Raw genomic sequence first — 69211 nt, 5'->3', positions numbered from 1 at the left:
GAAAATCAATAAAAAATATTAAGACTGGTGGCAGCTGCAAGCATTCTTGAATAATGCCGAATATTTGGGCCCATTCCAACCTGGGTTCAGGCGGTCTGATGGATGACCTCTGCAGAGAGCAGGACGGGGGAATCATAAAAAGTAGGGTTAGAAAGGACCTGAGGGTCATCTATTCCAACCCCCTGTAGTGCAGAAATGCTGCCTTGCTCCTGCTTCTAGATCTCTCTTTGGCTTTTGTTTCCATTGACCACGTGGAACAGTTCTAGGGGGTCTTAATAGGTCCCAAGCTTAACATGAGTCAACACTGTGATGCAGGAAGAGGAAAAGGCTAATGCTATTCTAAACTGCATCAACAGAAGTGCACTATCCAAAGAGTTTTGGGAAATGCTTCTTTGTTGCACAAGATAAGAATGGAAAAGCGCCAGGAGGGCTCTAACTACAGAGCTTCCTGGCACACCTGAGCACAGGTAGAGCCAGCTGATAAGAGCTGCCACGTCCTCTGTTTGAACCAGACTTGCTGCCTCCATCCTTGAGGTGCCATGAATCACCCTTAGGGACCATTCTTCCCTCGGGGAAGGCTGGAGGCTGAGGAAAGCGTGAAGGTGTGATCCTGTCTGGGGATCTGGGTGGGAGGGGCTCTTGCAGGCTCACAGGTGTATCATAAGGAAACCAGGGGGAGCAGAGGAGGAACTGTTCTCCAGACAGCTCTCTAGGTGGAGAGTGTCGTAGGAACCCCCCCCAATCATTCAGTTTGTACGAACGCCACCCACACACCCACACACCCACACACCCACACACCCACACCCCCCATACGCTACGCTTCAGTTATAAATTCATAGAAAATCAACCATACATCGGTTTTGCACTGTTCCACTTTTATTTTACTCATGAAGGAAGGACCACAAAATGGGGAAGATTTGATACAGGGCAGCCATAATCCCTTGAGCATACCAGCACATCCACAGGAGCCCTGCCCAGTTGCTATGCCAACCCTGATGGTCCTAGACAGAAGACCATCAAGGTCACAAAGAACTTGCATATGGGAGCGGATTCAGCACAGACTGGAACAAAGGACAATGATCAGCTCTTCCCTCTGGGGGCAGGAAACTGCCAGCTTCCCTTTGCCCTCTGGAAATAACTCATGTGGAGGGGGAAAGGGGGAACCAGCCAGGTGACAGGACACTCCGATTACCACCACAACTCCTCCCTCAACCCCTCCTTTTTGTGATGTATCAGTGATGTAGTTGTGATGTAGTTTTAGGGGTGTAGTTTGGGGGATTAGTAACTAATAAAAGTTGGGGTCTTCTTTTGTTCTAGACTTCCATCTTGCTTCATCTTGTTGTGGGTGGGAGTCCTTTCGCAACAGTTTCCAATAAAGGCCAAACCTACTGGCTGATGTTTGGCTCCAAATTATCCTGGTTGCTGTCTTTGTTTTTTGTCCAAGGGAGCCCTCGGATTTCTCCGTTAACAAGAGTACTAGAAAGCAGAGTTCATTGAGACTTGTGCTTTTTAACTTTTTCACAAACAATCCAAAGATGGGATGAGCAGTGAGGTGGCCCAGATTGCTGAGGATACTAAATAGTTCAGGTTGCTTTAGCTGCTTTGTGATCGTTTGTTGCAAAACCTTCTTAGAAAGAAAAGAATGTCCACTCTGTCCCACGTACTGTCCTGACCTCTGTCCCTTCTTCCTTCACCACCTTCTTTGGGAATCCCCTATTGAACCTGTTTTCTGAGATATAAGTGAAACATGGGCTGGGCAGTAGACTTGGCTTGTCCACCATGGGGTGGGGTGGCCTCCTCCTCCTTGTGGGGCTCCTTGCTCTCTGGGGTCAACTGACACCCGCCTCCAGCCAGTATCCAGGTAAGCACTTTCTCCTCCTTCTCCCAGTTCAGCTCTGTTCCCACCTCACCTGGAACCTATTCTCATAAAAGCAGCCCAGGTGGGCAATGACATCCACATTGGAGAGGTGAATACACCTGTCTCCTGCAGCCAAGAGCCCTTTCCCCTTTGGCACGGCTGATGCCCTCTTTCTGAATGCCCCAGGCACAAGCCCACCCAGACTCAAGGTCTCCCTTGGTGCTTGGAAGCTCCTGGAGGCAGCTCCTCATTTCTGCTATCTTTTGCATTTTGATAACAGAAAGGCCACGCCCAGGACTCAGCAGAGTCATCGCCTGCCTACGAATGGGGTGCTGGCTTGGAAAGGTTCCTCTCCAGTCACTCAGATTCTCCAGCCTTTCCCAACCAATCCATTCCTTTCTGCTTTCTGTTCATTCTGGGTGGAGCTGAGAGATTTCCAAATGTGCTGTCAGTTCCTTCTGCATGGGATATAAAGCCTCCTGGGTGCAGGCAGGGGACTCAGTCCTGCTTTGCCATGAAGTCCATCGGCCTCTGCCTGGTTGCGCTCCTTGCCTTCTGGGGTGAGCTGGGACCTGTGTCTGGTCAGATGCCTCCAGGTGAGTGTCTCCTTGGACTCCCTTGTCCCAATCTCCATCTTTCTATTTTTTTTTTATAATATTTTTATTAAGTTTATAAAGTACAGAAAAAAGAAATAGAGACATAGATAGAAAAATACAATAGAAAGATTAAAAATTTCCATAATCCTTTTTTCCATCTATTGGACTTTCCCCTCCAAACCCTGCATTCTCTGTAATACAAAGTATCAGCAATTTGTTAACTTATTTCCAGACTTATTGTATCTTTCATTTTATCATGTTTCCTAATTTCAAAGCTGTTGTAATCCAAATCTTATATGTTTTAACTTAAACATAATAAAGTTATTTCATTATTCCACCTTTAACTTCTTGTACCTTAATTTCCATTTCATTAATTTACCAATGCTGAAGCAAGAGTTTCTTCAATCTCCATCTTTCTAAGCCCCCATGGGAAACACTCTCTAAGGCAGCCTCCCTCTGAATTGGCCGCAATTCCCATGAGCCTCTGCATCTTCTGGCTGTGCTGGGAGGTGGAGTCTGGTGGGCACCAAGTTGAGAAACCCCTCATGGGTAGCTGAAAGAGTCCTGATTTCCAGCATCCACCAACTGAGCTGGCGTTGTGTCCTCATGAGGGATCCTTCGGCCAGGTTTCTCCCACTCCTTCCTAGCAGGTCAGATAACATCTTCTGTTCCTCCCTCTCCTGGGAGGAGCCATCGCTCACTCCCTGCTCTTGGCTGGAGGAGTCCTGGCAGGCAGGCATCAGATCTGGCCCTGGGACGTCATGGTTGAAGTTTGGATCTGCTTGCTAGAGAGAGGCGTCCCCCCCCCCCCACAGGCTGATTCAGCACTCAGTCTCCCTCTGCTCCTGTGACACACGTGGTGGGAAGCTGAGAGAAGGAGGGGAGACCCCACATGGTGTGTCCATGCCCCTGTGGCAAGCTGGGCTCCCTTTCTGCTTCCTGGGACAGGTGGACACCTATGTATATTGGCAGTTACCTGGCTTGGGTTGTCCCTTTTTATTGATGCTGTTGCATTTTGATGTTTCTTTGTATCTGAATTTGTAGTTTGTTTGTTTGTTTGTTTGTTTGTTTGTTTGTTTGTTTGTTTGATAAAACATTTCACAGTGGTTTACATCAATATAAAGACATAAAACCAGGCAATATGATAATTAAAAGTTGAAAAGTTGAAAGCAAGAAAACAAATTAGAAACAAACACCAGCAGACCATTGTGGGGGAAAATATTCTCAATTGACTGTACAGGCCTGGAAGAATAGAAAAGTTTTCAGCAGGTGTTTAGATGTTGGCACAGAAGGCTCCTGCTGAGTCTCCAGTGGCAGGGAGTTCCAGAGGAGTGGGCCAATGACAACTTGGTTGTTGTCAAAGAAGCCTCAGCAACCCAAGGGATGACCAAGGATGCTCCTGCAGATGATTTCAGTGATCGAGCTGGAATATCAGGGTTCAGGTGATCCCTGAGGGATCCTGGACCCTGAGGGATCCTGGACCCGAGTAATACAGGGAGCTTGAACCTGGTTCCACAGCAGATGGCATCTTCATGGCTCAGCTTCCAGAGCTGGTTGAAGAAGCAACTCTTTTATCTGGCTTTTTGACACTTGAGATGTGTGTGTTTTAGGACCCACCTGGTTTTTATGATTGCAAGTTGTTTTAGACTGTTTATAAGACTGTGCTTTAATTTTTCAACCTGTAATTAATCAAGAGGTCATTAACAAACAATAACTATAATTATACCTCTTCTGTGACGGTAAAGTCCGGCCCCTCTGAGATCGAATAAATGACGTTAGAGGTGCAAGGGTGGAAATGTTAGCTCTGTGCAAAGAACTGGAGAGAGCAAGTTTGAGGGTGTGTAGGATCCTCGGCTTGTCATTTCTAGCTGTCCTCCTCACTCAGGCACCTCTGTGGAAAGGTTGCCCACAACCTTTCAGCAGTTGGGACCGTTTGTTACAAAACCTGGTCCGGGGGGGGGGGGGAGAGAATTTTCTCTCTGTCCTGCTCTCCGCTTTCACCATCCTCCTGAGCTTGCTGTGATTCTGCAATATAAGGGAGCAGACCAGGTTGGGCAGCTGACTCTCCACTTAGCCTGCCGCACCATGAAGTCTGGTGCTCTTGTGATCCTTGTGGGGCTCCTCTCCCTCTGGGCTGAGCTGACACCCGCCTCTGTTCAGAGGCTTCCAGGTAAGCGATCCTGTCTCCTCTCTCCTTACAGGCACCTGCGTCAAAAGCATTTCTCTAGCAATCATTTGTTGTTGAGAGAAGTGCAGTCATGAAAATTCCTTCAGGAAGCTGGGGAAGCTCAGGGGAACAGCACTTGAGTTGCATGCAGAAGGTGTGGGGTTTCATTCCCCACTGGGAATGCTGAAATTCAGTGAGAGGGGGGCATTCTGCCGCTCTGCTGTGCCACTGGACACCTCCCACCAGCCAAGGTGCCACTGGATTCTCCCTCTTGCCAAGGTGTTCCTTATATAATTTGCTCCCCTTCCCAGCAATGAGACTTTGCCAGGGCTTCTATGAATAAATGGGTTGAGGGGTGTGTGTGTATGTATGCAAACACACATTTGGTGTGTGTGTGTGTGTGTGTGTGTGTGTGTGCCAGACTGGGTCTTTGACCCGGGTGACAGAAAGCCTAGCTTTGACCCTTTCTTGTGGAGTGTTCCTTCAGCACGTGAGGCCAGCACCAGCAACAGCAGCAGTGGGCACTCAGCTCCCAGGCAGGTCTTGACCACAGCAAGCACAAGAAAGACCAAAGCAGCCTGCCACTTGTCTGTCCATTCCCAACACCAAGGGCTGGTGGACTCCCTGGCTGGGCTCCCTCACCCACCTGCTTACTCTGAGGCCGCCTCAGTTCCTGGCAACCAGCATCCCCTGGCCAGCCCCAGACGCACCCTTTGCCTGTGGAGCTTATAGCCAGGGCTGCTGCAATAAACAGCTGTGCAAGCCTTTGGGAGGCAGAGACACAAGAGGGAGGGAAGGAAAGAGAGAGAGAGAGGCCAGTGTTGTCCATCATTCAAGGCACCCTAGGGTGCCACAACACACTGGTTGAAAACCACTGCCCTAAGTCAATGATTCAGCTCTCCTGTTCAGAAGAACAGGGAATCAGAATCTCCGTATTTTTGTGGGTGTAACTTGCTTCAAACTGCTTTTAATGTTTTGTTTTAAGGATGTAATGTTTCCTAGGACCTTAGGTTGAAGAGCAGGTAACTAATGAAAAGGGATTCCCAATCCACATTAAGATGAGGTGAGGACATTGCCTCAGAAATGCCAGCCCTTTTCTGACACCCCCTCCCCGCTGTGGCCAAGAGCTGCATCCCTTGTGAGCAGCAGACTTGAGGGGTGCAGATTTGGTGCCACCTGCTGGGCTTCTGAGGCAGGGCAGGAGGAAAACTTGCCTTTGCAACCCAGACCCACTTTCAGGTAAGCTGCAGGAGAGACTTAAGGACACACACCTTGTACCTAGAAGCAAGCCCCGCCCATCTCCCAGGAAATGATGAAGATACGAACAGGATGCTGGCATAGAGAAGACAATAGCTTGATCCTGCAAGCTGCTCTTACATTCTTTTTTTAAGCGGCAGAAACTTTCGATTTTCACAGCGGCGAGGAGTTGAAATGCCTTCATTTCCAGCACCGATGAAGGGCTTAGTAATCCATCTCTCTCTCCCTCTTTCTCTCTTTCTCCATTACAGGGAAGCCTGGCACCTGTCCTACTCTGATCCAAAACAATGACACCCAGTGCGGCCAGTTCTGCTCCTGGGACAACAGCTGCCCAGGGAGCGAGCGCTGCTGCCAGACCGGCTGTGGGCAACAGTGCATGCTCCCACGTGAGGGTAAGCAGAGGGGCATCAGCCCCTCTTTTTTTGGGGGGGGGGAGGAATGAAGTCAGGAACCTCCTATCTGCCTCACCTTCTGACTGAAACGTGCTCTTGATCAGCCACCCATGCAAACAGGGTTTGGGTGCATATCCTGGCTGGACCCATGTAGGCTTTAATGCTGTAGTTCAGAGTCAGGCAAGAGGCATTGCGGTGCAGCCTCCCACCTGCCATGGTGTGGCTTGTCCAGACATGGCAACTGACCTCCACCTGGCGCACTGCCAGCAGGGTCCAAGCAACAGGTGGGAGGCAGGCTGTGCACAGCCTCAGTCCAGAGACTCACCTGCTCCCAGGTGTGCTAGCAGGTCAGGTCAGGGGGACCCCATTCATTTCAGGGGAAGAGGAACTGGCTCCTTTCCTTCAAGTATTAATGGTTTTTTTAAAAAAAGAAAAAGAAAACAGACCTATTCATTTATTAAATGTCTATACAGCCCTTCATCCGAAGATCACAGTGCAGTTCAGAAGGACTGACAAAGAACCAAAAACATGCATCAATTCAAAGCTGAATTACCTCAGTTGTGTAAAGATTGAAGTAAACACTTAATTCCATGATTTGCAAATTAAATTATTAGTTCATCTTCTTACTTAACTTGTGCAGCCAGGTAGCTGTCGGTCCTAGACAAGATTTCAGCTGAAGAAAATACATTCAGAAAATGTTGGGAATGCACTCAGTGTTGGCTTGTGGCCCCACAAATACTTCTGAATACCAGTCATGGCAAACACAGGAGGGGAGAAAGTGTTCTTGTGCTCAGATCCCTTTCGGTCATCTGCCTGGCCACTGTGAGAACAGGACACTGGACCAGATGGGTCACTGGCCTGATCCAGCAGATGCTCTTCTTAGGTTCTCCTTTCCTCCCCAGTCTACCCTGGATACTGCCCCAGGCTAAGCCCCCAGCCAGGCCAGGCTGCGAACTGCTCTGCGATTTGCAACAATGACCAGGACTGTGGCTCAGTCAACTTGCCACGCAAGAAGTGCTGCAGCAATGGGTGCGGGAAGACTTGCCAAGTGGCTGAAGAAGGTATCTCTTGGATGCGGGAGATATGGGGACCTGGTGGGGAGGGGAGTTGGGTGCACATGTGTGTGGCTGGCAGAGGACTCTGCCAAGAAAGAGGTGCTGGGGCTCACTCAAAGAGTCTCCTCTCCCTCATGCCAAGCTGTGTGGTGGCAGCGGCTGCCAGTGGTAGGAGCATAGGAGGGGAAATGAACTCTGCACATGCTCAGGAGTTTATTTCCTCTTGATGATATCCTCACACGTTCCAGAGTGAGTCCTGGCATTCAAAACAAAATTCCATCTCACTACTGACTGCTGTCTCCTCCTCTCCATCTCCTTTTTCCAGAGCACCCTGGCGTGTGCCCCAGAAGGGAACTGGTGCACACCTTTGCCCCCTGCAATGACACCTGCAGAGACGACCGAGACTGCCCCCTCACCCAGAAGTGCTGCTTCACTATGTGCAGCCGGGGCTGCCTGGACTCAGGTACTGGCAAAACCCCTGGCCCCTTCCCCGCTCCCACCTCTCTTCTCTGGGCACCTAAGTGCCCTGGAGACTGAGAACATCTCCTCATGGACCTCCATCCATTCTGTCTCCAACAGTTCGCAGTGACAGATGCCAGTTGCCGCCCAAAACTGGACGATGTTTAGCAGCCTTCCGCCGTTACTACTACAACCCATCACAGAAGAAGTGTGTCTTGTTCACCTATGGTGGCTGTGAGGGTAACAGCAACAACTTCGAGACAAAAGAGGCATGTGAGGCAGCCTGCGGGAAAATCAGCCCAGGTACCAAGTTTGGGACCCACCAGAACTTCATATTCATGGCTGCATTGATTGTGTTTATATATCCCCTTGTCCTTCAAGGAGCTGAACTTCCCCTTCTTCATTTAACCCCAACAACAACCCTGTGAGGTAGGCTAAGCTCAGAGGAAGCCACTGGCCCAAGGTCACCCAGTGAGCTTCATGGCTGAGTGGGGATTTGAACCCGCATCTTTCTCAGGTCCTAGTTCAACACTCTGACCACCAGGCAAGGCAGTAGAGCCCCTCTGGGAAGGCGGGCAACCCCACCCATGAAGCTGGCCAGAAGGGGTCCAGAGTTCTGGGAAGATTGGGTCCACTGCTCTGTTCTTGACTTTATGTTTCAGAAAATTGAGGGGACGGAGCGGTTGGGATTTCTTAGCTGGACAGAGGCTGGAAGCCACAGGAAGGAAGAGGGCTGCTCTTGTGCTCGGATCCTGCTTGCTGATTTCCAAAAGCATCTGGCTGGCCCTGCGAAAACAGCATGGTGGACCAGATGGGCCATTGGCCTGATCCAGGAGCCTCACCTTATGTTCTTCTTAATATTATCACTTTGTGCCATAATCTTTGTATGGACATTTTGGATTGGAGCAATTTGAAATTTCAAGATAAGAGATGGTATCTGAAATAGGACACTAAAACTTTGGATTCAAAATCCAGCGGTGGGGAGCCTTGTAAGAATGAAGGTGGCCTTAGAAATTCTGACACCCCAATTTCAAAGTCCTTCTCTGGGAGGTGGAAATGACAGTTTGGCAGCTGTGGTGTATTTGACGCGTTGCCTTCAGGATTCATTAAAAGAGGACGACACTCCTTGCAAATCCCCAGAATAAGGAGGAGTCATGTAGTAGCTCCATGTTCGGTGATAAGCCACCTTTGCCATAGGGAGACTCCTAGTTTGTGCCCAAAATCATATGTTTTTGCAGATCTTGGAAGGAGGGTTTGGGGTTGGAGCATTTGGCAAAGGGTTGAGAGGCGAGAGGGCTGCAAAGGTTTGAGCCAGCGGCCACAAGGAGGTCCCCAGATTCAGTCCCTGAGCTGGGCTGGCCCAAATAGCCCAGGTGCAATTCCTCTCTGCCTGGAAGGAGAAGGGTCTGTGATTCCTTCCCTCTGTTGGTGGTGGGGGGCTCTTATAGAGGAATGCATGCAGGGAACATACATAAAGTTGGAATTAAAAACTCTTGACACCTTCCTGCCCTAAGAAAAACCTCTCTGCTTCCTCTTTCTCCCCCTTCTGTGGCCTCAGAGGTCTGCAAGCTGCCAAAGGACCCTGGTCCATGTGAGGGTTATTCACAATTTTACTACTACAACTCAGCCACCAGGAAGTGTGAGACATTTGTCTATGGGCTCTGCGGGGGGAATGGCAATCGGTTTCCCACCAAACTGGAGTGCATGATGGTCTGTGGGCAAACAGGTAAGATTCTTGTCTCCATGTGTGTCTGCGCTTCTTTGTCTATCTGTCTCTAAATATTTATAAGTGTGCATGTGGAGGGCAGGGGGCAGACTGTGGAGGTCCACAGGCTTCTCTCTTGGCTGCCCTGCTGGCCTCATCCTGCCCTATTCATGGGTGAGTTTACCAATGGCTTCAAGAAAGGAGCTTCTGATTTCTGGCAGTGAGAGCTTTTCATCAGTGAAATGGTCTCCCTTGGGAGGTGGTGAAATCTCCTCCTTTAGAGGTTTATAAGCAGGGTTTGGCTGTCTGTCTGTGAGGAATGTGGTTCCTTCTTTAAGGGGGTTGGGCTAGATGACCCTTGGGGGTCCCTTTCAACTCTACAATTGCATGATTCTGTCATTGCTGATGCCTGCCCTAAGGGCCAGTGCTCAATGACTTGGCTGCCTCCCCCTTGACTCTTTTTCTTTTCTTCCCCCAGAAAACTCCACTGAGGAGGACTGAGTCTCTCAACCTGATCACCCTGTCTGAGAGGACCCCAACCCCAGAACAGACATCAGTGTGTTGCCATGCCCCCTCCTTATATCTCTGGGGAGGCTGCTGTGGGAACCTCTATCCCCAAATAAAACCTGAGCTTTCTGGCATGTGCTGAGTCTGGTTCTTGCATCGCATGACATGAGGCCTCCAGAGGAGCCCCACATCCGCTGCTGCCCCAGAGGGCGGAGAGCATCTCTCAAAGCCCCTCAGCTGCTGGGCTGGGGAGATTTGGGCTTGGGGCCTGGAATTGAAGAGGATAATCAGTGTTTCTCAAACCTTTTTGGGTCACTGCCCCCTTGGTTCCATAAACTCATCCCCAGTTCCCCCTTACAGTATTCAGAGCAGGCTCGAGTTGGATCATCAGAGAAAAGGCTTTGGCCAAGATATTGAAAGAAAACAGCAGCCAGGAGGCCTGATCTTTATTGTTGTACCAAAACCTCAACCTACAATCTAAAGGAAGCAGAGAGACGCCCCAATCAATGGGTGCTCCCGCTTTAAGAGGTTTCTCAAAGTTACCCACATATGTCATAAACATGTCATGGAACAGGAGTGATGTCTGTGCAGAAACCTGATGCCCTGTCACTCAAAATAACCTGCATTCTTGTTCCGAAGTAAAACAAAAGGAAGTGTAAATACCAGTCTGAAGCTGGTTTCGATTGCTTGTTCACACTTTTCATTGACAGCTGCAGTACCAGCGTAGCCTGTTAGGGTTAGCTATGGTGCTTCTGATTGGGCAAGTAACCAGATGGCTGAGCAAATAACAGCTCCTGATTGGTCAGCTAATTTTTGAACAGGGAAAAGAATGGGAAGATAAAAGATAATAACGAAAGGAAGGGATAGTGGCAATTTTCAGGTAGCACAAGTAATTGTGCCTTTGTTCAAACTATATAGGTTAATTAAATCAGCCAAACGGATGAACCTGATCCAAGGATGCCAGCTTTTCAAGGTTTGATAGTCATTTGCACCTCCAGCATTCCCTGCCACCCCAGCTAATTCCCCACGAGGGGGCGCTGCCATGCAATAATAATAATAATAATAATAATAATAATAATAATAATAATAATTTATACCCTGCCCATCTGGCTGGGTTTCCCCAGCCGCTCTTGGCAGCTTCAACAGAATATTCAAAACACAATAAAACATCAAACATTAAAAGCTACACTAAACAGGGCTGCCTTCAGATGTCTTTAGATAGTTGTTTATTTCCTTGACATCTGGGGGGAGGGCGTTCCACAGGGTGGGTGCCACCACCAAGAAGGCCCTCTGCCTGGTTTCCTGTAACCTCACTTCTTGCAGTGAGGGAACCACCAGAAGACCCTCGGCACAACAGCAACAATTCTATCTCTTCTGATCAAGGAAAGCCTGACTTCCCTGCAATCAAATAAATCATGTTAAAGATGGACATAGGAGCCAAATATTTGAATGCCCCCCTTCACAGTCGATGGGCATTGGCATTCAGATGGTGTGCATGCCCCGTGCCACGTGGTGGATTATGCAGGGCGGAGCTCATTCCACTTGGCAGCCCTGCAGAATGCCAGGGTGGAAAGGCTGCCTCTGGGCGAAGCAGTGGAGAGGGCCAAGTCGGGGGTGGGCTCCCTTGGCCCCCTCCTTTGGAATGGAGGAGCATCTTCCACTGGCAAGAACAACATGCCCTGGTCCAGCCAGGTCTGAGTCTCACAGACCCCAGAGAGGGAGACCCAGAAAGGGGTTTGTGGAGGAAGGAGGGTCTCTCCAACCGGAGCGCAACCATCCCTTTCTCTCTGCTGATGGTACAGCTGGGAACCTCAAGGAAAGGCATACTGGCTTGCAGAATCTAAGCCAAGAAGCCCCTTCTTCCTTGGGGAGGGCGGTGTCATTTCAAGCAACTTCAATTTCCCCTGGTCCAGCCAGTTCAGAGGGACACAGGCTGAGCACTTCAGTGAGTGAGGAAAACACCAGAAAAGGGGCTTGGGAGAGGAAGGAGGGTCTCTGCCACCAGAGCTCCACCATGGATGTAGCCAAGGGAGGACAGGTTGGGAATTGCCCCCCAAAGAAATAAAAATCAATAAAATAACTAACTGAGGTTCTGCCCACACCTAAGATAAATCCTGGCTATGCCCATGGGCTCCACCATCCCTTTCTCTCTGCTGATGGTACAGCTGGGAACCCCATGGAAGGGCATCCTGGCTTGCAGAATCTAAGCCAAGAACCCCCTTCTTCCTTGGGGAGGGCGGTGTCATTTCAAGAAATCCATCTTCTGTGGAAATGTTATCTACATCTTTGCAGCTGTTGGGATGGTTTGTTACAAAACCTTGTGGGCAGGTGGGTGTGGGGAGAGGCTCCCCTCTGTCCTGCCCAGCACTTTCGCCATCTTCCTGGGCCGGCTGTGATTCAGCAATCCTGGGCAATGCAAGGCAGCAGGCAGGCTGGACAGGGGACTCACCGCTTAGCCTGACCCACCATGAAGTCTGGTGCTCTTGTGCTCCTTGTGGGGCTCCTCGCCCTCTGGGTTGAGCTGACACTTGCCTCTGGTCGGAATCATAAGACAAGGAAGATCTGTCCTGATTTGACTGTGGGATGTTTGCACATACTCCCATTTTCCTTCACCCATCACACACTATTCAATGCCTTTCCCTGTTACTTCTCAAACTGCAAAAATCTGATACTATTTTAAAGTGGAGTCCTTGTGCTAAGGTCACAGAGCCAATTAATCCAGTTTAAGCGTGCAAACCTAAAGTTCAGGTATGTGGTTGTGCCCTTGGGACTGACCCAGAAACTCCAGTGGATGCAGAATTCCATGGCGAGGCTCCTTACGGGGTCCTTGCCATGGGATCACATTCATCCAGTGCTTTACCAGCTACACTGGTGGAGTCCAGGGTCAGGTTTAAGGTGCTCGTTTTAACCTTTAAAGCCCTATACGGCCTAGGACCCTCGTACATACGGGACCGCCTCTCCTGGTATGTCCCGCAGAGGACCTTACAGTCTTCAAACAAAAACATCTTGGAGATCTCTGTCACCAGAGACCAGGGCCCTGTGGGACTTGACATCTTTCCGCAGGGACTGCAAGACGGAGCTTTTCCACCAGGCCTTTGGCCAACGCACAGTCTGACCCTCCCCTTTGGTAATCCTCACAGAACTCTAGCCCAATGGTTGCCATTAATTTGATTTTGAAATGATTTTAAAATGAATTGATTTTAGAATGTTGTGTTACTTTTATTGTTGTTAACCGCTCTGAGCCCAGCTTCGGCTGGGGAGGGCAGGATATAAATAAAATTATTATTATTATTATTATTATTATTATTATTATTATTATTATTATTATTATTCCCTTCCACGCCCCAGGCTCAAATCTTAGCAATGCAGCAGCTCAGGGGCTTTGAGAGATGTTTTTTCCCCTCTGGGGCAGCAGCGGATGTGGGGCGCCTCTTGACACCTGATCTCATGCAACACAAAAGCCAGACTCAGAAGATGCAAGTAAACTCATGGTTTATTTGAGGGTAGAGGATTCCAGCAGCTTCTCCAGAGATGGAAGGAGGGAGCATGGCCACATACTGATGTCTGTTCCTGAGGCTGGGAATTTCTCAGTCATGGTAATCAGGTTCAGGAACTCGGTCCTCCTCAATGGGGATTTCGGTGGGAAGTGCTGTAGGAGAATCTTCTGGGACCACTTGGATTGTCAATCAAAGACACCAGCCGATAATATAGCAGCAAAACAAGAAAAGAGAAAGAGTCACAAGGGGAAAAGGGAGGCAGCCAAGTGATTGAGCATTTGGCCCTTAGGGCAGGCAGAAGTATTGACAGAATCATACAATTGTAGAGTTGAAAGGGACCCTCAGGGGTCATCTAGCTCAACCCCCTGCAATCCAGGAATCACATTCCTCACAGACAGACAGACAGCCAAACTCTGCTTTTAAACCTCCAAGGAAGGAAAGTCCACAACCTCCCAAGGGAGACGGCTCCACTGACAAACAGGTCTTAATGTCAGAAAGTTCTTCCTCATGTTTAGTTGGAAATCCCTTTCTTGTATGTTATGTACTAAGCCTGGATCCTAGAGCAATAGGCAGGTAGGATCCTAGAATGAAACAACCTCATTGGCCTGCAGGAGCCGCCCAATCAGACCCCAGGAGGAAGTTAATCAGCCTATTAGGCTGGTAAGATACTAGGATACAACAACTGATTGGCCTGCAGCAGCCCAATCAGGCTCCAGGAGGGAAACATAATCAACCAATCAGACAGGACTCATTGTGTAAATAATGTATATAAAACCTGAGGTTGGGGGGGGAAATTCATTCACTGTTTTTCGGCCTGCAATAAAGAGCATGAAATCACTACAGGACTCCGAGTATATTTCATTGTAAACTAAAGACTTTGGTTCGAGTCTGTAATAATAAAATTTAATCCTATCTTCTCTCAGTCTCCTCTTTTCCAGGCTAAACATTCCCAGCTCCTTAATCCGCTCCTTGTAAGGCTTAGTTTTGTAAGATGCTTAACCTGTGCAAGACATTGTACACATATGATTCTGTTTTAAAGAAAGTTCTGCAAGTAAAGTAATATTTCTATGGGCCTAGACAATGTTCCATTTCTAAAGGAATTTGTTCTAATGCTTCCAGTCTCTTCAAACTGTGCAATATTTCATATCTGCAACATTTTTACAGCAGAAAAGGCGTTAGAGTTTTTAATTCCAACTTCATGTTCCTGCATTCCTAGGAATAATGCGGAGCCCTCTATAAAGGGTGAGGAATCACAGACCCTTCTCCTTCCAGGCAGAGAGGAATTCTGCCTGGGCTATTTGGGTCAGTCCCGCTCAGGGACTGAACTTGGCGACCTCCTTGTGGCTGCTGGTTCAAATCTCTGCAGCCCTCTCGCCTCTCAACCCTTTACCAAATGCTCTGACACCAAACCCTCCTTCCGAGGTCAGCAAAAGCACACTGATTGCCCTAAACCACATCTTCAAAACAGAATGCTGCAGATCAGGAAATGGATATATACACTGACACCATTTTGGGTACAGGATAGGAATCAGCCTATTGCAAAGGCTGTTTTTCTTATTACTAAACGTGGAGGTAATATACAAATCCTCCTTATTCTGGGGATTTGCAAGGCAATGTGTCAAATACACTGCAGCTGCCAAACTGTCATGTACTATTCTGAGAATAAATTTGAAATCGGGGTGTCAGAATTTCTAAGGCAACCTGCATTCTTACAAGGCTCCCTCACCGTTGGATTTTGAATCCAAAGTTTTAGCATCCTATTTCAGATACCATCTCTTATCCTGTGATTTCAATACACTACATTCACAAACATCCATGCAAAGAATACGGCACAAAGTAATAACATTAAGAAGAACAGAAGAGAAGCCTCTGGATCAGGCCAGGATCTGAGCGCAAGATCAGCTCTCTCCTGTGACCAGTGGAGTAACTGGTATTCAGGTGCATATCCAGCCTCTGACCATGAAGGTCCCAGATGCTTCAACCTTTTCTCCTAGCGGAGTTGCTCCATCTCCTCCATCATACGTCATATAAAGCCTTTAGTAAAGACGCACAGGTTGTCAAGAAAAGAGCAGAATACCTAATCCTGGACCCCTTCTGGCCAGCTTCTTCCACTTCCCCTATTGACGTGGTGGAGCTGGACTTTCCAGAGGGGCTCTTGTGCATTGCCTGGTGGTCAGAGTGTTGAACTAGGACCTGGGAGAGACCTGGGTTCAAATCCTGACTTGGCCATGAGGCTCACTGGATGACCTTGGGCCAGTGGCTTCCTCTCAGCTTAGCCTACCTCACTTGGTAGTTGTGGAGATTAAATGAGAAAGGGGAAGAACCACATATGCCACCTTGAGCTCCACAGAGGAAAAGGTAGGCTATAAACAGAATCAATGAAGCCAGAAAAATGACCGCCTGGTGGGTCCCACACTCAGTACCTGAGATGGTTTTCCTGCAGGCTTCCTTGCAGGCCTCTGTTGTCTCGAAGTTGTTGTCGTTGCCCCCACAGCCACTGTAGTTGAATTGGAGGCACTGGTCCTCCAATGGGTCGTAGTAGTAATGGGAGATGGATTCATTGCATGCTCCATATTCGGACGGGAAGAAGCACTTGTAGCTCAGAGCTGTTGGAGGCAGAACAGATGGGTGTCCATGAGGGGATGTTCTCAGGCCCCAGGGCACTTAGGTTGGCATTGCGGCTGCTGCCCCCATCTGTTGCCCAGAGAGGAGAGGTGGGGGGGGGACGGGGACAAAGGGGTCAGGGATCTTGCCAGTACCTGAGTCTACGCATCCCATGCCGCACCCAATGGAGCAGCACTTCTGGGTGAAGAGACAGTCTTGATCATCTTGGCAGGTGTCCTTGCAGCGGGCAAAGGCTGATACCTGTGGCACAGGGGGGCAATCACCAGGGTGCACTGGAAAAAAAAGAGATGGTAAGGGGGAGATTGAGGGTTGGACTACATGAGCCTTTGGGCACTCTTCCAATTCAGCAATGGTAGTATTCTGTGAGGTCTTTTCCTTCTGCCCGACCTGCAGAGGCAAGTGTCCAGCTTTACCTTTGCCCAGGAAAGCCAATGGGTGGACCTGCTAAGTCCCTCCATAATGGGCTCTGCTCCCTCACCCTTCTCAAGACCAGGACCTCTGGCTTTTCCTGATCACCCACCCACCCCATAAGAACATCAGAAGAACCTGCTGGATCAGGCCAATGGACAACCTGGTCCAGCATCCTCTTCTACCTCTTTTTCAAATCGGAACCAATGCAGGTGGTGAAGGTCCTGTGTGAGTGTCTGGAGGCAGTTGGAGGATGGATGGTGGCTAACAGATTGAGGCTGAATCTTGACAATACAGAAGTACTGTTTTGGGGGGACAGGAGGTGGGCAGGTGTGGAGGACTCCCTGGTCCTGAATGGGGTAACTGTGCCCCTGAAGGACCAGGTGCACAGCCTGGGAGTCATTTTGGACTCACAGATGTCCATGGAGGCACAGGTCAAATCTGTGTCCAGGGCAGCTGTTTATCAGCTCCATCTGGTATGCAGGCTGAGACCCTACCTGCCTGCGGACTGTCTCGCCAGAGTGGTGCATGCTCTGGTTATCCGCTTGGACTACTGCAATGTGGTCTATGTGGGGCTACCTTTGAAGGTGACCCGGAAACTACAACTAATCCAGAATGCGGCAGCTAGACTGGTGACTGGGAGCAGCCACAAAGACCACATAACTTTGGTCTTGAAAGACCTGCGTTGGCTCAGGTTTCTGAGCACAATTCAAAGTGTTGGTGGTGACGTTTGAAGCCCTAAACAGCCTCGGTCCAGTATACCTGAAGGAGCATCTCCACCCCCATCGTTCTGCCCGGACACTGAGGTCCAGCTCCGAGGGCCTTCTGGAGGTTCCCTCCCTGCAAGAAGCCAAGTTACAGCGAACCAGGCAGAGGGCCTTCTCGGTGGTGGTGCCTGCCCTGTGGAACGCCCTCCCACCAGATGTCAAAGAGAAGAACAACTACCAGACTTTTAGAAGACATCTGAAGGCAGCCCTGTTTAGGGAAGCTTTTAATGTTTGATGCATTACTGTATTTTAATATTGTGTTGGAAGCTGCCCAGAGTGGCTGGGGAAACCAGTGGCTGGGTGGGGTATAAATAATAAATAATATATCATCATCATCATCATCATCATCATCATCATCACCACAGTGGCCTCAATGAGATTCCCACAAGCAGGATCTGAGCACATGAGCCCTCTCCTCTCCTGCAGTTTCCAAAAACTGCCCTAGCTACCTGCAAGTAATCAGGATGAAAGCTCAATAAAGTCACCAGAAGGCGTCTCTACCTCATATTCTGCAAACTGACTGGCAGAGGCTCTTCGGGAACTTTCTCTCCCAGCCTGACTTGGAAATGCCAGTGGGGATTAACTGGGCATCTTCTGCATGAAATTCATGTGCTCTTTCCCTGAGCTTCCCCAGCTTCCTGTAGCATATGGTTGCCTGCACTTTTCTGAACAACAAAAAATGATATCCAGAGAAAAGTTTTCACGCATGGATCTGGCAGGGGAGAGGAGAAGCAATTTACGATATGATAATCTTTATTGTCATTGTCCCATACAAAACAACGAAATTGAAAATTTCTTACCTAGACGTTGCTCATCAGAGGCGGATGTTGGCTCAGTCCAGAGGGCGAGGAGCCCCACAAGAAGCACGAGGGCACCAGACTTCATGGTGGGTCAGGCTAAGTGGGTTGTCCCCTGCCCAGCTGGCCTGCTCCCTTATATTGCCCAGAAATGCAGAGTCACAGCCGGCCCAGGATGATGGCGAAAGTGCTGGGTAGGACAGAGGGGAGCCTCTCCCCACACCCTGCGGCCCACAAGGTTTTGTAACAAACCATCCCAACAGCTGCAAAGATGTAGATAACATTTCCACAGAAGATGGGTTGCTTGAAATGACACCGCCCTCCCCAAGGAAGAAGGGGCTTCTTGGCTTAGATTGGGCAAAGTAGGATGCCCTGCCATTGGGTTCCCAGCTGTACCATCAGCAGAGAGAGAGGGATGGTGGAGACCCTGGGCCTAGCCAGAATTTATGTTAGGTGTGGGCAGAACCTCAGTTGGTTATTTTGCATTGATTTGTATTTATTTGTGGGGGGCAACTGCCCACCTGCCCACCCTTGGCTACCTCCATGGTGGAGCTCTGGTGGCAGAGACCCTCCTTCCTCTCCAACATCCCTTTGGGTGTCTTCCTCTCTCATTGAAGTGCTGTTTCTCTCTGAACTGGCTCAAGTTGCAAATGGAAGATGTTCCTCCATCCCAAAGTAGTGAGCTAGGTGGTGAGAGCCAAGGGTCCCGCACACCCCTGACCTGACTCTCTCCCCTGCTTTGCACAGAGATAAGATTATTCCCACCTTTGCACCTGTAACGTAATTTATTGGATTCCAGAGGAGCCAGACTTTGCTTTCTCAGAAGCGATAGAATTATTTTTGTTGTTTATTAATAGTTGTTGTTGTTTAGTCGTTTAGTCGTGTCCGACTCTTCGTGACCCCCTGGACCAGAGCACGCCAGGCACTCCTGTCTTCCACTGCCTCCCGCAGTTTGGTCGAACTCATGCTGGTAGCTCCGAGAACACTATCCAACCATCTCGTCCTCCGTTGTCCCCTTCTCCTTGTGCCCTCCATCTTTCCCAACATCAGGGTCTTTTCCAGGGAGTCCTCTCTTCTCATGAGGTGGCCAAAGTATTTATTGATTACCTTCCATTAACCCTAAGGTCCGTGTGTGTGTGTGTGTGTGTGTGTGTGTAAGAGAGAGAGAGAGAGACTTCATTGTTGGTCAAGTAATAAAAAAGGTTACTCCAGCTACTTCTGAAGCGAGAGGAAGAACAGTAGGTCCTCTGTGTGGAGAAGATGGAGAAATGCTATTGGGTGACAGATAGAAAGCGGAACGGCTCAACATTTACTTTGCCTCTGTTTTTACCCAAAAGGAAGGTGATGTTCAACCTGGTGAGAACCAAATAAATGATGTAAGGAGGGAGCTGCAGCCCAGGATAGGAAAAGAGGTGGTGAGGGAACACCTAGCTACTTTAAATGAATTCAAAACTCGGGGGCCTGATGAGCTGCATCCAAGGGTACTAAAGGAGCTTTTGAGTGTAATCTCAGAGCCTTTGTCTATCGTCTCTGAGAATTCTTGGAGAACAGATGAGGTCCCTACAGACTGGAGGCAGGCAAATGTTCTCCCCATCCTCAAAAAGGCAAAAAAAGAAGACTCAGGGAACTACTAACTGGTGAGCTGACATCAATATCATGAAAGGTCCTAGAACAACAACAAAAAGTCATGAACAGGCACATGGGCGGTGGATACAGATTCAGTCTCAAGGAACGAGGCAGTTCCTTACTTGCTTGTGAAACATGGACCACTTATAAATGCCATCTCCAACTCCTTGAAAGATTCCATCAACGGTGTCTCCGAAATGTTTTACACATCACTTGGGAAGACAGGCGAACTAATATCAGTGTACTGGAAGAAGCAAAGATCACCAGTGCAGAAGCAATGATTCTTCAACATGAACTTCGTTGGACTGGTCATGTTGTGTGGATGCCTGATGATCGTCTTCCAAAGCAACTACTCTATTCCAAACTTAAAAATGGAAAGCATAATGCCGGTGGTCAACAAAAGAGGTTTAAAAACTATCTCGAGGCAAATCTAAAAAAATGTAGTATAAACACCAACAATTGGGAAACACTGGCCTGCGAGCGCTCTAGTTGGAGAACTGCCTTTACCAAAGGTGTCCTGGGCTTTGAAGACACTTGAACTCAGGACACAAGGGAGAAACATGCAGAGAGGAAGGCACGCTTGGCAAATCCACACCATGATCAACTCCCACCCGGAAACCAATGTCCCCCCTGTGGAAGGGCGTGTGGATCCAGAATTGGCCTCCACAGTCACTTACAGACACGTTTATGGAAGACAATCTTACTCGGCTATGAGTGATTGCCAAAGAGAAGAAGAAGGACTCTCCTTCTTAGGAGGTTTTCAAGTAGAGCTTGGATGGCCATCTGCCAAGGATTCTTCTGCTATGATTTCTGCATTGTAGGGGGTTGGACTAGATGACCCTTGGGGTACCACCCAACTCTAAAATTCTATGATTCTACGCTGTGCAGAGTCCCCTGTCCAGCCTGCCTGCTGCCTTGCATTGTCCAGGATTGCTGAATCACAGCAGGCTCAGGAAGATGGCGAAAGTGCTGGGCAGGAGAGAGGGGAGCCTCTCCCCACACCCTGCCGCCCACAAGGTTTTGTAACAAACTATCCCAACAGCTGCAAAGAGGTGGTAACATGATTTCCACACAGTTGCCTGGGTGAGGAAGACTGCTTGAAATGACACCCCCAAAGAAGAAGGGGCTTCTTGGCTTAAATTCTGCCAGCGAAGAATCCTGCCCACCTTGGACCTGGTCCTCTCCAGTGCTTTGCAAAGAGGCAACATTTCCATCCTTGCGTCTCTGTCGTAGTTAATTTGATCCCAGAGGAACTAGGCTTTACTTTCTCTGGGCTGAAAAAAATTATTGCTGTTTATTAATTACCTGCCCTGTGTGTTAAAGAGAATGAAATAGGTCTGGAGAAAGTTTGTAATGTTTTCCAAAAATTGTTTTTGGGTTGTTTTTCTTTTAGATGCAGTATTTCACATAGAAATATTTAGTGAGTTTGTAGCTGTTGGGATGGTTTGTTACAAAACCTTGTGGGCAGGTGGGTGTGGGGAGAGGTGCCACTCTGTCCTGCCCAGCACTTTTGCCATCTTCCTGGGCCGGCTGTGATTCAGCAATCCTGGGCAATGCAAGGCAGCAGGCAGGCTGGACAGGGGACTCACCGCTTAGCCTGACCCACCATGAAGTCTGGTGCCCTTGTGCTCCTTCTGGGGCTCCTCACCCTCTGGACTGAGCTGACACCCGGGACTTTTGCCTTCCTTTCCTCCCCCCCACCCCGTTAAACTCCTTCCCTGCATTCTTAGCCAGCTGCTTCTCCGCACACCCCTCTTGTGCTTCTTGTCCCTTCTGTGTTTTTCCTTCCCTCCCCATTTAAAATGTGGTGACAAAGCACGGATCCACATGGATCCTCAGGATTTTTGCATTGGGTCACCCCAAATTCACCATCAGATCACATTACATGTCCATGGCTACAGCCTGCACCAAAAAAATCACGCACCCACTGTGGCCTGGGGCCACAATGGTGCAAAAACGTGGTTACAAAGCACGGATCCACATGGATCCTCAGGATTTTTGCATTGGGCTACTCCAAACTCACTGTCAGATATTAAAAATCTTTATAAAATAGAGAATTAAATACATACAGAATGTTAAATTTTCAGTTTCGAAATATTAGTACTAGTTTAGTACTGTATTTCTATATTACTATAGTACTGTATTAGTTATTTTCAAATACTTAAATATTTTTAGGGTGTAAGACCCAATTAAAGCCCGTTATTTACATACAGTATTACAGTATTTACATACAGTATTAGGCATACTGTATTAACTTTATTAACTTTATTAACTGTATTAAAGCATTAACTTTGAGATATTATTTTTATTTAATGAACCCTCAGCCTTATTCAAAGTAAGCATAAATTAGCTATTTCACTTATTAATCAAAGTGCTATTACTGTGCGACAGCAATATTTAATGTTTTATTCTTTTAATGATAGTTTAGGATTTATTTAAATATCATTTCAGTCTTTTCAGAGCTATATATTCACTGCTCTGTAATAGTCTATAAGCATAATTGTTACTGTAAATTAAATTAGCTTTTTACGAAAATACCGTGCGTGTTTATGTTTTGTTTCTTTTTTCAAAGCCAAAAAGTGTTTCAGGCTTGTCGAGTTTCCTGGAGTGTGGAGTTATAGAGAGTCGAGTTTTCGGGGTTCTAATGTTGATCATATGACTCTAAAATACTTTTAAAAAACTTAGAAAACTTCCCGGGACAGGACCCCGGTATGGGTCCCCCCAATATTTTTTATAAGTCGGCGCCCCTGAAGACATCTGAAGGCAACCCTGTTCAGCAAATTTTTAAATGTTTGATGTTTTATTGTGTTTTGAATATTCTGTTGGAGCCACCAAGAGTGGCTGGGGAAACCCAGCCAGAGGGCGGGGTATACATTATTGTTGTTGTTGTTAGGGCCAGTGCCCCCTGGTGGGGGTGGCAGGGGACGCTGGAGGTGCAAATGACTATCAAACCTTGAAAGGCTGGCATCATTGGATCAGGTTCATCCGTTTGGCTGATTTAATTAACCTATATAGTTTCAACAAAGGCACAATTACTTGTGCTACCTGAAAATTGCCACTATCCCTTCCTTTCGTCATTATCTTCTCATTCTTTTCCCGTTCATAAAATAGCTGACCAATCAGGGGCCACCATTTGGTCAGCTGTCTGGTTACTTATCCAATCAGAAGCACCGTAGCAGAAAGGTTACGAAACAGCGCCTCCTAGCAAAGACTATGGTGGTACTGCAGCTGTCAGGGAAAAGTGTGAACAAGCAACCGAAACCGGCTTCAGACTGGTATTTACACTTCCTTTTGTTTTACTTCAGAAAAAGAATGCCGGGTATTTTGAGTGACAGGGAATCAGGTTTCTGCACAGACGTCACTCCTGTTCCATGACATGTTTATGACATAGGTGCGATGTTTCCAACAAGGTGTTGTGGGAAACTTTGAGAAACCTCTTAAAGCAGGAGCACCCATTTTGGGGGTTACAGATAGGTAGCCGTGTTGGTCTGCCATAGTCAAAACAAAACAAATTCCTTCCAGTAGCACCTTAAAGACCAACTAAGTCAGTTCTTGGTATGAGCTTTCGTGTGCATGCACACTTCTTCAGATACACTTCTTCACACTTCTTCAGGTATCTGAAGAAGTGTGCATGCACACGAAAGCTCATACCAAGAACTGACTTAGTTGGTCTTTAAGGTGCTACTGGAAGGAATTTGTTTTGTTTTGACCATTTTGGTGGGTTTCTCTCTGCTTCCTTTACATTGTAGTTTGAGGTTTCGGTGCAGCAATAAAGATCAGGCCTCCTGGCTGCTGTTTTGTTTCAGTATCTTGGCCGAAGCCTTTTGTTTGATGATCCAGCTCGAGCCTGGGGAACTCCCTGCTACACTTTTTACTGTTTGAATTTCAGTGCTATTATCTCCCATAGTGGGCTGGCTCAAACGACTACTCTGAATATTGTTTTTTATATGGTGCGGTAAGGGGGAACTAGGGGTGAATTTATGGAACCAAGGGGGCAGTGACCAAAAAAAGGTTTGTGAACCACAGATTATCCTCTTCAATTCCAGGCCCCAGGCCCAAATCTCACCAGCCCAGCAGCTGAGGGGCTTTGAGAGATGCTCTCCGCCCTCTGGGGCAGCAGCGGATGTGGGGCTCCTCTGGAGGCCTCATGTCATGCGATGCAAGAACCAGACTCAGCACATGCCAGAAAGCTCAGGTTTTATTTGGGGATAGAGGTTCCCACAGCAGCCTCCCCAGAGATATAAGGAGGGGGCATGGCAACACATTGATGTCTGTTCTGGGGTTGGGGTCCTCTCAGACAGGGTGATCAGGTTGAGAGACTCAGTCCTCCTCAGTGGAGTTTTCTGGGGGAAGAAAAGAAAAAGAGTCAAGGGGGAGGCAGCCAAGTCATTGAGCACTGGCCCTTAGGGCAGGCATCAGCAATGACAGAATCATGCAATTGTAGAGTTGAAAGGGACCCCCAAGGGTCATCTAGCCCAACCCCCTTAAAGAAGGAACCACATTCCTCACAGACAGACAGCCAAACCCTGCTTATAAACCTCTAAAGGAGGAGATTTCACCACCTCCCAAGGGAGACCATTTCACTGATGAAAAGCTCTCACTGCCAGAAATCAGAAGCTCCTTTCTTGAAGCCATTGGTAAACTCACCCATGAATAGGGCAGGATGAGGCCAGCAGGGCAGCCAAGAGAGAAGCCTGTGGACCTCCACAGTCTGCCCCCTGCCCTCCACATGCACACTTATAAATATTTAGAGACAGATAGAGAAAGAAGCCCAGACACACATGGAGACAAGAATCTTACCTGTTTGCCCACAGACCATCATGCACTCCAGTTTGGTGGGAAACCGATTGCCATTCCCCCCGCAGAGCCCATAGACAAATGTCTCGCACTTCCTGGTGGCTGAGTTGTAGTAGTAAAATTGTGAATAACCCTCACATGGACCAGGGTCCTTTGGCAGCTTGCAGACCTCTGAGGCCACAGAAGGGGGAGAAAGAGGAAGCAGAGAGGTTTTTCTTAGGGCAGGAAGGTGTCAAGAGTTTTTAATTCCAACTTTATGTATGTTCCCTGCATGCATTCCTCTATAAGAGCCCCCCACCACCACCAGAGGGAAGGAATCACAGACCCTTCTCCTTCCAGGCAGAGAGGAATTGCGCCTGGGCTCTTTGGGCCAGCCCAGCTCAGGGACTGAATTTGGGGACCTCCTTGTGGCTGCTGGCTCAAATCTCTGCAGCTCTCTCGCCTCTCAACCCTTTGCCAAATGCTCCAACCCCAAACCCTCCTTCCAAGATCTGCAAAAACATATGATTTTGGGCACAAACTAGGAGTCTCCCTATGGCAAAGGTGGCTTATCACCGAACATGGAGCTACTACATGACTCCTCCTTATTCTGGGGATTTGCAAGGAGTGTCGTCCTCTTTTAATGAATCCTGAAGGCAACACGTCAAATACACCACAGCTGCCAAACTGTCATTTCCACCTCCCAGAGAAGGACTTTGAAATTGGGGTGTCAGAATTTCTAAGGCCACCTTCATTCTTACAAGGTTCCCCACCGCTGAATTTTGAATCCAAAGTTTTAGTGTCCTATTTCAGATACCATCTCTTATCTTGAAATTTCAAATTGCTCCAATCCAAAATGTCCATACAAAGATTATGGCACAAAGTGATAATATTAAGAAGAACATAAGGTGAGGCTCCTGGATCAGGCCAATGGCCCATCTGGTCCACCATGCTGTTTTCGCAGGGCCAGCCAGATGCTTTTGGAAATCAGCAAGCAGGATCCGAGCACAAGAGCAGCCCTCTTCCTTCCTGTGGCTTCCAGCCTCTGTCCAGCTAAGAAATCCCAACCGCTCCGTCCCCTCAATTTTCTGAAACATAAAGTCAAGAACAGAGCAGTGGACCCAATCTTCCCAGAACTCTGGACCCCTTCTGGCCAGCTTCTTGGGTGGGGTTGCCCGCCTTCCCAGAGGGGCTCTACTGCCTTGCCTGGTGGTCAGAGTGTTGAACTAGGACCTGAGAAAGATGCGGGTTCAAATCCCCACTCAGCCATGAAGCTCACTGGGTGACCTTGGGCCAGTGGCTTCCTCTGAGCTTAGCCTACCTCACAGGGTTGTTGTTGGGGTTAAATGAAGAAGGGGAAGTTCAGCTCCTTGAAGGACAAGGGGATATATAAACAACAATCAATGCAGCCATGAATATGAATTTCTGGTGGGTCCCAAACTTGGTACCTGGGCTGATTTTCCCGCAGGCTGCCTCACATGCCTCTTTTGTCTCGAAGTTGTTGCTGTTACCCTCACAGCCACCATAGGTGAACAGGACACACTTCTTCTGTGATGGGTTGTAGTAGTAACGGCGGAAGGCTGCTAAACATCGTCCAGTTTTGAGTGGCAACTGGCATCTGTCACTGCGAACTGTTGGAGGCAGAATGGATGGAGGTCCATGAGGGGATGTTCTCAGTCTCCAGGGCACTTAGGTGCCCAGAGAAGAGAGGTGGGAGCGGGGAAGGGGCCAGGGGTTTTGCCAGTACCTGAGTCCAGGCAGCCCCGGCTGCACATAGTGAAGCAGCACTTCTGGGTGAGGGGACAGTCTCGGTCGTCTCTGCAGGTGTCATTGCAGGGGGCAAAGGTGTGCACCAGTTCCCTTCTGGGGCACACGCCAGGGTGCTCTGGAAAAAGGAGATGGAGAGGAGGAGACAGCAGTCAGTAGTGAGATGGAATTTTGTTTTGAATGCCAGGACTCACTCTGGAACATGTGAGGATATCATCAAGAGGAAATAAACTCCTGAGCATGTGCAGAGTTCATTTCCCCTCCTATGCTCCTACCACTGGCAGCCGCTGCCACCACACAGCTTGGCATGAGGGAGAGGAGACTCTTTGAGTGAGCCCCAGCACCTCTTCCTTGGCAGAGTCCTCTGCCAGCCACACACATGTGCACCCAACTCCCCTCCCCACCAGGTCCCCATATCTCCCGCATCCAAGAGATACCTTCTTCAGCCACTTGGCAAGTCTTCCCGCACCCATTGCTGCAGCACTTCTTGCGTGGCAAGTTGACTGAGCCACAGTCCTGGTCATTGTTGCAAATCGCAGAGCAGTTCGCAGCCTGGCCTGGCTGGGGGCTCAGCCTGGGGCAGTATCCAGGGTAGACTGGGGATGAAAGGAGAGCCTAAGGACCTAAGAAGAGCATCTGCTGGATCAGGCCAGTGACCCATCTGGTCCAGTGTCCTGTTCTCACAGTGGCCAGGCAGATGACCGAAAGGGATCTGAGCACAAGAACACTTTCTCCCCTCCTGTGTTTGCCATGACTGGTATTCAGAGGCATTTATGGGGCCGCAAGCCAACACTGAGTGCACTCCCAACATTTTCTGAATGTATTTTATTCAGCTGATATCTTGTCTAGGACCGACAACTATCTGGCTGCACAAGTTAAGTAAGAAGATGAACTAATAATTTAATTTGCAAATCGTGGAATTGAGTGTTTACTTCAATCTTTACACAACTGAGGTAATTCAGCTTTGAATTGATGCATGTTTTTGGTTCTTTGTCAGTCCTTCTGAACTGCACTGTGATCTTCGGATGAAGGGCTGTATAGACATTTAATAAATGAATAGGTCTGTTTTCTTTTTCTTTTTTAAAAAAACCCCACTAATACTTGAAGGAAAGGAGCCAGTTCCTCTTCCCCTGAAATGAATGGGGTCCCCCTGACCTGACCTGCTAGCACACCTGGGAGCAGGTGAGTCTCTGGACTGAGGCTGTGCACAGCCTGCCTCCCACCTGTTGCTTGGACCCTGCTGGCAGTGCGCCAGGTGGAGGTCAGTTGCCCTGTCTGGACAAGCCACACCATGGCAGGTGGGATGCTGCACCGCAATGCCTCTTGCCTGACTCTGAACTACAGCGTTAAAGCCTACATGGGTCCAGCCAGGATATGCACCCAAACCCTGTTTGCATGGGTGGCTGATCAAGAGCACGTTTCAGTCAGAAGGTGAGGCAGATAGGAGGTTCCTGACTTCATTCCTCCTCCCCCCCAAAAAAGAGGGGCTGATGCCTCTCTGCTTACCCTCACGTGGGAGCATGCACTGTTGCCCACAGCCGGTCTGGCAGCAGCGCTCGCTCCCTGGGCAGCTGTTGTCCCAGGAGCAGAACTGGCCGCACTGCGTGTCATTGTTTTGGATCAGAGTAGGACAGGTGCCAGGCTTCCCTGTAATGGAGAAAGAGAGAAAGAGGGAGAGAGAGATGGATTACTAAGCCCTTCATCGGTGCTGGAAATGAAGGCATTTCAATTCCACTGTGAAAATCGAAAGTTTCTGCCGCTTAAAGAAAAAATGTAAGAGCAGCTTGCAGGATCAAGCTATTGTCTTCTCTAAGCCCGCATCCTGTTCATATCTTCATCATTTCCTGGGAGATGGGCGGGGCTTGCTTCTAGGTACAAGGTGTGTGTCCTTAAGTCTCTCCTGCAGCTTACCTGAAAGTGGGTCTGGGCTGCAAAGGCAAGTTTTCCTCCTGCCCTGCCTCAGAAGCCCAGCAGGTGGCACCAAATCTGCACCCCTCAAGTCTGCTGCTCCCAAGGGGTGCAGCACTTGGCCACAGCGGGGAGGGGGTGTCAGAAAAGGGCTGGCATTTCTGAGGCAATGTATTAATGGACATCCTCGCCTCATCTTAATGTGGATTGGGAACTCCTTGTTCCCTTATCATTAGTCACCTGCTCTTCACCCTAAGGTCCCAGGGAACATTACAACCTTAAAACAAAACATTAAAAGCAGTTTGAAGCAAGTTACATCCACAAAAATACGGAGATTCTGATTCCCTGTTCTTCTGAACAGGAGAGCTGTATCACTTGCTTAGGGCAGTGGTTTTCAACCAGTGTGTTGTGGCACCCTAGGGTGCCTTGAATGATGGACAACACTGGCCTCTCTCTCTCTCTTTCCTTCCCTCCCTCTTGTGTCTCTGCCTCCCAAAAGCTTGCACAGATGTTTATTGCAGCAGCCCTGGCTATAAGCTCCACAGGCAAAGGGTGCGTCTGGGGCTGGCCAGGGGATGCTGGTTGCCAGGAACGGAGGCGGCCTCAGAGTAAGCAGGTGGGTGAGGGAGCCCAGCCAGGGAGTCCACCAGCCCTTGGTGTTGGGAATGGACAGACAAGTGGCAGGCTGCTTTGTCTTTCTTGTGCTTGCTGTGGTCAAGACCTGCCTGGGAGCTGAGTGCCCACTGCTGCTTTTGCTGGTGCTGGCCTCACGTGCTGAAGGAACACTCCACAAGAAAGGGTCAAAGCTAGGCTTTCTGTCACCCGGGTCAAAGACCCAGTCTGGCACACACACACACACACACACACACACACCAAATGTGTGTTTGCATACATACACACACACCCCTCAACCCATTTATTCATAGAAGCCCTGGCAAAGTCTCATTGCTGGGAAGGGGAGCAAATTATATAAGGAACACCTTGGCAAGAAGGAGAATCCAGTGGCACCTTGGCTGGTGGGAGGTGTCCAGTGGCACAGCAGAGCGGCAGAATGCCCCCCTCTCACTGAATTTCAGCATTCCCAGTGGGGAATGAAACCCCACACCTTCTGCATGCAACTCAAGTGCTGTTCCCCTGAGCTTCCCCAGCTTCCTGAAGGAATTTTCATGACTGCACTTCTCTCAACAACAAATGATTGCTAGAGAAATGCTTTTGACGCAGGTGCCTGTAAGGAGAGAGGAGACAGGATCCCTTACCTGGAAGCCTCTGAACAGAGGCGGGTGTCAGCTCAGCCCAGAGGGAGAGGAGCCCCACAAGGATCACAAGAGCACCAGACTTCATGGTGGGTGAGGCTAAGGGGAGAGTCCACTGCCCAACCAGATTGCTCCCTTATATTGCCCAGGATTGCAGAATCACAGCAAGCTCAGGAGGATGGTGAAAGTGGTGAGCAGGACAGAGAGGAAATTCTCTCTCCCCCCCCCCCCCGACCAGGTTTTGTAACAAACGGTCCCAACGGCTGAAAGGTTGTGGGCAACCTTTCCACAGAGGTGCCTGAGTGAGGAGGAGGGCTAGAAATGACAAGCCGAGGATCCTACACACCCTCAAACTTGCTCTCTCCAGTTCTTTGCACAGAGCTAACATTTCCACCCTTGCACCTCTAACGTCATTTATTCGATCTCAGAGGGGCCGGACTTTACCGTCATAGAAGAGGTATAATTATAGTTATTGTTTGTTAATGACCTCTTGATTAATTACAGGTTGAAAAATTAAAGCACAGTCTTATAAACAGTCTAAAACAACTTGCAATCAAGTGTCAAAAAGCCAGGTAAAAGAGTTGCTTCTTCAACCAGCTCTGGAAGCTGAGCAATGAAGGGGCCATCTGCTGTGGAACCAGGTTCAAGCTCCCTGTATTACTGGCAAAGCCCTGAACAACTTGGGTCCAGGATCCCTCAGGGATCACCTGAACCCTGATATTCCAGCTCAATCACTGAGATCATCTGCAGGAGCATCTTTGGTCATTTCTTGGGTTGCTGAGGCTTCTTTGACAACAACCAAGTTGTCATTGGCCCACTCCTCTGGAACTCGCTGCCACTGGAGACTCAGCAGGAGCCTTCTGTGCCAACATCTAAACACCTGCTGAAAACTTTTCTATTCTTCCAGGCCTGTACAGTCAATTGAGAATATTTTCCCCCACAATGGTCTGCTGGTGTTTGTTTCTAATTTGTTTGTTTGTTTGTTTTTTGTTTTTTTGCTTTCAACTTTTCAACTTTTAATTATTATATTGCCTGGTTTTATGTCTTTATATTGATGTAAACCACTGTGAAATGTTTTATCAATCTATCAAGCAAACAAACAGCATCAACCAAAATGCAACAGCATCAATAAAAAGGGACAAGCCAAGCCAGGTAACTGCCAATATACATAGGTGTCCACCTGTCCCAGGAAGCAGAAAGGGAGCCCAGCTTGCCACAGGGGCATGGACACACCATGTGGGGTCTCCCCTCCTTCTCTCAGCTTCCCACCACGTGTGTCACAGGAGCAGAGGGAGACTGAGTGCTGAATCAGCCTGTGGGGAGGGGGGGACGCCTCTCTCTAGCATGCAGATCCAAACTGACGAGTCAGGCATGGACGAAAGCCCCAGGGCCAGATCCTACGCCTGCCTGCCAGGACTCCTCCAGCCAGGAGAGGGAGAAACAGAAGATGTTATCTGACCTGCTAGAAAGGAGTGGGAGAAACCTGGCCAAAGGATCCCTCATGAGGACGTCGTGAAATGAGGACACAATGCCAGCTCAGTTGGTGGATGCTGGAAATCAGGACTCTTTCAGCTACCCATGAGGGGTTTCTCAACTTGGTGTCCACCAGACTCCATCTCCCATCAGCCCCAAGCCAGAACAGCCAGAAGATGCAGAGGCTCATGGGAATTGTGGCCAATTCAGAGGGAGGCTGCCTTAGAGAGTGTTTCCCATGGGGGCTTAGAAAGATGGAGATTGGGACAAGGGAGTCCAAAGAGACACTCACCTGGAGGCATCTGACCAGACACAGGTCCCAGCTCACCCCAGAAGGCAAGGAGCGCAACCAGGCAGAGGCCGATGGACTTCATGGCAAAGCAGGACTGAGTCCCCTGCCTGCACCCAGGAGGCTTTATATCCCATGCAGAAGGAACTGACAGCACATTTGGAAATCTCTCAGCTCCACCCAGAATGAACAGAAAGCAGAAAGGAATGGATTGGTTGGGAAAGGCTGGAGAATCTGAGTGACTGGAGAGGAACCTTTCCAAGCCAGCACCCCATTCGTAGGCAGGTGATGACTCTGTCCTAGGCGTGCCTCTTCTGTTATCAAAATGCAAAGGATCACAGAAATGAGGAGCTGCCTCCAGGTGCTTCCAAGCACCAGGGGAAGTGCAGCCAAAACCCAGGAGACCCGATGCCAGCCTTGTGTCTGGGGCATTCAGAAAGAGGGCATCAGTTGTGCCAAAGGGAAAAGGGCCCCTTGGCTGCAGGAGGCAGGTGTATTCCCCTCTCCAAAGTGGATGTCATTGCCCACCTGGGCTGCAGAGCTGAACTGTGGCTGGGGCTGACAAGCCTCACACTCCTAAGAACATAAGAAGAGTCCGCTGGATCAGGCCAATGGCACATCTAATGCAGCATAAGGTAAAGGTAAAGGGACCCCTGACCGTTAGGTCCAATCGTGGCCGACTCTGGGGTTGCAGTGCTCAACTCGCTTTACTGCTCATGTGGCCAGCATGACTAAGCCGCTTCTAGCGAACCAGAGCAGCACACAGAAACGCTGTTTCCTTCCTGCCAGAGTGGTACCTATTTATCTACTTGCACTTTGACGTGCTTTCGAACTGCTAGGTGGGCAGGAGCAGGGACCGAGCAACGGGAGGCTGCAGAGGCTCAGGGCAGAGAGGCGGAGGGAACTAAGTTCCCACAGGAGGAGTGCTTGCCTCCAGGGCAGGAGAGGTGAGTCACCTGAGGATCGAGGCCGCCCTATGTCTCGGGGCAGTTAAAAGCCGGCCAGCCCCAGTCCCAAGTTGCAGGAGCAACATTGTTGGTTCCTGCCTGAACCCTGTCCTGCTCTTCTGCCAGAGTTCCTGACCTCTCCCGACTCCCTGCTTGCATGCCTGTTCCTGACTTCACCTGACTCCCTGCCCTTGAGGAGCTCGCCAAAGCTGCCACACCAGAAATTGGGTGTGGAGGGGGTAAAAGGTAAAGGTAAAGGGGCCCCTGACCATTAGGTCCAGTAACCCTCCAGCCTCTCCTGAGCTGCAGAGACTCAGGGCAGAGAGGCGGAGGGAACTAAGTTCTCTCAGGAGGATTGCTCGCCTTAAGGCCAGGAGAGGCGGGTCACCTGTGGGCCGGGACAGTCCCTGGCCTCAGAGGAGATAAAGGCCAGTCAGCCCAGTCCCAGGTTGCGGGAGCAACTTTGTTGGAAACCTGTTTCTACCAGCACCCAGACCTGTTCTTCCGGAGTTCCCGACCATGCCCGGCTTCTTGCTTTGGACCCCGCTTCACCCTTGGTGGACAGTCTCCAGACCCTCGACCAAGGACAGGACTCTGACCATGCCTCTCTGTAACCCCCCCCCCCCGGGTCCAGCACAGGACCAATAGACCTAACTCTCTCCTTCTTCAGTGCTTCAGCCTAACTTCGTGCTTTATTGGACACCCAGGTGGACAGAGCTGAGTGAAAGCAATCCCCTTCCCAGCTCATCTACCCAGGTCTTCGTAACACATGCCAACTCATCTACAACAATAGAATTACACAACTGTAGACCATTGGGATCCCTTCCAACTCTATGAAAGGGAAAGGGTTCTGTGGCACTGGGAGAAGGAGGAGAAAGGGCTTACCTAGAGGGTGGCTGGAGGCAGGTGTCAGTTGACCCCAGAGAGCAAGGAGCCCCACAAGGAGGAGAAGGCCACCCCACCACATGGTGTACAAGCTAAGTCTGCTGCCCAGCCCACGTCTCACTTATATCTCAGAAAACAGGTTCAATAGGGGATTCCCAAAGAAGGTGGTGAAGGAAGAAGGGACAGAGGTCAGGACAGTACGTGGGACAGAATGGACATTCTTTTCTTTCTAAGAAGGTTTTGCAACAAACGATCACAAAGCAGCTAAAGCAACCTGAACTATTTAGTATCCTCAGCAATCTGGGCCACCTCACTGCTCATCCCATCTTTGGATTGTTTGTGAAAAAGTTGAAAAGCACAAGTCTCAAGACTGGTTCTCGGGGAACTCTGCTTTCTATTACTCTTCACCTTGAGAGCTGCCTGGAGAGCAGTTCCTCCTCTGCTCCCCCAGGTTTCCTTATGATACACCTGTGAGCCTGCAAGAGCCCCTCCCATCCAGATCCCCAGATGGGATCACACCTTCACGCCTTCGTCAGCCTCCAGCCTTCCCCGAGGGAAGAATGGTCCCTAAGGTTGATTCATGGCACCTCAAGGATGGAGGCAGCAAGACTGGCTCAAACAGAGGACGTGGCAGCTCTTATCACCTGGTTCTACCTGTGCTCAGGTGTGCCAGGAAGCTCTGTCACTAGAGCCTTCCTGGCGCTTTCCCATTCTTATCTTATGCAAAGAAGCATTTCCCAAAACTCTTTGGACAGTGAACTTCTGTTGATGCAGCTTAGAGTAGCATTAGCCTTCTCCGGGAACTTCTCCATGAAGGACTTGCACCCTGGACTTTAAGAAGGCCAATTTCAAAAAACTGAAGGAGCTACTGGGTGAGACCCCATGGTCAGAAATACTCAGTGAGAAGGGAATCCAAGAAGGATGGGAGTTTCTAAAAGGAGAAATATTCAAGGCCCAAATGCAGACAACACCAAAAAGAAAGTGGGGGGCATCTAAGGAAACCGGTGTGGCTCCATAAGGAGTTTACAGATGAGCTGAGAGTTAAGAAGGGCATGTATAAGAAATGGAAGAAAGGGGAAACCACAAAGGAGGAGTAGACACAAGTAGCCAACAGTTGCAGATTGAAGGTCAGGAGGGCTAAAATTCAGAATGAGCTCAGGCTCAGTGGTTAAAAATAATAAAAAAAGGTTTCTTCGGCTACGTCTGAAGTAATAAATATTTTTTATTTATTTTCCAATATCATTCCAATAGCAGCCTCATTATAACAATGTCAATTTTATCCAATTAATACAATTATTAAAACCGTGTGTGTGTGTGTGTGTGTGTGTGTGTGTGTGTAATTATACAATTTACTTAAGCTGGCCTCCTCACATGCTAGTTTTGATGGGTTCCTCTTTGTTTTTTATTTTATTTTCTGGGTTCCAAAATCTTAATAATTTCAAGTACACTCCCTTCAAGATAGCAACCCCTTGTATAACAGCTACAATCTTATGGTTTCAATTCATGTTAATATGTTAAGCAACATAAAGTTTCAAGTGAGGTACTCAGTCTGTAATCATTGTTCTTTCCTGCGTGTGGTAATTCCCCACCCCCCCGATATTGTCCCAACCACATACAGTATGGTGTTGTGTCCTTCATTCCTCTGACTTCATGGTCCCAATCCATGGGGGTGGATGACTAAAGGGACAGAAGCAGCTGGCTCTGGGGCATTCCTGCCACAATTCATAATAATTTCAAGGGGTTGGACAAGGTAATGCTTTGGATCCCTTCCAACTCTGCAAGTCTATGATTCTGTGAAATGAATGTGCCTTGTTTTCCCAAGGAGGATGAAGACCATTGATGGGAAGAGCATTCTTCTGAGAAAAGGCACCTCCACTTCCCAGCCGGCAAGACCCATTTTGGGGAATGGCCCCCCCAGGCAGAACAAGACAGGCAGGCCTGAGATCTGCTGACTGGTGGCATGATGTCTGCTCCCACCAAATCCTTCTGCCACCCCATCTGGCCTGCTCAGCATTCCAGGATTCCCAAGTGCAGAACAGAGGACCACAAGGGCAGGCAGTGTAGGGCTGGAATGACTGGCCACTGGATCTTCTCCCCAGCCCAATTGCGGCTCCTGGGCAGTGCTGGGGCCTGCCTCAGGTTGGGTCTTGTAGAAACTCTGACAGCACCAAGGCAGCCACTTGCTCCAGCAGCCAAACTGAGCATTCTTGAGTCTCTGCCCCCTAGGTTCAGTGGAAGGACCCTCCTGGCTCTGGCTTTGTAATGTGAATCTCACAGTGTTATTATTTTCTTTATGGGGTTGGTTCAAACCACTACTCTGAATGCTCCTTTTCACAGGGTAAATTCACTGGGGATGAGTTTATGGAACCAAGGGGGCAGTGGCCCCAAAACACTGGGGAGCCACTGATCTCAACAAATATCCTCTCCCCTTCCAGGCCCAAATCTCCCCAGCCCAGCAGCTGAGGGGCTTTTAGAGATGCTCTCCCCCCTCTGGGGCAGCAGCGGATGTGGGGCTCCTCTGGAGGCCTCATGTCATGCAATGCAATGCAAGAACCAGACTCAGCGCATGCCAGAAAGCTCAGGTTTTATTTGGGGATAGATGATCCCACCACAGCCTCCCCAGAGATAGAAGGAGGGGGCATGGCAACACGCTGATGTCTGTTCTGGGTTTGGGGTCTTCTCAGACAAGGTGATCATGCTGAGGGACTCAGTCCTCCTTAGTTGGGTTTTCTGGGGGAAGAAAAGAAAAAGAGTCAGCCAAGTAATTGGGCACGTACCCCTTAGGGCAGGCAGCAGCAATGATAGAATTATAGAATTGTAGAGTTGAAATGGACCCCCAAGGGTCATCTAGTCCAACCCCCTGCAAGAAGGAATCTCATTTAAAGCATCCATGACAGATGGTCATCCAACCTCTGCTTATAAACCTCCAAGGAAGGAAAGTTCGCCATCTTCCACTGTTGAATGACTCTTACTTTCAGAAGGTTCTTCCTGATGTTTAGTTGTAATTTCCTTTCCTGTAAGTTGCAGACATTGGTTGGAGTCCTACCATAGCTGTCAACTTTTCCCTTTTCTTGCAAGGAATCCTATTTGGAATAAGGGAATTTCCCTTAACAAAGGGAAACGTTGACAGCTATGAGTCCCACCCTCAAGAGCAGGAGAAAACAGGCTTGCTCCATCCCCCATTTGACAGCCCTTTAGGTTTTTGAAGATGTCTATCATATTTCCTCTCAGTCTCCTCTTTCCCAGGCTAAACATTCCCAACTCCCCCAAGTGTTTCTCATGAGGCTTGGTTTGCAGACCCTCGATCATCTTGGCCGCCTTCCTCTGCACACCTTCCAGCTTGTCAACATCCTTCTGAAACTGAGGTGCCCAGAACTCAACACACAACTCCAGGTGAGCCTAGAACAATACTATGACTTCCCTTGATCCGGACACTAGACTTCTGGTGAGGCAGCCTAGGATTGCATGAGCTTTCTTTGCTGTTGCATCACTCATTTGACTCATGCTGAGCTTGTGGTCTACTAGGGCCCCCGTTTCCTTTTCACATGTACTGCGGTCAAGCCAGATGTCCCCCATCCCATGTGCTTCAAGTCTGGTTCCTCTTGAAGCTCCTCAAGCCCCTTCCTCCATTGTGATAAGGGGAAGATCCACCATCCTTAAGTTTGCCCATGCGCAGGACAGGATGGTGCCAGCAGCCCAGCTGAGATAGACGCCTGTGGAGCCCCACAGTCTGCCCCCTGCCCACCACAGAGAGAGAGAGAGAGAGAGAGAGAGAGAGAGAAAGAGAGAATGAATCTTACCTAAGTTCCCGCAGACCATCATGCACTCCAGCATGGTACGAAACCGATTGCCATTCCCCCCGCAGAGCCCATAGACAAATGTCTCACACTTCCTGGTGGCTGAGTTGTAGTAGTAAAATTGTGAATAACCCTCACATGGACCAGGGTCCTTTGGCAGCTTGCAGACCTCTGAGGCCACAGAAGGGGGAGAAAGAGGAAGCAGAGAGGTTTTTCTTAGGGCAGGAAGGTGTCAAGAGTTTTTAATTCCAACTTCATGTTCCCTGCATGCATTCCTCCATAGGAATAATGCAAAGCCCCTCCATAAATGGGGAAGGAGTCACGGAGCCTTCTCTTTCCAGGCAGAGCGGAATTGTGCCTTGGGCTATTTGGGCGAGTCCAGCTCAGGGACTGAATTTGAGGGACCTGCTTGTGGCAACTGGTTCAGATCTCTGCAGCCTTCTTGCCTCTCAACCCTTTGCCAAAGCTCCCGCCCAAAGCTCTCCTTCTGAGGTCTGCAAAAACACACCAATCCCGAAAAACCTCAATTTCAAAACATGATGAAGCTCATTGGGTGACTTGGGCCCATGGCTTCCTCTCTTAGCCTCCCTCACAGTGTTGTTGTTGTTGTGGGGATTAAAGGAGGAAGGGAGAGAACGACGCAAGCAGCCGTGAGGTCCATGGAAATGAAGGTGGGCGATAAACACAATCAACGAAGCCAATAAAATGAATTTCTGGTGGGTCCCACTTTCAGTACCTGGGCTGATTTTCCCGCAGGCTTCCTCGCAGGCCTCCTTTGTCTCAAACATGTTGCGGTTGCCCGAGCAGCCACCGTAGATGAACTGGTTGCACTTCTTCTGTGACGGGTTGTAGTAGTAACGTATCAAGCGTGCACTGCATATTCCATCTTCAGGCAGCAACTGGCATCTGTCACTGCGAACTGTTGGAGGCAGAATGAATGGAGGTCCATGAGGGGAGCTTCTCAGGCTCCAGGGCACTTAAGTTGGCACTGCGGCTGCTGCCTCCACCAGTTGCCCAGAGAAGAGAGGGTGGGGGGAGAAGGGGTGAGGGGCTTTGCCAGTACCTGAGTCCATGCAGCCCCGGCTGCACCCGGTGAAGCAGCACTTCTGGGTGAGAGGGCAGTCTTGGTCGTCTCTGCAGGTGTCATTGCAGGGGGCAAAGGTGCGGACCAGTTCCACTTTTGGGCACACGCCAGGGTGCTCTAGAAAAAAAGAGATGGGGAGATTGGGGGTGGGAATAATAATAATAATAATAATAATAATAATAATAATAATAATAATAATTTATTTATACCCCGCCCATCTGGCTGAGTTTCCCTAGCCACTCTGGGCGGCTCCCAATCGAGTGTTAAAAACAATACAGCATTAAATATTTAAAACTTCCCTAAACAGGGCTGCCTTCAGATGTCTTTTAAAGATAGGATATCTGCTTATTTCCTTCACATCTGAAGGGAGGGTGTTCCACAGGGCAAGCCCCACCACCGAGAAGGCCCTCTGCCTGGTTCCCTGTAACCTGGCTTCTCACAGGGAGGGAACCGCAAGAAGGCCCTCAGCGCTGGACCTCAGTGTCCGGGCTGGATGATGGGGGTGGAGACGCTCCTTCAGGTATACAGGACCGAGGCCGTTTAGGGCTTTAAAAGTCAGGACCAACACTTTTATTTGAGGCAGAGACCCTCAGAAATCACAGGTGGAGAAGCCTGTGAACTTGGGATTCGGCTGGCACCTTTTGCGCCCCCCCACTCGCGGGGAGACCCGGTATCGGGAATCTGGAGCGACGTGGGGTGAGCGGCGCGGTGCTTTGTATCGACTGCATCTTTCACGGAGTGAAGCCGCATTGCTGCTGTCGGAGAGCGCTGACTTTTTTCCTGTGGACAATTGGATTTTAAACAACAACCCATGAGTAGAACGGAAAATTGGACTTTTAAAATAATTTAATTTGGCACCAAACGGGGAAGGTTCAAACAGGAAGTCCACCTTCCCTTTCTGTAAACAGACTGAAGCAAAGTAGTCGTTAACTAAGGTCTTGGAAAGTCTCATGTAAAGGGTTAAAACTCCACTGATTGAAACTACTTAACCCCCTTGGAAGTAGGGGAAGAGGAAGGACCAGAATCTGGCACAGGAATCTATTCTAATTGAACAAATGGATGAATCGGAGGAGAAAGTTGTTGTTGTTGTTGAATATAAAGCAATACAAGGGGGAGCCGCAACCTTACAGATGCAAATAGAGGATTACAAATTGAGGCCCTATATGACTGTAACTAGAAAAAGCCAGATTATGAAGATGGGAGCCTGGCCTGGTCTGGAAATGGAAAGTTGGAGAGATCCCCTTATGCAGGGATCAATTGACTTTTGGGATATGGACTTGGGCCAGGAGAAGATTGGAGCTTTGGGGGCCTTTGGATTTGGAGGAATTGCAAAACAAGATTTGGAATGCTTTATGGGCCCTAGCTTTAACCATGGAGACCTGGCCAACTTATTAAGAAGGAATAAAAGTATTGTTGGGTTGGAGCTTCCCCGAGATCTGCTTTTTTCTCCTTTAAGTCCCAAATTCTTGAACTTCACCTACTCACGGGTAGTTGTTTAGCAGCCGAATGGTCACAGGAAAAAGGTCAGCGCTCTCCGGCAACAGCTTTTGCGGCTTCACCCCACGGAAAAAGCGATCGACTCTCAGCACCGCACCAGGCTCCTGTTACGCTCCGGAGCCCCTTACGGGGTCCCTTCACAAGTCCGGGGGGGCGCTACCGGTGCCCGCCGAGTCCCACGGTCACAGGCTTCTTCTGCCTGTGATTTTTTTTGCAAGGGTCTCCGCTTCGTCGTAGCGGACGACCCGTTTCCGCGGAGCTTCCCCTTCCGAACTGGAAGGAGACCGCCATTGCCGTTGGTGCCGCCTCCGGAAGCTTGAAGATTGGGAATTTAAAGTGTATACATGGAGACTTTAAAAATTTAATGAGGGATGGAAAAATCGTGGAATGAAATTTTATGACCCTAGGAGAAATGTCTTAAGAGATTAAGTTCAAATATATTAGTTTGAATGAGAAATAAGATTAAATAAAGTGAAAATGGATTGTTAATTGGTGAAAGAAGAGAATGTTGGAATGAAGTAATGTGGCTTTAGCAGAAATGATATAAAGGATTAAGTAAAAATGGATTGTTAATTGGTGAAAGATGAGAATGTAAAATTACAGTATATTAAGATAAATTATTAGGATAAAAACAAAGCTGGAAAGGATTTGCTGAAATATCTAATTGAACTAGAATACAAAAAAGGGAGGTGTGAGGAAGTTAAGGACATAAGCAAAGGAAAAAAGTTATGTAAAGGTGTAATGGTTCTAAGGGGGTTGCTCGTGCGTAAGTTGCCGCCACTCCTGGCTAGGTTGCCTGGTTGAACCCTTTCTCTCTGGACAGCCTTGCACTCCTGGCTGTCTCAGTCGCTGGCAGAATCCGTCAGTGGGCGTTTCTTGAACTTCTTCCAGCAAAGAAGTTCTTTGACGCCAAGTCTCCTCCTACTCTCCCTGCACGGAAGTTTTCTGCGCAGGGAGGGTGTGGGCAGCGGAGTACCCGGGCTCTCCCCACTGGTCTCCGGTGAAGAGTCCAGGAGCCTTCTCTCCGATTCCCCCATCTGCCCCCCTTCACCCCTGGTGTTACGCTGATTTCCTTCCCCAGCAGATGGGCTGCCTCTCTCCCTGCTGGGACCCTCTCCGGCATCGCTCTGGAGCGTTCCCTCTGCCTCTGGCTGCGATGGCAGTTCCCTGACATCCACCTCCCCCCCAGGACCCCCTCCACCCCCGGCCCGACCTTCTGATCCAACTTCGTCCCTTTCCTCGGCCGACGATGCGGGGAATCCCCTGAAGGAGCTGTTGCCATCCTCTGAGGATTCAAAACCCGCTTCCCACCCGCTCCGATCTCTTCCCGCGGGGTCGGCCTCCCAGTCTGATTCCTCTCCCTTGGACTCCTCCCCTCCCTCCTCTTCGGAGGCAGGAAAACCCACAAAGTCCTCTTCGTCATCTGTGGTTCCAAATTCTTCCTCCCAGAATCTCGCTAGTGGTTTTGGTTTATCTGGGAACAGGCTGCGCAATTCTTCCACCAGATACCCCTCATTGATCACCTCAGCGGGGACCCACATGTTTTCTGACCTGGGTTCTTCCTCCCAAGCTACCAAGTACTCCACCTGGCGACCTCGCCACCTTGAATCGAGTATTTCCGTGGCTTGGTTGTGGTGTTCCCTCTCCTCTACCCGCGGGTGGGTGGTGACTCCTCCCTCCCACCCTGGAAATTCCTGCCCCTCCCTGTACGGTGAGAGTAGGGACCTATGGAACACCGGATGTATCTTCATGCTGTCAGGTAACTTGAGCTTGAATGCCACGGGATTCACCTGCTGTGTTACCTCAAAAGGTCCCAGCCGCCTTGGCTGCAACTTCTTGCACCCTCCCTTCAGGGGTAACCCTTGGGTTGACAACCACACCCGGTCTCCCACTCCCAACGGTGCTTGTCTGCCTGCCTCTTGTAAACTTCCTTGGCCCGCTCCAAGTTCATCTTGAGTTGCTGGTGCAAGGCCTCCATTTCTTCCACAAACTGCTCTGCCGCAGGTACACTCCATCCTTCCTCCCGTCTCCCCGGGAAGGCCCTGGGGTGACACCCATAATTGGCCATGAACGGGCTCATTCCCGTGGACACATGTTCAGCGTTATTGTACGCAAATTCAGCCAGCGCTAATTTCTCTACCCAATTGTTTTGTCTCTCGCTGACGTAACAGCATAAGTATTGCTGGAGTATACTATTCGCTCTTTCTGCTTGACCATTGGTTTCCGGGTGTCTCGCCGTCGAGAAGCCCACCTCGACCTGCAACAAGCTCATGAGCTTCCTCCAGAACCGGGAAGTGATCCTCGAGGGAGCCTCATGCAGCCTGAAGATGTGATCCACAAACAACCTGGCTGTCTCCTCTGCCGTCACCGCATGTGAGCAAGCTATGAAATGGCACATCTTTGTCAGCAGATCGACTACTACCATGACTGCTGTCTTCCCCTTTGACTTGGGCAAATCTGTCATAAAATCAATGGACACCACCTCCCAGGGTCTTCCTGGAGTGGGTAAGGGTTCCAGTAACCCTGCGGGGGCAGCCCTATCCCCCTTTGCCCTCTGGCAGCGGTCGCACCCCCGTACATATTCCCGTACATCTTCCCTCACCCTTGGCCACCAGAACTGCATGGTAACGAGCAGCATGGTTTTGTGCTGTCCAAAGTGCCCAGCTGTTTTGGGTTGTCGTGGAGTTGTTTGAGTACCTTTCCCCTCAAAGTCTCCCCCGGTACATACAGTGCCCACTTATAGTACAGTAGCCCTTCCTTTTCCTCAAACCACCCATGGTTTTCCCTTCCATCCCAGAGTTCCCTGATTTTTGTTTGAGCGAACACGTCATTTCTAGTAAGCCCGGCCAGTTCTTGTTTCCCAACCAACGCTCCCCCCCACACCCATCGGTTCTCTGGGAACACGTTTCGGATCTCCGGCGGTCCCTCTCCTTCCATGTACTCTGGCTTCCGGGAGAGAGCATCTGTTCTTATGTTTTCCTCTCCCGGTACGTATTGGATCTCGAAGGAAAACTTGGAGAACTCCTGTGCCCACCGAATCTGTTTCTGGTTGAGTACTCTCGCTGTCCTCCAGTATTCCAAGTTCTTGTGGTCAGTACAAACCTGGATCTTGTGCTGTGCCCCTATTAACAGATGTCTCCATCGGCGAAACGCAGCATAGATAGCAAGTAGTTCGCGGTCATACACCGTATAGTTCTGCTCCGACTTGCTTAGCTTCCTCAAGAAAAAGGCACACGGCCTCCAGCCCTGCTTGGCCCCTGACTGCAAAAGTACCGCTCCAATGGCTCGGTCGGACACGTCGGTCTCTAGCCTCATGGGCTTCGCCAGATCAACGTACAGGAGCTGCTCTTCCGAAGCGAACGCCTTCTACAGTCTTTCAAAGGATTGCTGGGCACTTTCTGTCCAGGTGAACTTCTTTTTGCTACTGAGACAATCTGTGATGGGCGCTGTGAAGTGGGCGAAGTTCTTGATGAACTTCCTGTAGAAGTTGCTGAACCCTAGGAACCTCTGCACATCCTTCCGGTTTTTGGGTGCCTTCCATTCTAGCACTGCCTGCACCTTGCTCGGGTCCATCGCTAGGCCCTTGTCTGACAACTTGTACCCCAGAAACTCAACCTCTCTGGCGTGAAATTGGCACTTCTCCAGCTTGACCCACAACTGGTGCTTCTGCAGTCTCTTTAGCACTTCTCTGACGTCCTGGACATGCTGTTTCTCGTTGTCCAAATAGATTAGGACGTCGTCCAGAAATGCTACGCAGTTCTTGTACAGCAGGGAACCCAACACGTGGTGCATGAAAGCTTGAAAACAGGCGGAGCCCGATTGTAATCCAAATGGCATAACTAAGTACTCAAAGGCCCCCGGGGGGTGAACATGGTGGTTTTCCATTCGTCCCCCTCCCTTATCCTAATCAAATTGTAGGCTCCCCTGAGATCCAGCTTGGTAAAAAATTTCCCCTTCCTCACCCACGTTAAAATGTCATCAATCCTAGGCATTGGGAAGGTCACGGGTTCTGATACCAGGTTCAAGGCCCTATAATCTATGACCAATCTGATTAGTCTCCTTTTTGTCCACAAAGAACACCGGACTGCCCCCCACCGCCTTTGATTCCCTTATGAAACCCCTCTTCAGGTTCTTGTCAATAAACTGCCGCAACTCCTGCATCTCCCGGTCAGACATGGCATACAGCTTACCCACCGGCAGCTGAGCCCCTGGGAGTAAGTTGATTTGGCAGTCAAAGGGTCTATGGGGGGGGGTAGTCTATCAGCCTCCTTCTCGCTGAAGACTTCCTTCAGGTCAGCATATTGTGGTGGCACCAGTGTGGTGTAGTGGTTAACAGCGGTAGTCTTGTAATCTGGGAAACCGGGTTTGAGTCTCCGCTCCTCCACATGCAGCTGCTGGGTGACCTTGGGCTAGTCACACTTCTTTGAAGTCTCTCAGCCCCACTTACCTCACAGAGTGTTTGTTGTGGGGGAGGAAGGGAAAGGAGAATGTTAGCCGCTTTGAGACTCCTGAAGGGGAGTGAAAGGCGGGATATCAAATCCAAACTCTTCTTCTTCTTCTTCTTTGCTTCCACCGCCAGCCCAGCCACCCTGGCCACTGTCATTCTTGGGTTCTCTCCCCCCAGTCAGTGTTCCAAGCAGTAGGCTGACCCAAAGTTGACTGATCGCTGATGCCATGACACTACTGGATCATGCAGTGCCAGCCAGCTCATTCCCAGTATTATTGGGGGTCCTGCCAGTGTGGCCACGTGAAAGGCAATGGTCTCCGGCTGCCCTGGTTTGGCTCATCTTGCTGCCTCTCTGGGGCTGCGCACAAGCAACGTCGGTGACTGACGGATTGCTGTAATGGTTCTAAGGGGGTTGCTCGTGCGTAAGTTGCCGTCACTCCTGGCTAGGTTGCCTGGTTGAACCCTTTCTCTCTAGACAGCCTTGCACTCGTGGCTGTCTCAGTCGCTGGCAGAATCCGTCAGTGGGCGTTTCTTGAACTTCTTCCAGCAAAGAAGTTCTTTGACGCCAAGTCTCCTCCTACTCTCCCTGCACGGAAGTCTTCTGCGCAGGGAGGGTGTGGGCAGTGGAGTACCCGTGCTCTCCCCACTGGTCTCCGGCATCGCTCTGGAGCCTTGCCTCCACCTCTGGCTGCGATGGCAGTTCCCTGACAAAAGGTTTGATTTGTTTTTTTTTTTAAACTGTTTGCATTTCTCTGTTTTTGTTTTTTCTTTTTTTCTTTTTTCCTCTTTTTTCTCTTTTTTCTCTTTGTAACCTTTAAAATTTGAATAAATATTTTTTTAAAAAAACCACACACACACTTTTAATTGTACTCGGAAACGTACTGGGAGCCAATGTAGGTCTTTCAAGACCGGTGTTATGTGGTCTCGGCAGCTGCTCCCAGTCACCAGTCTAGGTGCCGCATTCTGGATTAGTTGCAGTTTCCGGGTCACCTTCAAATGTAGCCCCACGTAGAGCGCGTTGCAGTAGTCCAAGCGGGAGCTAACTAGATGACCCTTTGTTGCCCTTCCTACTTGACAGAGGCATGTGTCCAGCTTTACCTCTGGACAGGAAAGCCCATGGATGGCCCTACTAAGTCCCTCCATGCTGGGCTGTGCAACATCACCCCCCCTTAAGTCCAGGTTCTCTGACTTTCCCTGCTCACCCACCCACTCCATAAAAACACAAGAAGAGCCTTCTGGATCTGGCCAATGGCCTATTTTCTCCAGGGGCCAACTGGACGCTTCAATGGGAAGCCCACAAGAAGGACCCAAGCACGAGCCCTCTGCCCTCCTGGGGTTTCCAGCAGCTGGCCTTCAGAAGCATCACTGCCTCCAACCATGGAGGCAAACAGAGCCATCCTGCCAAAAGTCACTGAGAACCCTCTCCTCCTCCATGAATTTGCCTTTTAAAGCCATCTAGTGTGGAATCTAGACACGTATAAGAAAGGTTGTGAAAGTGCTTTTTGAAAAACAGTTTTGAAAAACATATGGAATTTGCCATAGCTCACCATCACCACCTAGTGTTACATTTGTATAATGCACTTTACAACACACTGAAAATGTTTTATTTGCGGCTGTAGAGCTGAGTCCCAGGTTGGTGGCCGCCATCGCCTCCTGTGGGAGTGAGTTCCATAGCTCAACTATGTGCTGCTGTGTGGACGTCCTTTCTCCTAATGAACTCCTGTGTTTACAGCTTCATATGCATATCTCTGGATATTTCTGAAATGCGCTAGGTGGCCCATGCCACCAAGAAAAGCCCTGGAATTGTGTTTGGTATGCCAGGATTCACTCCTGGAGCATGTGAGGAAATCATTGAAAGGGGAAAACATCTGAGCATGTGCAGAGTTCATTCCCCCCTGTTATGCTCCTACCACTGGCAGCCACCACCATATAGCTTGGCAGCCAAGTAGCCTTGACCCCCAACATCTCTTCCTGGGCAGAATTTAATACTGGTTCTCCCACCCACAAGCACTCAACTGCTCCCCCCACAATCAGGCCCCCATCTCTTTCCCCACCCAAGAAATACCTTCTTCAGCCACCTGGCAAGTCTGTCCACACCTGTTGCTGCAGCACTTCTGGATTGGCAAGTAGAGTCCTGAGCCACAGTCCTGATCGTTGTTGCAAGTCGTTGAGCAGTTCGCAGCCTGGTCTGGCTGGGGGCTCAGCCTGGGGCAGGAGCCGGGCTGGTCTGGGGATGAAAGGAGAATGTAAGAAGCTAAGAAGGGCCGGCTGGATCAGGCCAATGGCCCATCTAGTCCAGCATCCTTTTCTCGCAGTGGCCAACCAGGTCACCCAAAGGGGGTCCCTGCCTGAGTTTTCCACCCAAATAGACACCAAACCCCCTTGTGTGTATGGATGGGTGGTCAAGAGCACATCTGGGTCAGAAGGTGAGGCAGATGGGAGGTTCCTGACTTCATTTCTCCCCCCAAAAAGAGGGGCTGCTGCTTACCCTCAAGTGGGAGCATGCACTGATGCCCACAGGCAGTCTGGCAGCAGCGCTCGCTCCCTGGGCAGCTGTTGTCCGTAGAGCAGAACTGGCCGCACTGGGTGTCATTCTTTTGGATCAGAGTAGGACAGGTGCCAGGCTTCCCTGTGATGGAGAGAGAGAGAGAGAGAGAGAGAGAGAGAGAGAAATGGATTACTAAGCCATTACTAAAATGGGTTACTAACCATTTATAATCTTAAAATTCAGATGGGTCTGCAAAGCATACACCTGAAGCATCGAAAGCCAGGGGAAAGAGATGCTTCTTCAACCTCCTTCAGAAGCTGCACCATGGAGGTGTCATCTGCTACTGAGTCGGGTTTCAGGTCCTGGCATTGATTTACAAAGCACTGAACAACTTGGGTCCAGGAGACCCCGGGGATCACCTGAACCCTGATATTCCAGCTCAATCACTGAGATCATCTGCAGGAGCATCCTTGATCATTCCTTGGGTTGCTGAGGCTTCTTTGACAACAACCAAGTTGTCATTGGCCCACTCCTGTGGAACTCCCTGCCACCAGAAACTCAGCAGGAGCCTTCTGTGCCAACATCTAAACACCTGCTGAAAACTTTTCTATTCTTCCAGGCCTGCACAGGCAATTGAGAATATATTCCCCCACAATGGTCTGCTGGTGTTTGTTTCTAATTTGTTTTTTGTTTCTAACTTTTAATTGTTATGATATGATACGATAATCTTTATTGTCATTGTCCCATACAGAACAACGAAATTGAAAAAAAATCTACAACGGACATTCAAAAACCAACAAGCTTGCTATCCCAGCTATCCCAGCCTGGTTAACCCCCTAAAAACTATGATACCCCATTTTTAAATACAATATACTCCCATAGAGACTCCTTACACTGCTTTTAAAACCAAAATCACATTTGGATAGAAACTGTTTCTCAGGCTGCTAGTGCTGGTCTTTATAACCCTGGACCTTCTTCCAGAAGGCAGAATCTGAAAGAGATCATTTCCGGGGTGCGCACTATCCCGCGCTATCTCTGCAGCTTTCTTATGGGACCTGGAAGCATAGATTTGATCCAAGGTGGGAAGAGTGCACCCAATTATTCTCTCCGCAGTATTTACAACCCTGGACAGCATTGGTTTTTCCCCTGGCCATGCAGCTCCCAAACCACACATACAGACCATAAGCTAGTACGCTCTCCACAGTGCAATGGTAAAATGCCATCAACAGGTCCTTTGAGAGATTATTTTTCTGTAGGATAATTATTTTATTGTCTGGTTTTATCTCTTTATATTGCTGTAAACCACTGTGAAATGTTTTATTAAACAAACAAGCAGTACAAATTAAGATACAAAGAAATAGATAAAAATGCAGCAGCATCAGTGAAAAGGGACAATTAAAGCCAGGTAGCCGAATCAATAAATCCTGCCAATATACGTAGGTGTCCCCCTGTCCCAGGAAGCAGAAAGGGAGCCCAGCTTGCCACAGGGGCATGGACACACCGCGTGGGGTCTTCCCTCCTTCTCTCAGCTTCCCACCACGTGTGTCACAGGAGCAGAGGAGACTGAGTGCTGAATCAGCCTGTGGTTGGAGGGGTGGGGGACGCCTCTCTCTAGCATGCAGATCCAAACTGACGCGTCAGGCATGGACGAAAGCCCCAGGGCCAGATCCTACGCCTCCCTGCCAGAACTCCTTCAGCCAAGAGCAGGGAGGGAGCGATGGCTCCTCCCAGGAGAGGGAGGAACAGAAGATGTTATCTGACCTGGCAGAGGCAAGGCTAGCTCAGGTGGAAGAGCGTGAGACTCTTAACTTCAGGGTCATGGATTTGAGCCCCATGTTGGGCAAAATATTCCTGCATTGCAGGGGGCCCTGGTGGTCTCTCCCAACTCTCCAATTCTCTGTTTCTATGATCCTACGAAGGCTCATGCTAGCTTCACCGTTAGTAGAGAGGCAGCGGGAAAACAGCAATAAAATGAAAGCAGATCAGGAGGAGGAGTGAGTCAAACAACAAGAAGGTTTCTATGAGCACATCATAGACAGCAGGGCTCTTAAATATAGGAAGTGTCAGATCATTGCTACATCTTGCCCAATGTTGTCAGCACTGGCTGGCAGTAGACTTCAGGGGAGATATTCTGCCCACTGAGCTTCAGTCCCATCCCAAAGGGGGAGAGAGGGAAAGACCAGGCGGAAACTATTAGCTTCTGATCACAGAATTATCAGAGGGTAGAGTTGGAAGGGATGAAGAGGGTCATCTGGTCCAACGTAGGAGTGATGGCTAAACAGGACACCACAACTTTAATACAGTTTGAAAAACCCAAGCAATGTACAAAGGGGAAAAAATGAATAAACACATCATAACAATATGTAAAAGCAGCACAGCTACAAAGTGACTCTTAATATCCATGTCTGACCAATAGCACTATTCTGAAATGGTTTGGGTAAATTATTATTATCAGGGCTTCTTTTCAGGCGGAACTCAGTGAGTTCCTCTCAGGTAGGTGCCATTGCCATTCTGAGAGAATGAGGGAGGTGTTCATGGTGAGTTCTGACACCTCTTTTTCTAGAAAAATAACAATTCTTCTTCTTCTTCTTCTTCTTCTTCTTCTTCTTCGCAAACCACCCTATACCTCAAGTCTCAGGGCAGTTCACAGGATAAAGTCACAATATAAAAACACGAAATACACAATCAAACAACCCCCCAATAAACGCCAACCCAATAAACCACCCCAAGGCATTTTAAAAGGGCATTGGGAGGACAATCAGCTAAAGGCCTGGTTAGTGAGGAATGTTTTTGCCTGGTGCCTAATGGTTTATAATGAAGGTGCCAGGCAAATCTCCCTGGGGAAAGCATTCCACAAACAGGGAGCCATTGCAGAAAAGGCCTGCTCTTGCGAACATAAAGTTCTTTTTTAAATTCTGAAAACATAAGATCATTGGCCCATAAGATCATTTCACCCACCTCAAGTCTGATCCCTCTTGCCCCTGACAGAGGGATCTATAGGGAAGGGGAAGCTATGGAACAGGAGACAGTGGTTTCCTGGCAATGAGGACTCTTTCAGCTACCCAGACAGGGTTTCATACAGGAGCCCCAAGCCAGCACAGCCAGAAGATGCAGAGGCTCATGGGAATTGCGGCCAATTCAGAGGGAGGCTGCCTTAGAGAGTGTTTCCCATGGGGGCTTAGAAAGATGGAGATTGGGACAAGGGAGTCCAAGGAGACACTCACCTGGAGGCATCTGACCAGACACAGGTCCCAGCTCACCCCAGAAGGCAAGGAGCGCAACCAGGCAGAGGCCGATGGACTTCATGGCAAAGCAGGTCTGAGTCCCCTGCCTGTGCCCAGAAGGCTTTATATCTCATGCAGAAGGAACTGACAGCACATTTGGGAATCTCTCAGCTCCACCCAGAATGAACAGAAAGCAGAAAGGAATGGATTGGTTGGGAAAGGCTGGAGTATCTGAGTGACTGGAGAGGAACCTTTCCAAGCCAGCACCCCATTCGTAGGCAGGCGATGACTCTGCTGAGTCCTGGGCGTGGCCTTTCTGTTATCAAAATGCAAAAGATAGCAGAAATGAGGAGCTGCCTCCAGGAGCTTCCAAGCACCAAGGGAGACCTTGAGTCTGGGTGGGCTTGTGCCTGGGGCATTCAGAAAGAGGGCATCAGCCGTGCCAAAGGGGAAAGGGCTCTTGGCTGCAGGAGACAGGTGTATCCCCCTCTCCAATGTGGATGTCATTGCCCACCTGGGCTGCTTTCATGAGAAGAAGGGATTCCAGGTGAGGTGGGAACAGAGCTGAACAGAGGAAACAGAGAGTGACACCTGGCTTGAGAGCAGTACATGTGAAAAGGATCTAGGAGTCTTGGTTGACCACAAACTTGACATGAGCCAACAGTGTGATGTGGCAGCTAAAAAAGCCAATGCAATTCTGGGCTGCATCAATAGGAGTATAGCATCTAGATCAAGGGAAGTAATAGTGCCACTGTATTCTGCTCTGGTCAGACCTCACCTGGAGTACTGTGTCCAGTTCTGGGCACCACAGTTCAAGAAGGACACTGACAAACTGGAACGTGTCCAGAGGAGGGCAACCAAAATGGTCAAAGGCCTGGAAACGATGCCTTATAAGGAACGGCTAAGGGAGCTGGGCATGTTTAGCCTGGAGAAGAGGAGGTTAAGGGGTGATATGATAGCCATGTTCAAATATATAAAAGGATGTCACATAGAGGAGGGAGAAAGGTTGTTTTCTGCTGCTCCAGAGAAGCGGACACGGAGCAATGGTTCCAAACTACAAGAAAAAAGATTCCACCTAAACATTAGGAAGAACTTCCTGACAGTAAGAGCTGTTCGACAGTGGAATTTGCTGCCAAGGAGTGTGGTGGAGTCTCCTTCTTTGGAGGTCTTTAAGCAGAGGCTTGACAACCATATGTCAGGAGTGCTCTGATGGTGTTTCCTGCTTGGCAGGGGGTTGGACTCGATGGCCCTTGTGGTCTCTTCCAACTCTATGATTCTATGATTCTATGATTCTATGAACTGGGAGAAGGAGGAGAAAGTGCTTACCTGGATACTGGCTGGAGGCAGGTGACAGTTGACCCCAGAGAGCAAGGAGCCCCACAAGGAGGAGGAGGCCACCCCACCCCATGGTGGACAAGCTAAGTCTACTGCCCAGCCCATGTTTCACTTATATCTCAGAAAACAGGTTCAATGGGGGATTCCCGAAGATGGTGGTGAAGGGAGAAGGGACAGAGATCTGGACAGCATGAATAAAAAGGGACAACCCAAGCAAGGTAACTGCCAATATACGTAGGTGTCTCCCTACATATAGGAAAGGGAGCCCAGCTTGCCACAGGGGCATGAACACACCATGTGGGGTCTCCCCTCCTTCTCTCAGCTTCCCACCACATGTGTCACAGGAGCAGAGGCAGACTGAGTGTTGAGTCAGCTGTGGTTGGTGTGGACGCCTCTCTCTATCATGCAGATCCAAACTGACGTGCCATGCATGGAGGAAAGTCCCAGGGCCAGATCCTACGCCTGCCTGCCAGGACTCCTTCAGCCAAGAACAGGGAGTGAGCAATGGCTCCTCCCAGCAGAGGGAGGAACAGAAGATGTTATCTGACCTGGCAGAGGCAATAAAATGAAAGCAGAGCAGCAGGAGGAGTGAGTCAAACAACAAGAAGGTTTCTGTGAACACATCATAGACAGCGGGGCTCTTAAATATAGGAAGTGTCGGATCATTGCTACATCTTGCCCAATATTGTCGGCATTGGCTGGCAGTAGACTTCATGGGAGGGATTCTGCCCACTGAGCTTCAGTCCCATCCCAAAGGGGGAGAGAGGGAAAGACCAGGCGGAAACTATTAGCTTCTGATCACAGAATTATCGGAGGGTAGACTGCAAGAAGATCAAACCTCTCCATTCTGAAGGAAATCAGCCCTGACTGCTCACTGGAAGGACAGATCCTGAAGCTGAGGCTCCAGTACTTTGGCCACCTCATGAGAAGAGAAGACTCCCTGGAAAAGACCCTGGTGTTGGGAAAGCCTTGCATCTTGGTGGGCTTGTGCTTGGGGCATTCAGAAAGAGGGCATCAGTTGTGCCAAAGGGAAAAGGGCCCCTTGGCTGCAGGAGGCAGGTGTATTCCTCTCTCCAAAGTGGATGTCATTGCCCACCTGGGATGCTTTCAGGAGCAAAATAGGTTCCAGGTGAGGTGGGAACAGAGCTGAACTTCGGCTGGGGCTGACAAGGCTTACACCCCTAAGAACATAAGAAGATTCTGCTGGATCAGGCCAATGCACCATCTCATTCACTCCAACATTCCTCAGATGAATGTTATTAGACAGGGACATTTCAGATAGGGACATTTCTCACTCCACCACAACTGACCCTCCTTGACCCCCCCATCCCCTCGCAAAATACTTCTAGCTACTACTAGCTTGGTGATTTACTGGGTACTCACTGTTGGCTATTTGCAGTATGGTAGCGCTGCAGAGAGCTTGCTGGGGAGACCATGCATTAAAAAGAAAGGGACTCAAAAATAACTTAAACAAGGTTTTAATTACAAAAAACAAAAACTCCTTATACACTAAATACATTAACAACAAACCAGACCCAACCACCAACCCATCCCCCAGGGTAATGGGAGAGCTAGGTGCTGCTCCTTATATACTACATGCAAATGCTGACACACCTTAATCAATGCAACTCAGCAGCACCTGCTATGTTTCACAGCTGTAAAGCTGGGTCTCGTTATCTTGCTCTGGCCCTTGCTCTGGCCCCTTAAAGACATACACATTGGGTGGAACAATGATGAACCTTTACATTTAAAGAAACCATTCAACACTCACTTGTAGAAACCCTGGCAGCTCCAAGGCAGCCACTTGCTCCAGCAGCCAAACTGAGCCTTCTGGAGTCTCTGCCCTCAGGCAACTTTGCCCAAGGTCTGCCCCCTTGAACAGGCCAACGCTCCATGGCCTCCCACCTGCTGCCCCCTCTGGGCTCTTGGGCCAGGGACTGTGGGAAGCACTTGGTTCCTCAGGTACAGCAGAAGGCACCCTTCCAGGTGGCTAATAATAATAATAATAATAATAATAATAATAATAATAAATAGTCATGATGATGATGGAATCTAGATAGACTGCCTCTGGCACTGGAGGTCTCACCAAGGTCAAGGCTGCCTTGATTTCTAATCGGCAGTGTGTGTGTGCAGAAAAAGATTAAGAAATCAAAGTCCACTTTGGAGAGCAACTCCCCTGGAGGAAGGGTATTTCCCAAGGTGCCCGCAGAGCAAACGAAACTGAGGAAATGGCAGGAGGAGAAAGGGTGATGCCAAGGAGGTGGGTTTGATTCCTATAGGTGCTAGCTGCGAAAGGTGGAAGGGACTCCCCAGAGGTCATCTAGCTCATCCCTCTGCAAGGCAGGAATCATAGCTATTAAATCCTAGAATAACTGACAGGGAAAGGACCCTGAGGGTCATCTAGTTCATAGGGTGTAGCTTAGGGAATGCTATTCAGCCCCGTGGAACCTTCAATGTGGGGTTCCACAGGGCTCAATCCTGTCCCCCACATTAACAACAACAACAACAACAACAACAACAACAACAACAACAACGATGCTTAACATCTAAGTGGGATTATCTGGAGGTTTGGAGTCTGCTGTGAGCAATATGCTGATGACACTCAGCTCTGTTTCTCCTTTACATCTGCAGGTGAGGCAGTGGAAGTTCTGGATCAGTGTCTGGCCTCAATAATGGAGCCAACAAACTGAAGCTCAACCCAGATAAGACAGAGGCCCTGTTAGTGGGTGGTTCCCTAGAACAGATGACTGGGAGGTTGCCTGCTCTTGATGGGGTTACGCTTCCCCTGAAGGAGCAGGTTCATAGCCTGGGGGTCCTCCTGGATCCTTTGCTGTCCTTTGTGGCTCAGATGGCCTCAGTGGCCAGGAGTGCCTTCTATCAGCTTTGACTGGTGGCCCAGCTACGCTCCTATCTGGACAGAGACAGTCTAACCCCTGTTGTCTATGCTCTGGTAATCCCAAGGTTAGATTACTGCAATGCGTTCTACGTGGGACTGCCTCTGAAGACAGTTTGGAAACTTCAGCTAGTGCGGAATTCAGCGGCCAGGTTGCTCACCAGGGCAAGACGGTTTGAGCCTATTGCACCAATCCTGGTCCCACTGCTCTGGCTGCCAATTAGTTTTCAGGCCCAATTAAAAGTCCAATTTTGACCTATAAAGCTTTAAACAGCTTAGGACCACAATACCTTAAGGACTGCCTATTTCTATATGAACCTACCCGGACCCTGAGATCATCTTCTGAGGCCCTTCTTTGTGTGTCTCCTCCTTCAGCAGTCCAGAGGGTGGCGACACAAAAATGGGCCTTTTCTTTTCTTTTTGTGTGTAATTTTTATTAAATTTTCTGTTTTACAATTTAGAATATTCATTTAAACAACCTGAAAATGTCAGTGACTTCCCTTGTTCTCTTTCCATGGTTCATTTCGCATACCATAAATTCCTTCATATTTTACATAAACTAAACCATTCAGTAATCCATTATTACATCCATCAAAACTTGTTTGCACTGTTGAATTTATCTTAATGCTGCCAAAGTTTTCAAGTGTACACAAGGCAAGAATCACAGTTATAAGAACATGGGATGGTACAATAGGATGGGATGCCACGGGTCATGTAGCCCAAACGGCTGCAAGGCAAGAATCTCCAATAAAAGGATGGTGGACTCCCCCACCCCATAGCAGTGGGGTGGGTGAGGAGGTACCCCAAAGGGCTACAGCAGCTGACTCCATTCCGCAAAAGGGCGAAAGAAAATCCTCCTTTACTTGGCCCATAGTTAACCCCTGGAACTCACAGTTGCAGGAGGTAGTTTTAGCCACCAACTTGGACGTCTTTAAAGGAGAGGCCGATAAATTAACAGAGGAGAAGAGGGATGAGGACGACTCTCCGCCATTATAGCTCTGTTTCTTGAATATCCCATTGGAGGTTTCCAAGCAGAGGTTGGGTGGCCATCTGTCCTGGAGGCTCAGGTGGAGATGCCTGTCTGGCAGGCGGTTGGGCTGGATGACCCTCGGGTCCCTTTCCCCCTTTCCCCACCACTCTGGGCTCCCAGAACCCGGCCACTCTCGTCTCCACTGCCCAAGCCCTCAACACTTTCGCAGCTGCTTGGCCGGCGACAGCAGGAGGGGAGAGGGGCGCCACTTTCGAATTCGAATCCTTTTCGGGCTCTGCAAAGCGCTTCCTGCTCAACCGAAGGCTGCTCTTGAGTTCGAATCCTGATTGCAATGCGCAAAGAGCCTCCCGCTCTCATGTTGTGTAAAGCGCTTCCTTGCCTCCGAATCCTGCAGCCTTTTGAAAGGCCCCCGCGCGCCCCTCCGGCGAAGATCCGAGTTGGAGAGCCACTCCTTTCCTATCCGACGGAACTCACCGCCACCTCTCCAGGATGGCGAAGAGCAGAAAGACCACTAGCAGCGGCAGGAAGAAGACCAACAGGCTGAGCGTCTCGGCGGCCAGCAGCCCCAGCAGGACCAAGCGGTAGAGCCAGCGGCTGTGCCGCTCCAGCCGCTCCAGCCCCTGCACCATCCCGAGTGGGTAGCGCAGGCAGGGCAGGGCGCCGTGCTCGGGGCGGCTGGCGCGGAAGCGCATCTGGAAGCGGTGCTCCAGGCGGCCCCAGGCGCCGGGCCGGCGTTCGGGCAAGGGCTCGTATTCCGCGCGCCCGGCCGCCGATTCTTGCGGCGACTCGAGCAAGAGCATCTCTTCCTGCAGTTTCCGGATCTCCCACTCCATCACCGGAGTCTTCTGGCGGCACAGCGGGCAGCGCGCGCGCCCGATTTCGGCGGCGCCCGACGCCTCCAGGACAGCGCCCAGGCAGCGCGCGCACAGCTCGTGGCCGCAGTTCAGGCGCGACGGGCGGTGGACGTCGCCGTCGTAAAACTCTGTGCAGATTGGGCACTCCGCATCCTCCTCTCCGTCGGGGGACGCGCGGGGCAGCGCCGAAGGAGGCTCGTTCTCGCCCGTTCCCGCCGCGCCATTCGCATCCTCCGGTCCACCGGGCGCCGGGAGAATGCAGTCGAACTCTCCTTCAGACGCAGACGCCGCCCGCTCGGGCTCAAGCGCGTCCTCGAGGAGCCCTGGGGACTTTCTGGACGCGCCATCCTCCTCGTCGCCACTCGTCGCCGCGTCTTCGGGCACCACCCGGTCTCCTTGCCCTGTTGTCGAGGCGACAGAGGCTTCATCTTCCCCCAGCGCTCCCTCCTGGGCCTGGCAAAGTGTGCCGGTGTCCCACGGGCCGCCCTCGGCTTTCCCCGGTGCGGCGAACCCCTCCGAACCGCTGGGGCTGGCGCTCGAAATCTCCGCGGGCGAACCAGGCCTGGGGCCCGCGACTCCGCCGCTCCAGGCCAGGCTTCGCTCCGTTTGGCGGCGTCGAGGCTCCGGGTTCGAGGTCAGAGAGCTGCGCCAGGCGGCCCCTGGCGATCCTCGGGGGCCGGTTCGGGGGTCCGCGCACCCCACCGGTGGGTGCGGCTGAGCGTCTCGGAGTTCGCCGGCGTCTTTTTGCCGGTAGAGCGGTGAGCGCTTTCGGCTGCCAAATAATACGAGGACAGATTCTCGACGGACCGGTTTGGCGACTCGCAAGGCGGCTGTTTCCGTATCTGGAGACAGGCGCGACGTGCTCCACAGAAGAGGCCTTCCAGGTGGGCGGTTGCTCAACCGAAGCCACCCACGAATCTTTCGACGGAACGACCTGGCGCCCTTGGGCTGTTGGCTTGTTTTTGGCGAAGGAAGAAGAGGTTGATCCGAGGACGGAGTCCCGAGGATGAAAATGTGGTTCTCTCTGCCCCCCAAGCCACTTCATGGTTGGAGGAGAAATGTCCTAAATCGTAGAAGGGGAGGAGAGGAGAGTGGGAAAGGATCCTTCAGATATCCCGAAATTCATCCCGAAATTCATCTAGCCAAAACCCCCAGTGGGGCAAGAATCAGAGCGATAAAAACACAGAAGGGGAGAGTTGGAAGGGGCTTCCAAGGGTCATCTAGTCCAATCTGCTGTAAAGCAGGAACCAGAGCTATAATCTCCTAGAAGGGAACCCTAATGGTCATCTAGTCCAACCCCCCTGCCCACAGGAGTTTCTCGGTTGGCTCAAACCACCAACCTTCTGCTTAACAGCCAGACACCCTTAGTCATTGTGGCACTTTCAGGCAAGGTGAAATAATAATAATGTTGTTATTGTTTTGTTGTTTAGCCGTTTAGTCGTGTCCAACTCTTCGTGCCCCCATGGACCAGAGCACGCCAGGCACTCCTGTCTTCCACTGCCTCCCGCAGTTTGGTCAAACTCATGCTGGTAGCTTCCAGAACACTGTCCAACCATCTCGTCCTCTGTCATCCCCTTCTCCTTGTGCCCTCCATCTTTCCCAACATCAGGGTCTTTCCCAGGGAGTCTTCTCTTCTCATGAGGTGGCCAAAGTCTTGGAGCCTCAGCTTCAGGATCTGTCCTTCCAGTGAGCACTCAGGGCTGATTTCCTTCAGAATGGAGAGGTTTGATCTTCTTGCAGTCCATGGGACTCTCCAGAGTCTCCTCCAGCATCAGAATTCAAAAACATCAATTCTTCGGCTATCAGCCTTCTTTATGGTCCAGCTCTCACTTCTATACATCATTACTGGGAAAACCATAGCTTTAACTATACGGACCTTTGTTGGCAAGGTGATGTATCTGCTTTTTAAGATGCTGTCTAGGTTTGTCACTGCTTTTCTTCCAAGAAGCAGACGTCCTTTAATTTTGTGACTGCTGTCACTATCTTAGAATTACAATTCTATTATTCTGGGGTCACTAGGATGTAAGTTTGAATTGTTTATTGCACAGATGGATCCCTTTACAGACTTAACACTTGATGATCTTATTGGACATTTAATAGAATGTGTAGAGAGAGAAAAGCCATTTGGTTTAATTGCAACAAGGAAGTACATGGGGCAGTTTTGTAGAGCCCCCAAAGCAGGGAAATCTTCTGAGAGTAAACAACCAAACCAGAACACATGAATCTCACTGCAACCAGTAGTGATGAGAAATCAGACAGATGGTTGATAAATTTGGGGTGGCCACTTCCCCGTTCATAAGCAATATAGAGTTAGGGTTGAACGCTGGATTGCTTATGAACCAGGGGGAAAAAAGCACATGTCCCAAAAGTGCTCCTTGGGGGAATCTACTTTCTTCACCCCTCCATTGCGGGAGTTGTCCATTTATTCCTACTCTCTGTGGAGATACATTTCCACAGCTACTGACACCACATGTGACCTTCCACACAGGGTTGTTGTGAAGATCCATGGGGAGAATGATGAACATGAACAAAGAGCTGAACTGAAGACACTTCCTCTTCACTTTGTTCAGCCTCCAACTGGATTCAGTCACCCCAAAAATATTCTTAACCCTGCTTAAGTACTTACAGTCACTCTAAGCACTGAAAGCACTTGCCGTCACATTTCGTAACTAAGGAATAGGCATTGCAGTGGATGCCTCTGAAAATTCACAGCATTCCTTCTGCAGAATCAAACTGAATTTACTCTGCATAACTGTGGCAGCAGCTGGCTTCCGTGAGCTTTATCGGGGCAGGAAATTTTCAACTGCTTCTCAGAACTTTGCCTAATTAGACCCAGCACTAACATATCCCCCAATTGTACTTGTGGAAGACTCTGGAAGGTGGTTTTGAGGGGGTGGGGGAGATATTCAATGAACTGATTAAACAATTACAGGTATGACTTTTCCTACAAGGGCAGAACCTCTCCACCAGCTTTAACTACAGCAGAACCCAGGTGGAGACCCAGGATCATTGTCCCATCCTGCATGGTGTCTAATGCTCTAGAGGTTAAGGCACATCTTCAAATCACAATGCCATAAACACAAAATCAAAGAGGCTCTTCTCTTCTCTCATTCCAATAAAGAATAGTCATCCCATCCCACTTAGTCTCCTTCTTGAGGTTTTTCCTCTTCTTTTCTGAAACCAGCTCCTGCCTTTTGCCATATTGCTGCTCCCAAGTGGAGAGGGAAGGGGCTGAGAGCGGGGGCCCCTTTCAAGAGGAAATTACTCAATGAAGTCAGGGTGTCCTTTTGGCATCCTGCAGTTAAGGCTGCAATCGTGCACACATATGATTGATCAAACATCATCATCATCATTTATTATCTATACCCCGCCCATCTATCCCCAGCTACTCTGAGTGGCTCCCAACTAAATATTAAAAGCACGATAAAACATCAAACATTAAAAACATCCCTAAACACCAGAGGTTTGATCAAACCTTCCACATCCCTCAAAGTGGCTTCTGAAAATCATGGTAGCACCCATTGCCACTGAAAATGGCAATTAATCAGGTTGCATGCCACCCCAACCTCCAAGCAGTGCAAGAATCCAGGGGTATCAGTCACTTACCCAGACATTGGTTTCCTTGGATTCAGGGACAGTGGAAACTATGGTGTCTTTATGATATATTTATTTACACATATACACAACTTAGCAACTCTGCAAGTCTATGATTCTGTGAAATGAATGTGTCTTGTTCTTACATGGAGGAGGAAGGGCATAGGTGGGAAGAGCATTCTTCTGAGAAAAGCCTCCTGCCAGGAACTTCCACTTCCCAGCTGGCAAGACCCATTTTGGGGAACGGCTCCCCAGGCAGAACAAGACAGGCAGGCCTGGGATCTGCTGACTGGTGGCATGAAGTCTGCTCCCACCAAATCCTTCCGCCACCCTGTCTGGCCTGCTCAGCTTTCCAGGACTCCCAGAGGGAGGCGACATAAGGCTGGGATGACAAGCCACTGGATCTCTCCCCATTCCCAGATGATTCTCCAAGCCAATGCTGGGGGCTGCCTCAGGTCAGTGTTGAGATTTCCATTCCACCTTAAGGAGCAGACCTGTGGAACTGTTGCGTGTCACATGTCTGTTTACATTCCAGCACAGCCTCCTGGGAACTTCCATTGTGTCTATAGCTTTTGCTTTTCCCTGTCTCTCTGAGAAGACGAAAAGAGAAAGATTTCTTTGTCCGTAGTTGTAGTATGCTTTCACAAGCCTCATGCCTATTTTGTGTGTGCAGTTCACTCTGCTGATAGTGTGCCCTGGCTCTGAAGCCCAGGTCGCTGATTTTTGTCGGAGCAGAGGCCGATGGGTCTTCACAGCGGGATGGCTGGAAGGAGACAGCCAAGCTGGGGCTAGCCAGCTGGCCTTGCGGCCCTCTGCATGTCTACAGTCAGGTCTTGTAGAAACACAGACAGCTCCAACGCAGCAGCTTGTTCCAGTGAGCCAAACTGAGCCTTCTGAAGTCTCCGCCCCCAGGCAACTCCTTCTAAGCTCTGTTGCCTTGAAAGGGACAACCCTCTCGCCTGAAGGTGGACCCTCCATGCCCTCCGACCCATTGCAACCCCCTGTGCTGGTTGCTGGGTGATTTGGGAGCCATCCAAAGTGGGCTTTGCGCAAGCTGCACCCTATTTCTCAAGGCCGCCCATACCTGTATCACATCACGTCCTGGACAGGAGGGTATGGCTTGCCCCAAATGACCTTGAGGGCCAAACATGGAAGGCTGGTGGGGCAAGATAGGCAGGTGGGTTGAAGGTTCCTCGGCCCTGCTCCATTGGGACAATAAAGTTGGGGACAACACTGGAGAAGGAAGCAGGGAACACAGACACACAGAGTCTAGCATGCAAATGAGTCAATGCCTTTATTGTGCAAAAGAGAAAAGAAGGTGCCGGATGGAGCAAACTTTGCTCAACCACCAGAAACCTGACAAGCTGGTGGAAAGCCAAGGTCTCTGATCTTGGTGCCTTGATTGCTATATTTGGAGAGGTCAGCAGATCTTCAGATGATACAGTCTAAGCTCCACTCAATGTTTCTGGGCATCCGGTCCAGGCAAGGTCTGCTGCAGAAGAAGAAGAGAAGAGTTTGGATTTGATATCCCGCTTTATCACTACCCGAAGGAGTCTCAAAGCGGCTAACCATCTCCTTTCCCTTCCTCCCCAACAACAAACACTCTGTGAGGTGAGTGGGGCTGAGAGACTTCAGAGAAGTGTGACTGGCCCAAGGTCACCCAGCAGCTGCAGGTGGAGGAGCAGAGACGCGAACCCGGTTCCCCAGATTACGAGACTACCACTCTTAACCACTACACCACCCTGGCTGAAGGGAAGAAGACCAAGAAGACCAAGAAGACAATGGACAGCTGCAGCTTCCACACACAAGCTCAGTACTAAAGTCCTTTGAGCCATTGCAAGTGCTCTCCACTGCACATGATGAGTGGGCAGGGAGAATCATCCCCTCGTCTTCTCTAAGGTGGCCAATAGCAGAGTCAACCACTTAGGGTGTGTGGATTCCGGTGGCAGATGCACCAGCCCTGGCAGGCAGAAAAGCTGTGGGCTGCTCATTCACCAACACTGTGGGCTGCATCAAGCTTGCAACTCCACCTTCCTGTGGCCACACTGCAGTGTGGCCACATTTCACTATTTCATATATTAGATTGATATCGAGGGCCATCTACAACACCTTCAAATATATACATTAAACAGAAGAAATTCGGGAAAGAAGGAAAGGCCAACACGTATTCTGAGCTCTCAGTCAGGCTAAGGATCCTATCCAGATGTATGTGTTTGAAAGGGTATGTGAAAGGTCATGCATTTCAGTTCTGGGTAGCAAAGCATAGACAGATTTACAGAGGAAAGGCTACCGGATATTTTGAGCTCTGAGACTCCAAAAGCTTCCACAAACCCCAGCCATTTTGGCTCCTGCATTAAAGAAAAAGTCTGTGGCACTGCACCCCACCCTCCACCAAATTCAAAATCATCTCACCTTATACAGGATTACTGCAATCTCGTGGGCAACTGCCGCAGCACTTCTGAACACCGGGGCAGGACCAGTCATCTTTACACCGTACAATGCAGATTCCCACACCTGGATTCCGGGGGCATCGTCCAGGCTTCTCTGCAAAAGAGCAAAACTTTTGGTGACCCTTGGGCTCCCTTCCAACCTGACAGTTCTAGGGTTCTGTGGCTGAGAGATGCCTTTTGGCCAGAGAGACCCTTCCTGTGGCATTGCAGTGGAGTTCTCTCGTGTCTGGAACCCAGAGGAACCTAGCAATCCTCAAGTGGGCACTGTCATCTTCAGAGGTCTTGGCGGTCTGCCTGGAACTCCCCCAAAACAAGACATCCCAATGACATAATCAACTGCTTCTCCTTTGCTATTATCTTGAGAAGGAGAAAAGAAGGCATTTGTCGATGGCTAGACAATGCTGGAGATCTTGCTAGAAGCCGATGTTCATGCCAGCACCTTGGAGGAAGAACTGCCTTGGGAGGAAGAGAAGAAAGTTCTTACCTAGCTTCTGGCTGGAGGCAGGTGTCAGTTGACCCCAGAGAGCGAGGAGCCCCACAAGGAGGAGAAGGCCACCACAACGCATGATGGACAGGCTTTGTCTGCTGCCCAGACCACCAGCTGACTTCTTGATCTCAGGAAGCAGGTTATATAGGGAACTCCTGAAGCAGGAGGGCCAGAGGAGGGGACTGTAAGTGGGACAGAGGGGACATTCTTTTCTTTCCAACAAGCTTTTGCAACAAGCCGTTGTAAAGAAGCTAAAGCCGTTTTGTGACCCGCAGGCAGTATTGGACTCTAGGAAGTGCAGCAGGAAGTGCAAATAGCCCTTTGTCATCTCCCTGGTAAAAATCCCCCATAATTGAGATTATTTGGCCTTAGGAAATATCTGTTCTCCCAGGCCTTCTAAGACCTTTGTGGTACAGGTGGCAGTTAGACCTGTCTATGCATTTAATTACTAGCTTCCTTTTTCATTTTCAGTTCTGTGTATTACGCTTTCCTGTGCTAGTTTTCTTGAACTGTTATTTTTATTTATTTATTTATTTATTTATTGGCTTTCAAATATTACATTACAATACAGATGTACCAAAGCCAAACCATTTCTTCCCCATCCCCCCATACATTTACATTTATATTTCCTCAATCCATCATATTATTATTTTCTCCTTCCTCCGACTTCCCTCCGCCCCCACTCGATTTCCTCCACATTATACAATTTACAATTTAGAATAATCCTTGAATTCTACAATCCTCTCAAATCATCTATATATTCTTATTATCTTTCCTTACTAATTTTTCTTCCATCCAGTACTTCACATTTTAATCTAGGCATATTAGCGTATCTTTTTTTGAGCAATATTTTGCCAAATTAAATTCATTTAGTTTACAAATCCATTCCTCCTTTGTGGATATAGTTTGTGACTTCCACCTAGCAGCAATCACTATTCTAGCAGCTGCACTTGAATTAAGGAAAATTCTCCCCCCACCCCGTGGTATCTCTTCATCTATCAATCCAAGGAGATATGTCTCTGGTTTCTTTGTTATTGATATTTTCAACATCTTCTTTAGTTCTTCGTGTGCTACTATCCAAAATTTCTTAATTTCCTCACACCTCCACCACATATGTATTGTTGTTCCCATTTCTCCACCACATCTCCAACAAAGGTTGGATTTCAATTTATATATCTTTGCCAACTTAACTGGCGTTAAGTACCACCTATAGAACATCTTTACAAATTTTTCTTTAATTGTATATGAGGCAGTAAATTGTATATCCTATCGCCAGAGGTTATCCCGTTGCTCTAGATAGATAGTATGTCCGAGATCCTGAGACCTTGAACTGTTATTTAAGCACGTTTTAAAAACAGGCTTTGCCTGCTGTCCAGACCACAGGCTCACTTATATCTCAGAAAACAGGTTCTATGGGGAAATCCTTGAGCAGGAGGTGAAGGAAGGAGGGACAGAGGTAAGGGCAGCAGGTGGGACAGAGTGGACGTTCTTTTCTTTTAACCAGGTTTAACAACCAATGATCAAGGAGTAAGCCATAGCACTTCTTGTCACCTTGCTGCAGGGATTTCCGGTCCCTAGGAAGGAAGTGAAAATTTCCCCTTGTCATCTCCCTGGTAAAACAACAACGGCCCATCACTGAGACCCTTGGGTCTTAGGACATTTCTCTTCCCCCAGACCTTGTAAGCTCTTTGTGGTACGCGTGGAGCTTAGACCTGTCTATGTGTTTTATTACTAGCTTTCTGAAATATACTCGGAGTCCTGTAGTGATTTCACGCTTTTTATTGCAGCTTGTAAAACAGTGATTAAATCCCCCCCCCCAACCTCAGGCTTTTATATACATTATTGACACAATGAGTCCCATCTGATTGGCTGATTCTGCTTCCCTCCTGGAGCCTGACTGGTCTTTTCCTGCAGGCCAATCAGTTGTTGCATTCTAGGATCCTACCTGCCTATTGTTCTAGGATCCAAGATTAGAACGTAACACTTTCCTTTTTCATTTTCAGTTCTGTGCTGCATATTATGCTTTACTGTGACGAGGGGAGGGAGGCTTTGTGCTTCTCCCACCTGCCCTGCTCCACCCTCAGCCCAAGGAGCCTTTCATGGAATCATAGAATCATAGAACTGTAGAGTTAGAAGGGAGCCAGGGGTCCTCTAGTCCAGCCCTTCTTGCAATGCAGGAATCTTAGCTAAGCCATCCATGACTTTCCCCGACCCTGACTTTCGGAACAGCAGAAGTGGCTGGGAAGAGAGAAGAGGCACTCAGGGATAGAGCAATAATTTTATAAGTCTTGTGTCTTTGCTTGCCGATTTGTATTGTGTTATTTTATGCACTGTGACATGCTGTTGTTGTTATTACGGATTCTAGTTTAGAAATTATTTGCTGTAATTGTTAAGAGTGAATTCCTGCTTAATTATTATTTGCTGGCATTCAGTTTTATTGCATATCATTACATTTTAATTGATTATTGAATGTTATTTTATTTAATATAAGTGGTTTATTTTAAAGTTATGTTTTTATTATGACATTTTTGTATTGGATCAGATTGTTATAAGGTGTGTAATCATTGTTCTTTCTTCAGCTTGTAAACCCCCTTTTGCAGTGTACAGTGATGTAGAAAGGCAATATACAAATTCACAGAACCATAGAATCATAGAGTCGGAAGGGACCCCAGGGGTCATCTAGTCCCTCCCCCTGAAATGCAGGAATCTCAACTAAAGCATCCATGACAGAGCACCCCCCAACCTCTGCTTAAAAAAACCCACATCCCAAAGGAGACTGTTCCACTGTCAAACAACCTTAACTGTCAGAAAGTTCTTCCTGGTGTTTATTCAGAATCTCCTTTCTTGTAACTTGAAGCCATGGGTTCGAGTCCTACCCTCCAGAGCCGGAGAAAACAAGCTTGCTCTGTCTTCCATGTGATATTTGAAGATGGCTATTATATCTTCTCTCATTCTCCTCTTTTCCAGGCTAAATATACCCAGCTCCTTCAACCACTCCTCATAAGGCTTGAATTCCAGACCCTTGATCATCTTGGTTGCCCTCCTCTGCACATGTTCCAGCTTGTCTGTATCCTTCTTAAATTGTGGTGCCCAGAATTGGACACGGTATTCCAGGTGTGGTCTGACCAAGGCAAAATAGAGCGGGACTATGGCTTCTAGCAAGATCTCCAGCATTGTCTAGCCATCGACAAATGCCTTCCTTTCTCCTTCTCTAGATAACAGCAAAGGAGAAGCGGGTGGTTGTGTCATTGGGGTGTCTTGTTTTGGGGGAGTTCCAGGCAGACCTCTGAAGATGACAGTGCCCACTTGAGGATTGCTGGGATCCTCTGGGTTCCAGACACAAGAGAACTCCATTGCAACTGCACAGGGTGGGTCTCTCTGGCCAAAAGGCATCTCTCAGCCACAGAACCCTAGAACTGTCAGGTTGGAAGGGAGCCCAAGGATCACTGAGGGCTTTGCTCCTTTGCAGAGAAGCCTGGACGATGCCCCCAGAATCCAGGTGTGGGATTCGGGAGGCCAAATCCTCCTCTTTGAATTTTATCTGTTAATAACTTGAATTTTATCTGTGGCTCCTTCTTTTGCCTTTGAGGCAGAGGAGCATCTTCAGTTTGCCCCTGAGTTTTCCCATGGTCCAGGCAGCCTTGAGGGACCCAGGCTGAGCCTTTCAGGGGGCTTTGGGAGGGCAGAAGAACCTCTTCCACTAGAGCTCCACCGCAGAATCACAGAATGGTAGAGGCAGAAGGGACCTTGAGGGTCATCTAGTCCAAGCCACTGCAATGCAGGAATCCCCTTGCCTCCCTCTCTGCTGCCAGTGCAACTGGGAATAGCATGGAAGAGCATCCTGGCTTGCAGAATATCAGCTCCAAATCCCCTTCTCCCTTGGGAGGTGGCAGTTGTGGTTCCAAACCACCCTCCTCACTCTGGCACCGCTGTGGAAAGGCTGACCACAGCTTTTCAGCTGTTGGGACGGTTTGTTTCAAAACCTGGTGAGGGAGGAAAGAAGATCCGCTCTGTCCTGCTCACCACCTTCCTGGGCGTGTTGTGGTTCTGCAATCCACTGATGCTTCTGGGAGATATAAAGAAAGAGAATCCAGGCTGGGCAGTGGACTCCCCACTTAGCCTGCCCCACCATGAGGTCTGGTGGCTTGGTGCTTCTTGTGGGTCTCCTTGCCCTCTGGACTGAGCTGACACCCACCTCTGGTCAGAGGCCACCAGGTAAGAGATTGGGTGAAGGCAGGTGGTATGTGTTGTGAAGAGGGAGCCTAGACAGGGTTAATGGAGCCAGAGGGACTGCAGAAAACTCACTTCCTGGTCCCTGGTAAAACTGCCAGGCATGTTCTTTGTCAAGGAAGCAGCAGAATGGGTGACTGGACTAAGAAGGCCAGGAATTGTTTGGAGAAGCCAATTAGTCCAAACCAGAGATGATGACATTTAACTATGAGGAAGATGAAACAAGAAATTTTTTGAAGGAAATAAAAATAGATGTAAAAGTAAGAAATGTAATCAAGTATTTGGGAATAAATATAACAAGAAATTAAAATATTTAGAACAGGCATAGGCAAACTCCGGCCCTTTAGATTTTTGGGACTACAATTCCCATCACCCCTGACCACTGGTCCTGTTAGCTAGGGATGATGAATGAATGAATTTATTAATACGGTCACAGACCAGCATCAACACACACAATATCACAGATCATAAAAAAATATCAGAAATACAAGGGACAATATGAATATAACAAGGCTTTAAATATAAAAATTACAATTAATTGTTAGTGTGTCCCCTGTAATTAACATTTAGGGGTTTGAACATTATGGGATACCACTTGCTTCCTGCGATTGATTGCAGATGCACAGAGTGGGATGATGGGAATTGTGGTCCCAAACATCTGGAGGGCCGGACTTTGCCTATGCCTGATTTAGAACAAGAGAATTTTAACAAATTAAAGAAAGAAGTTAAGGAAAAGCTAGAGGAATATGAGAAAATTAAGCTTTCATTGTTTTGAAGAATAGAGATTATTAAAATGACTATTTTGTTATTTAGAATGTTACCAGTTAAGATATCAGAGACAGAGAAAAGGGTTGCAAAGCATGATGAATAAATTTTGTAATTGGGATAAGAAACCTTGAATTTATAAAAGAAGATTGTATAAAAGATTGGATTAAAGCTGACCGAAAGTCCAGAGGTAGCATTATTATCAATTGACGATGGGGTGGGAGGTTCACAGGCTGTGAAGGACTTGTTCACAAATGTATTGGAAGCTGCACAGATTATTATAGGTAGGAAGTGGAAGGGGCAAGCAGAATATAAAATGGAAGAATGGTACAAAGAGGTGTGGGATACAGGGGTACCTCGGGTTACAGACACTTCAGGTTATAGATTCCACTAACCCAGAAATAGTCCCTCGGGTTAAGAACTTTGCTTCAGGATGAGAACAGAAATCGCGCAGTGGTAGCAGCAGGCCCCATTAGCTAAAGTGGTGCTTCAGGTTAAGAACAGTTTCAGGTTAAGAACAGATCTCCGGAACGAATTAAGTTCATAACCCAAGGTACCACTGTATAGCTATTAATGATAAATTAGTGTGGGCCATTAAGGTAAGACGGGGAATATGCAGGAGAAATGATTTTGAGGAGATATGGAGGGTGTTTGTACTACAATTTGTGCTGTTAAAACGGAAAAGGGGTCAAACCACCGCAAGAAATCTTGGGAAATTGGATAGTTACAATGGAATGGTCTCAAGGGGGTTGGAGGCACAATGTTTATTTATGATTATTACTTGTCCCCCCAAAAAAGAAAATTTTTAAAGGGGCTCTTACGGGGGAGGGAGGACCAAGAAGTAAAGGGTCTGGAAACAAAACGTTTTGAGGAATGGTGGAGGGAGTTGGGTCTGCCTAGCCTGGAGAAGAGATGACTGAGAGGAGGTAGGAGAGCTATCTTCAAATACTTGTAGGGCCACCACATGGAAGATGGAGCAATCTTGTTTCCTGCTGCTCCAAAAGGCAGGACTTGCTCTGCTCCTGAGCCGCTGAGAGTGCAGGGACCACCCTATGGCACAGGTGGGGTGTCATAGGGAAGTCTAGTTTTGTGTGACACCTCAGACCCCTGAGCAGAACAGAGGCCACCTTACGAATCCTGGGCTCCTCTGGCCACTGGATGCAAAGAATCCCCATCCCACATGAAGAAAGAGAGCCTCTCTGGCCAAAGACATCTCTCAACCTTGGAATTCTGCTCTGTTGCAGGGAAACCTGGGCAATGTCCTGGGGCTCAGCCAGGTATGGTCGGACCCTGCGTGGTTTGGTGCAAGGATGACTGGTCATGCCCTGGAGCTCAGAAGTGCTGTGGGAGTTGCCCACGAGCTTGTGCTAATCCTGTCAGAGGTGAGACCATTTATTCTGCGGAGGGTGGGGTGGGATAGGAATCTCCTCTTCTTCGTGAACCAAAGCCATTGTGACTTATGAAGAATTGCAGAATCTCTATACTCAGAAGTGCATACCTGGATTCTGGCTGGAGGCAGGAGGCAGTTGAGGCAAGGAACCCCACAAGGAGAAGAAGGCCACCACAACACATGATGGACAGGCTTTGTCTGCTGCCTAGACCATCAGTTGACTAGAACTTTCAGGTTGGAAAGGGAGCCCAAGAGTCAGTGAGGGCTTTGCTCTTTTGCAGGGAAGCCTGGACGATGCCCCCCGAATCAACGTGTGGGAATCTGCATTGCACTGTGTAGAGATGACTGGTCCTGCCCCGGTATTCAGAAGTGCTGCGGTGGATGCCCACAAGATTGCCGTTTTCCTGTCTAAGGTGAGATGGTTTTGAATTTGGTAGATGGTAGGGTGCAGTGGGACAGACTTTTTCTTTAATGCAGGAGCCAGAATGACTGGGGTTTGTGGAAGATCTTAGTGCCTCAAAACCCAAAGTATCTGGTAGGCTTTCCTTCTTTCCTCAATTGCTGGATTGAATGAACTAATGCTTCTGTTTAATGTTTAATTTAGATGTATTGTGGATGACTGCCAATATCTACCTAATATATAAAATGATGAAATGTTGCCACACTGCAGT

The 69211-nt window shown here is 49.1% G+C and overlaps 4 protein-coding genes across 7 annotated transcripts; 1 reads left to right on the top strand and 3 right to left on the bottom strand.

Annotated features, from left to right (window-relative positions):
• The first annotated feature begins 2166 nt into the window (after nucleotides 1–2166).
• Nucleotides 2167–10219, top strand: LOC309345049 (uncharacterized protein). The gene is made up of 7 exons (XM_081868084.1): nucleotides 2167–2454; nucleotides 6130–6270; nucleotides 7173–7331; nucleotides 7651–7788; nucleotides 7905–8087; nucleotides 9343–9510; nucleotides 9968–10219. Exons 1-7 carry the CDS (start codon nucleotides 2373–2375, stop codon nucleotides 9988–9990), a joined length of 894 nt encoding a protein of 297 aa, XP_081724210.1. The 5' UTR covers nucleotides 2167–2372; the 3' UTR covers nucleotides 9991–10219.
• A 3252-nt stretch (nucleotides 10220–13471) lies between these two features.
• Nucleotides 13472–18194, bottom strand: LOC309345108 (kunitz-type serine protease inhibitor C6-like). Its single transcript, XM_081868166.1, has 4 exons — nucleotides 18094–18194; nucleotides 16253–16390; nucleotides 15917–16099; nucleotides 13472–13669 (listed from the first exon to the last, which is right to left on the bottom strand). Exons 1-4 carry the CDS (start codon nucleotides 18176–18178, stop codon nucleotides 13584–13586), a joined length of 492 nt encoding a protein of 163 aa, XP_081724292.1. The 5' UTR covers nucleotides 18179–18194; the 3' UTR covers nucleotides 13472–13583.
• A 5702-nt stretch (nucleotides 18195–23896) lies between these two features.
• LOC309344968 (uncharacterized protein) lies at nucleotides 23897–50115 on the bottom strand. Of its 4 annotated transcripts, XM_081867927.1 has the most exons (8): nucleotides 49939–50115; nucleotides 31186–31598; nucleotides 27766–27906; nucleotides 26697–26855; nucleotides 26240–26377; nucleotides 25941–26123; nucleotides 24517–24684; nucleotides 23897–24059 (listed from the first exon to the last, which is right to left on the bottom strand). In XM_081867927.1, exons 1-8 carry the CDS (start codon nucleotides 49968–49970, stop codon nucleotides 24037–24039), a joined length of 1257 nt encoding a protein of 418 aa, XP_081724053.1. In that variant the 5' UTR covers nucleotides 49971–50115; the 3' UTR covers nucleotides 23897–24036. The 4 variants fall into 4 exon arrangements, with proteins under 4 accessions (XP_081724053.1, XP_081724055.1, XP_081724056.1 ...); XM_081867929.1 differs by lacking the exons at nucleotides 25941–26123; nucleotides 26240–26377; nucleotides 26697–26855; ... (1 more) ...; nucleotides 31186–31598; nucleotides 49939–50115 and adding exons at nucleotides 37548–37730; nucleotides 37875–38012; nucleotides 45905–46066; nucleotides 46328–46468; nucleotides 49552–49689; XM_081867930.1 differs by lacking the exons at nucleotides 26697–26855; nucleotides 27766–27906; nucleotides 31186–31598; nucleotides 49939–50115 and adding exons at nucleotides 45905–46066; nucleotides 46328–46468; nucleotides 49552–49689.
• A 4173-nt stretch (nucleotides 50116–54288) lies between these two features.
• On the bottom strand, nucleotides 54289–58649 carry LOC309344220 (ring finger protein-like; the record flags this gene model as incomplete). The annotated part of the gene is made up of 2 exons (XM_081866472.1): nucleotides 54289–56663; nucleotides 58573–58649. 2 exons carry the CDS (start codon nucleotides 58647–58649, stop codon nucleotides 55241–55243), a joined length of 1500 nt encoding a protein of 499 aa, XP_081722598.1. The 3' UTR covers nucleotides 54289–55240.
• Between the last annotated feature and the right edge of the window lie 10562 nt (nucleotides 58650–69211).

This window comes from Podarcis erhardii (assembly GCF_964252035.2).
Source record: "Podarcis erhardii genome assembly, chromosome: 6".
Lineage (NCBI taxonomy): Eukaryota > Metazoa > Chordata > Lepidosauria > Squamata > Lacertidae > Podarcis > Podarcis erhardii.
Note: the sequence above shows the minus strand (reverse complement) of the source record. Positions and strands in the feature narration are given on the sequence as shown.

What these genes read in the sequence shown, in the direction of transcription:
- LOC309344968 (XM_081867927.1), bottom strand. Translation starts at nt 49,970, where the DNA reads ATGCCCCAGGCACAAGCCCACCCAGACTCAAG. An exon ending in TTGCCAAGTGGCTGAAGAAG is followed by an intron (nt 26,378 to 26,696) that starts GTATCTCTTGGA and finishes TCCTTTTTCCAG; the next exon opens with AGCACCCTGGCGTGTGCCCC. An exon ending in CCGGGGCTGCCTGGACTCAG is followed by an intron (nt 26,124 to 26,239) that starts GTACTGGCAAAA and finishes TGCCTCCAACAG; the next exon opens with TTCGCAGTGACAGATGCCAG.
- LOC309345049 (XM_081868084.1), top strand. Translation starts at nt 2,373, where the DNA reads ATGAAGTCCATCGGCCTCTGCCTGGTTGCGCTCCTTGCCTTCTGGGGT. An exon ending in GTGCATGCTCCCACGTGAGG is followed by an intron (nt 6,271 to 7,172) that starts GTAAGCAGAGGG and finishes TTTCCTCCCCAG; the next exon opens with TCTACCCTGGATACTGCCCC. An exon ending in CTGCGGGAAAATCAGCCCAG is followed by an intron (nt 8,088 to 9,342) that starts GTACCAAGTTTG and finishes CTGTGGCCTCAG; the next exon opens with AGGTCTGCAAGCTGCCAAAG.
- LOC309345108 (XM_081868166.1), bottom strand. Translation starts at nt 18,178, where the DNA reads ATGAAGTCTGGTGCCCTCGTGCTTCTTGTGGGGCTCCTCGCCCTCTGG. An exon ending in CTCTGATGAGCAACGTCTAG is followed by an intron (nt 16,391 to 18,093) that starts GTAAGAAATTTT and finishes TTTTTTTTCCAG; the next exon opens with TGCACCCTGGTGATTGCCCC. An exon ending in CTGCAGGAAAACCATCTCAG is followed by an intron (nt 13,670 to 15,916) that starts GTACTGAGTGTG and finishes TGACAATCCAAG; the next exon opens with TGGTCCCAGAAGATTCTCCT.